Genomic DNA, 72089 nt, shown 5'->3' with positions numbered 1-72089 from the left:
TATTTCACACATTCATTTAATTTATTCTATTGTTCAGGGGAAAAAATACTGAATGATGGGTGGTTTCTTCCTTGAAGTCTTTTTCCTCTCTTGAATTTTAAGCATATAAAGGCTTCCCCAGCAGTAAAACTTAAACATACATGCAGATGATGACATGGTATCCTGTGAATGTATCATTGTGAAATGGGCTGTATTCTCCTTCAAGGACCTGTCATCACAGTTATGCCAATCATAAAGACGAGCAACTCTAGCAGTTGGCATCAAACATACAGGCTACTCTCTGTGTTAGTGCCATGTTTTGCTGAGCTGTTTTACAGCTCATGAATCATGCTGAGTTCTTAAGGTCCCCTTCTTGCCTATTGATAATGAGGGAAGGGTCTTGCTGTATGGACCTTATAAAATTAAAAGAGAACCAGCATCTTCAGGAGCTTAAGCTTTATATTATTGCTGTATCGCCTCACCTTTAAGCTTATCTAATAAGGCTACATAAAGAAATGAAATGTTCAGGGCTTGTTGTCCTGCTACCTGATAAAGAGTATGCACAAGGTAAGTTACACCTCCTCTGATAAAAAGACATAGTTAGGCTATCTCTAACAATGACAGACATACAAAATCAGCAAAATGACTTTGAGACACTGTCCTCAGCTTTTTACAGCCCTGAGAGATAATTCCCTTCAACCTGTTTGCCTTTTCTGAGACTTTTAGGTTAGACCTTAAATCTACCATCCATGGTGGAAAACTCCTCTCCCACCTTCCTGCCGTTGTCCTCAGTTTGCGATTTGCATGTTTTCTTGGCCTGACAGGTTCCCATGTGCCTTTGCAGTTCCCTCTCCCCTCCTTTAAAAAAAAAAGAAAAAAGTACATGACTTCATCAGAATATCTTCACAAGCCAGTAAACATGGTGAAAGCTCTGCTGAGTTCTCTCTTTTCTTATGACCTGGATGAAGGGACAGAGTGCACCCTCAGCAAGTTTGCTGACGATACAAAACTGGGAGGAGTGGCTGATACACCAGAGGGCTGTGCTGCCATTCAGAGGGTCCTCGACAGGCTGGAGAGGTGGGCGGAGAGGAACCTCAGGAAGATCAACAAAGGGAAGTGCAGGGTCCTGCACCTGGGGAGCAATAACCCCCTGCACCAGGACAGGTTGGGGGTTGACCTGCTGGAAAGCAGCTCTGCCGAGAAGGACCTGGGAGTGCTGGTGGACACCAAGTTAAGCATGAGGCAGCAAGGTGCCCTTGTGGCCAAGAAGGCCAATGGTATCGTGGCGTGCATCAGGAAGAGTGTTGCCAGCAGGTGGAGGGAGGTGATTCTCCCCCTCTACTCAGCCCTGGTGAGGCCACATCTGGAGTACTGTGTCCAGTTCTGGGCTCCCCAGTACAAGAGGGATGTGGCACTACTGGAGCAAGTCCAGCGAAGGGCCACAAAGATGATTAGGGGACTGGAGCATCTCTCTTATGAGGAAAGGCTGAGAGAGCTGGGCCTGTTTAGCTTGGAGAAGAGAAGGCTGAGAGGAGATCTTATCAACGTGTACAAGTATCTGAAGGGAGGGTGTCAAGAGGATGGGACCAGACTCTTTTCAGTGGTGCCGAGCGACAGGACGTGAGGCAACGGGCACAAACTGAAACACAGACAGTTCCATCTGAACATGAGGAAATACTTTTTCACTGTGAGGGTGACAGAGCACTGGAACAGGTTGCCCAGAGAGGTTGTGGAGTCTCCTTCTCTGGAGATATTCAAAACCCGCCTGGATGCGATCCTGTGCAGTGTGCTCTAGGTGACCCTGCTTGAGCAGGGGGGTTGGACTAGATGATCTGCAGAGGTCCCTTCCAACCTCAGCAATTCTGTGATTCTGTGATTCCAACCACTGTATGCTGGCTGTGATGTTTTAAAGACTTTTTGCTCTCACAGAAATAAGCAATTCTCTGTGAAGAAGTCTTCAGACTTCATGGGTGAGACTCAGAGCCTCAAAGAAACTTTTACTCCAAGATTTAAACTTGGCTTGTTTAGCTAGTACTTTGTACCCAGTGGAAAATAGCACAAAGCTAAGCACAAAGTCAGTGGGAGATGGCGCAGGCAATGACTGCAGAGATGGCTGAGTCTGATCCTTGAATTTCAAACAGGGAATGAAGCATTCCCACCTGGCGTTGTCTTCCTCTTCACAGAGCATGATGATACTAGCAAGGCTATGTAGTACAGGTGTGTGGGATGACATGCATACCCTGGAGACAGGATTCATGTTCTTTTCATACTAGAAGTAAGTCTACTGGGTTTCTTTGTCTTTGTCTTATGATTTATTTTATTTCCTCTGCTTGGCAATGCTGCCCTTTGCCAATGGGGAAGAATCATCATTCTGCAACACTTCCTCCTTCCAGCTAGGAAAGATATAACTGAGCTCACAGTGCTTCTCTAAAGCAGTGTGCTTTGTTATCTTGTTCTGCTTCTTTTGCCCTCGTGTCATCCTCAAAGGAAACAAAGGACTCCAGGTGTCTCTGCAAACCCCTCAAACTTTCGGAAGTTTCCTCAAGGGAATGATTTTCCAGCTTGATGCAGTAAAACCTTAGACACTTTCTTGGCTTTCCTTTCAAGATATCTTGGCTTCCTTGTTCCCACAAACAGAAACGCCTTTCTGCAGGGGAAAGTGGTTGCTTTATTATCTTGGATTGTTCTTTCCATCTTCTTCCAGAGTATCTCTAAAAAGTTAACCAATTCCCTCACTATCAGCTGGTGGGTGGGAGAAAGGACCTGGATAGAGGAGCACTGTTTTTTTTCTATTGTTTTCCTCTCCCTGCTTGGTGATGGGAGAGGCATCTTGACTGACAGTTTGTTCCGTTTCTACCTTGCTGGTACCATTTTTCTTATCAACAGAGCAGGCTGAACATGACCTATCAGGGTGACAAGGAGATATCAGCTTTTATGGTTGTAATACCAATGTCACTCTAGAAAGGGAGTATATGGAAATTAAATGGTCCTTACATAATTGGCAAACCTTCCAGAAGGTCTTTATATTCTCATTGTAGAAAGCTACTGGAGTAACACTGTGTTGATGAATTAAGGTTTGAGTGTTGGGTATATGGTGAAGCTACTCTGCCTGTATGAATCCTCTGTTTCCCCTCTTATACAAAGAATAAAAGGAGTGTGAGTGTTGCTTCATTTAAAATATAGTTAGATAATGAAACATTATTTAGTCTACATTGTTGTCCAATGAAAGCTGACTCAAAAACTTTTTTGAGTGTTCAGATGTGCATTATTGAAAGGTGGGATACAGGAAAAATGGGAATAAAAGTCATGTGCTGAAGTGATATGTCTAGGGGAAGAGAAAGTTTTTTTTAAATTTGGGTTACACTTCATAATATAGTGGCTGTGGTTATGCTATAATTAGAATGTAATTACATTGTCTTTATAATTCTGGTTACTTGTAATTAGCATTAATGCATATAAGGAAGTAAATTACATATCTGAATTGCTTATTAGTATCCTATTAGGATGGGAGCCTATAAACATATATAGACGTTTACTCACCAAATATTTTCATTGGCTGTCACTGAATGACTCATGTGACTAAAGGTATGAATGGGTGTTTGTAGGCAGCAACCCTTACCTTCATGTTAATTTTAGTTAGAATCTAACTGCACTAGCTACTTTGGATTTACCTGCCGCAATTACCCTGAAGTTACACTTTGATATTTTTCTTTTTCTTGTGGTAGACGTGTAAAGAATTGATTCTGTTGTAGAGTTAGCATTCCAGTTATATGGGAAATAACCACAGTGTGAGTGCAGTGGAATCTCAACCAGTTAAAAATGTGGCATAGAGTGTGGCAGACATTTTTTAAGATACCTTTGTTTGTAATGGAAAGTTGGTCCAGGTCTTTATAGTTCCAGAAGCTAACTTTTTAAAAAATAGGTACTAGTAATAGCAATAGCTGGGAATTGTCCATACAAGTCAAGATACACCATTTTTAACCTTTCTGAAAGAGGTAGTAAGTAGCAGGTCCCCTTTCTACCCTGACATTCCTAAAGGGAATGTAAGTAGATGAGCAAATTTGTAAAAAGATGTCTTGCACTGATAGCTGGCATCTTTACAGAGTTCAGGAGGGAAAAGAAATGCTGTTCTCTAGAAACAAGGCTACATTATTCCTTCCCTCTAAAATCTTAGCTCTTCTTGTATTGAGAAAGAAGAGGGCTTATCCTTGCTTGATGCATGGAGAAGTAGGATGTTTGCATGTAAAGATGTATCTATGATTTGAATTATAGTTATAAAAATTCATGTCCAAATGTCACTCAGTTCCAAATATTAGCCTTTCTGCTCATCCCTGATATAAATCAAAGCCTCTGTATAATGAATGAATATCAGAATTAGGTTTCTATAGATTAGATGCATGATAAACTGCAGTGCTTTTGAAAGTCTATTGTGGCAGTGGCCATTGAACTAAGGAGAATTTACATGACAGACCATTACAATCGATCCAGTCTGTATTTTAGATAGTCCCTAAATACATATCGATGTGACAAATGGAAATGGCTGTACTGTACAGGCCAATAAGTTGTGCTTCAAAAGGATCATAAATACATATTGACACGTAGACTGCTCAGAGTGAACCTGGATTTAATGAAGTGGAAATGGGAGTTTGGAGTCTGTTAAAATATTGTATTCTGCTAATTACAGATCCCATTAGGATACTTAGAGTAAAGTTATTCTGTAGGTAGAAGGGACTTCCTAATGAGGAAAATCCTGTCACGTGTATGGTCAAGCACTGTGGTGCCATGTGGGACATGGTCAGGGAGAAGTGAAGCTAAAGGAAGCATTCCCAACCATTTCTTCTCTGCAAAATAAGGATTTGTCAGCTGTGGGGTATCTTGTATATCTGTTACTATGGGAATGGGTTGAGACTGGGGTGTGTGTGTGTGTGTGTGTGTTCCATAACATAGATACACCATCTGAGATCTTCTGGAGTAAGCAGGCACCTTCTGGGGTGATGGTATCTCCTGAGTTTAGCCACCCAGTGATCTCAGGGGAATTCCCTTTCTTTCTTTTTGAGGGGGGAGCCATTATGAATGTATTTGCACCAGCCGCTTCTGGGGAGCTGAGCAGAGGAATGGAGACTTTGGCACCAGTTATACACTCTAACTCAAGCTGTAGTAGATGTCATGGACCTTTTGCTTTGTTAATGCTATTTTCACATCTAAGCATTATCACACAGATGTTATACTGGCAGCTGATACTGATTACTGATACTGTTTACAATTAACGTTATCTGATATCATTGAAATAGAGACTTTCACTGACTACAGTGGGAGCTTGTTTGGTCCAATGAGAGGGATTCAGTCACTCAAATGTAGGTGCACATTAGCATTTTGGATGCCTCAGGTATCTAAGACATCTTTGTGGGACTGGCAGGAGGCCTTTTTCTTCTGGAACGGTATCTAGAAGCCTAGGAAACTTTGATCTAGAAGGAGGAAAATTTGTTCCATCTCAGCCAGTACTAGGCACCTGTTTTTGTCAGCTGAATCCCGTGTTATGTCAGGATTCCTGTTATTGCAGGCCATGGCCCTAAGAGTGTTGCAGAAATGTTCAAAGTGACTCTCAAAATATTTTTACAGTGAAGGGACAGATAACTCCCTTTTCTCTCCAGCAGTAGCTCAGTAATTACAGCCAGTTCTCATTCCCTTGCACTGAGAAAGCTAAGGAGCTCCTTGCAATAAAAGGTAGCAAGCTGTCTTGTGGCTATTGCGAGCATTTGTTTCTGCCTGGGAAGAGGGTTGCTGTAAGGGGTTACACCAAGACAGGCCAACCTTAAATAAAGGACGAAGTTTGAGGATCTCATTCTCCACTGTCCCATGGCCATTTATACAACCACAGGGGAAACGCCAAGTGGAGGTATGATGCTTCCCAATGAGAATGGTAGTATTTTGTCTCCACTATGCACAAGTGCAGAGCAAGAGAGAAACAACCTCAAAGTCTGAATTTTTAACTTGCTTGATTTGTCACAGTTCTAGTTCCTTAATTCAAGTCATGTTCTGTTTGCTGGGGTGAGACAAAGCTCTTAGGTTTAAACATACATTTAAAATTCACAAAGTGTTTTTTTTTTTTTTTTTTAATCAACAAGTGAAGAGTATTTGTGGGTAATATTTTGTTTGTCCAAGTTCTCCACCATAATTGAATAAACAGGATACTTCACTTTCCTTTCCTAAAACCAATGGGTTTTAGCATGGAATCCTTCCTGCAAAGGGTTAATTGAAGCAAATAAAGTTCTTAAATTGTTAATAATCCTCCCAATTTGATCTTGTTCTTTTTCCCCCTCAAGCAGTAAGAGGATAAGTGCAAGTGATAGCCAGATTTATAAATTATTTCTTGCAAGCTGAATGCTTTAAAAGGGAATATAAAAATCTGCTATGTGTCAGGCGATCCATGGAGGCATTAGCAAGCGTGGCTGATTCTCAGTCCCCTGAAAGCAGGAGTGATAATTTGTAAATCTAGGAACTGTACGTGGAGAATGGCAATTTGTCATTAGTAAGATTAACATGATCAAGGGAATAGAATAGATTATTTACATATAAAATACAGAAGATCATTGATGCAGCAGTGATGAATAAATACATTTTGATAAAATTAAGTCAATATTTTTAGGAATCAATACAAGAGTTCTTAGCTGTCACATAACACTGCAGCTTATCTTTTATGTTGTATAAAATGTATTGCCTATTTGAGAATGGTTATATAGATGGATTCTTTGGCCTGGGCTTCTTTGTTTAATCTACCTGTAGAGCAATCCTTTGGAAACACTGTACATTTAGACACAAATTACTTTTCTTAGATCCTTTAGAATGAAATACCACTTAAGATGTAGAGTATCTGAGCGCTAATATACTATTTAAAGAGACCTGGCATTTTTATTATTTCAGTTTCATATCCTAGTTAATTTTTTTTGTTCAAATAGATTTGCCTTCTTGCAGAGAGAATCTATCACAAATAATTTAATACATTTTGATCATGTTTTCAATGCTGACTGAATTACAGTTGCTGACATGGTTCATTTACTTACACAAACTGTTCCTGTGCTTGCACCATTGTTCAAAAATTCAGCGTTATCAGGTGAAAAAAATTGCATGAAAATAGGAAAACATTATCCTGACCACTAAGCAATGCAGAATGAAATATCAATTGGCATGTTCTTAACTCTGATTTTCAAATAATCCATTTGCATTGACTTTTAACTGCCTACAATAAGTGGTTATACCCTTTTTTTCCCCTTAATTTTCTGAAAGCTTCAGTAAACTGTGCTATCATAGTGTTAAAGCAAATTACTTAAGGACTATTGCTCAAAGCCAAGTGCTATGAGAGACACTGAGTGACTTTTGTGGGTGACTGAGCACTGAAGGAAAGCTGAGGTTTGCTTAGACACTGTTTACTTGCAACAACATTCCTTTGCTACAGATGTTCTCGACAAAAGTAGTCCTTGATCTTGCTTATATGAATATGTGCAATGCTATACGTGTAGACCCAGTGAGTACGATTGCTCATGTGCATAAAATTACTTGTGTGCCTGCATGTCCAAGGCTCAGGGCACTGGAGAGATTTAATCATTAAAAGGTGAAATGGAGGCATTTTTGTTATACTTTGTTATACTGTGAAAAATCACAAGTCAGTCTTAGTTACAGGATTAGTCTTCTCACAGAACAGGATATCCAAGAAAATAAAACAAACCATAAGAAAACATTGCTTTATAGTAATGTGAGCTTTGAACATTCTCTGCCGTAGGTTGCTCAGACTTCCATTGACATCATGAGGGGATTGTGTTTAGGTGAATAATTTTTTTGGCAAGGGCAAACAAATGAAGCTCAAGGGAGAGCTAAGCTGAAAGAGGAGGCCAGAATTCCAGGAGTCTTGCATGTAAAGTTACAACGATTTTACACATAATAACAGTATTTCACTCAGTTACATATTTTTGCTTGTAATCATAACAACTGATTCACAAATACATTAACCTACCATATGTACACATTTGCTGACCGAACTGCTGGCCGCAGGGGGCTCAGAATGCCTTCCTTTACACTAATATATAAAAATTAATAAAAGGATGAAATGGATGGATGGATGTGCAGGAAGATATAAATAATATGGAGTTATCTGAAAAACCACCCCATAGAAGATAGCTCAGCAGAGAAAGTATCAACAAGAATGGTAAATTCCTATTAACAGATTTATCATTTCAATAGTGGAGCTTAACCATATGGGGTTTTCTCTTATCCAACTCCAAGATGGACCTTAAAGTGTTCAGTGGAAAGATGGGCAAGTAACTCCATAGAAATTTCAGATATTTCCTGAGCTTCATGCATATGATTTAAAATAATTGTGGATTACAAAGTCTGCATATTTCCTTAATAGGGAAAACGAATGAATTTGTGCTCTATTGTTTCCTCCCCATCTTGAAATCTGGATGAAGGCTGGAATTTTCAGAGAACATTAAGATCTTGTGAAAGTTGTATGTTTGGCATCTGAGGTCCGTAGTTATTGCGCCTAAGTTTAGGCATTTAACCAGGGACAGAATTTAGGAGCATAGTTACCCTAATTGAACACATAGTCAACAAAGAAAATGAGATCTCTCCATTAGTTGTATAGAGAACATAGGGTAACCGTTCACATAAATTACACACCTGGTAGAGATGCTTAATATTGCTTGGAGTAAATGTGGGTTTTAAGTGCCTTTGAAATGTCCAAGCATGATTTTCACCCTGAAACGAACTTCCTATAAAATTTCTAGCAAGAAGTATTACAATCTAGTTTACAGAGATAAGGATCTGTGGTAACCCTTCAAATTAAATGTCTCGAATGAATAATTGCTTTCTCAAACTAAAGAGTTCAATTTAATAGGATATTTATTGTATGTTAATTAAAGATTATTAAAATCATATTTTGGGGGAAGTTTAATAACTGTGTAAGAGAGATATAGATAAACCAAAAGATACATATCTTTTGCTTTCTTGTTAAAATTCAGTAAATAGTGATATTAATTTAATACATGCTTTGGAGTTCCACTTTATATAAGTTGAGTTTGCACTTTGGAGAAACAAAATAGTGCAGTTTTCACTTTAGCCCAGTCTCACAAGGCAAAATTCTGTCTTAATAGATAACAAGCGACAAACGCCTCTTAACTAGAGTAAGAATTTCACCATAAAACTTAGAGGTGAAATAACAGAGGAAAATGCTCATTTTGAATATGAGTTTTGGGCATAAACTCCATTTCCTCTGTATCTACTATCTTGAGAAACACAAATAACTACATCAGTGAGGCAAAGCCTCACTTACTCTTTCCCAATTAAACCTTTCTTTTCCCTGAAAATGTGTCAATAGTTTGTTATTTCAGAAGCAAGAATTTATAACTGAAATTTATAATAGAAAATCTAGGCTACTGCATTCCCTGTTTCCTTTGGTCAAACCGTTACTTGGGAAGGTTCTTTACCTTAGAAAGTCATCATAGGTTGTGAGAGCCAAGGCCTGGGCTGAATGGTAGCAAATCCACAATCAAATGTAATTGTGCTAAATTACCTGTATGGATTTTTTGTAAGGATTTACTTGGAAATGGCAAAATCTCTCTCAAATAGAGGCTGAGGGTAAGTGTGATTTAGCCTGAGTTTTTCACAAGTCATGCAAATTCATTGCAGGGATTTAACTTCAACAGGCAGAAAAAAAGAAAACGTCTGTGTTTTGGAACATGCAGTGCAGGAATTGTATGGGTAAAGAAATAAATACATGTATGTTTTTAATAATCCATGAAAATGAGATTCCTCCGTGTCACACTGGCGGAGAAATTTGTTTATGAACTTCTAATGGAGGCTATCAATAGCCCTTTCTTCCTCCTCTTCCTTATTCATTTTTTTAACCAAGTTTTTCTCCTTAAAGTCAATCTACTGTTCTTTGTTAAAAAGCATAAAGTTCAAAGAAAGTCACAGAAAGAAAAGAAAGATGCAAACATAATGACTTCAGTTTTGACTGGCGTGCTATTGATACTTGTTACAGCCTTTCTGGATACTTTTAAAGGAGCTGGACTCTGCCTGAGCTGTGGCGGGTCATCTGCCCTTTTCTATCAGTATATGGTCAGCAGATACAGATTAGTTAGGGGATCAGGAGTAAGAGCTTTCCCTGTAAGTCTGGTTAAGAGCATTGATTAATGGGAGGGATTGAGTGGAAGAGTGATTAGGAGATGTAGGAATTACTGTAAAAGGGTCTTAAAAGGGGGAGGTGGTGCTCTGGCCCAGTGTGTTGTAAAGAAGAACAGAGAACAAGAAAGGGTAAATCAGCTTGTAGTAGAGCTCAGATTTGGTCTGTGTTTTAAAATGTGTATATCCTATATAGTATAAAGCTGTCCAGTTGGCTTTAACTGACTCAGCTCAGGTACTGGAAAACATCTGGTGCTGTCACAAGGCTCCGTGGAGCCCTAGTTTAATATGACTTTTGATTGGTCAAATTAGCCTATAGGATGTTTCAGCTTCTGTGACCAGACTGGTTGTGGTACCTGAGGTGGCTTGAGTGCCTCTGCACTCCGGGTGCAGTTGTAGGTATATAGCTCAGTTATTAGTTTATTATTCAGTGGGGGATGCTGAAGAATGACTGTGCAACTAATTTACTGTGCCTGAAGGGAATGGAATATGTTGTAGATTATTACCATTTTGTTGATTTTTTCTTTTTGGGGAGATGCTATTAACCCAGAAAGGCTGGAATATTAGTGTGATGTGGTTGTAAGTGAGTTGTGGTCATTACAAGTGAGCAGCACAATGCATTGTGTCATGCCATGCAGAAGTGCTCCGGAAGAGTGAGACTGGCCACAGTATTTTTGTGCATTGCATTCGACAAAGTCGTGGGCAGACCCCACAGGGTCAAGGCCCAATTTTATTAGCTGTGATGCAAAGAAAGGCAGAGCCTCTCAGCACCAAGGAACATACACTTTAAAAACACTCTGTGCGAAAGTGCACTAGTGTACCATGTATTTCAGAAAACTGAGCCTCGGGCTCAAGTAAATCCTGTGGTGAGGACACACTGTGATGCTCTGCGTCCCTGGGAGAGGTACAGTAAATATGCTTTCTGAGGTAAGGCAGATCCACACCCTTCCCTTTGCTGTATTCCCTGTAGGCAGTTGTGTGAGGACCCCACAGACCAGCCTTGCTGCACAGTTACACAAATGTGGACTTCTGCGAGTCCCAAGAGCTCCACAGGACTCAGCGGATTTGGCTCACAGAGGATCATATGAAACTTTTTTTCCAGCTGCAGAGGAAGATGGAATTTTGCTTTCTGTTTTGTGTTAAAACAGACTCAAAATCTCAAATCAAGACACCGTCAGACCTACTGACTTCCACCTGGCTCATGTCAAATTCATGTAATACCCCAAGTTTTATATGGTTTAGGAAGAAAACCATAAATCGAATCAGAATGACTTGAAAGGCTGAACTTCAGTGAACTTTAGGGCAAACTGGAGCTGAGCTGCAAAGTTCTATGAAACCTGATACCGAGTGGATTTTGCCTGGCTTCTTTTGAGGTTCATGAATTCTGAAAAGACCCATAGTATTGCCAGTTTTTACCGTTTTATCATGAAACTTGCCCTGACTGGTGCTTTCTTTAAAGCCTCCATTACTGAAATGAAGTGACCATGTGAGAATCTCATTTTTCATTTGAAAGAGAGCAGAAGTTTCCAGCCCTGTGGTTGTGGTGAAACACTTGAAAGTGCACCCAAGTGCATCAACAGCTCAAAACCGAAGGTGACTTCAGAGAATCCAGCATGCACTTTATTATTTTAAACTCATAATTTCAGGGTCTTACCTAATAGTTTTTGAGCACTAGATCTATCCCACCATCTGCAATTCTACATTCTTGCCAGAGGACATTATGTTCCCCCCCCCCCTTATTGTTACAGTATTTCAGAAGACAACTTCAAAGCAAAGAACTAGATTTGGGTATTGGCAAGCCTGGCTCCAGATCTGACAGTTGGGGCAATGTCTCTCTACTGAAATCCTGCATCCATGCGTACCTGGGTTTTGTGTAACCAGGGAGCCAAAATCCAGAGGGATGTGCAAGTCTTGTAACTCAGGCCTGCCTTCAGTATCCTAATTCCTTCCAAACCCCAAATTTATTTTAACAGCCACTGTTTTCCTTTGAAGGCTATAGGTAATTCACTCCTCTTTAACAATGTGCAGATGATTTCTGGAAAAGCCCCTTTTCTTCCTTCAAATAAATATCATGAATAGGCTTACTTATTGTGCCCATGTAGGACACTGTGTTGTGCTTTTAGTTTATTGGATGGCTGTGCCATTCCTTTCGGCTTGTGCCCCCTCCAAATTAGTGTTAAAGTCTTTTCTTGTGCATGCTTAGAGAAAGAGTTTGTTTGATGCCAAAGCCAGGGAATTTCCTTGGTATCAAAGAATCTTACAATTTTACATTAAATACATTTCATGGACCAAAAATCCACCTGAATGGACCACATGTCTTTTTCTTAAATTTTGCTCAAAGACACTGCAAATGCTTCTGAAAAATCATGCCTTGCAGTAAATGTTTAGGCCAACAAAAATGATAGTCACCAATACAAAATACTTTGTTATGCCACTAGCAGCAAGTTTCATTGATTGGTAATATTAATCATGTTTTCATGTTGTTTAATTTGTGAGAATTGATAATGCTAATAGTTGAGAATTGGCTGCCTTTTTTAAAATAAGCCACACTGGTAATCAGAGAGGTCCCACTTGTTTAAAGAACTTTAAAGCATGGCAATTAAATATTTTTTTGCACTGTAGTAGTCAGTTTTATTTAGAAAGTATAAAGTTGTGATAGTGTCATGAAACAAGATCCTCCTGTGATAACAAAGATGGCAAAGTTACTGTAGTTTTGGGAAGAACACAAAATGCTTAATACTTGCTAAAGGTAATAGCAACCCTCTTCATTTCAAATTGTATAAGACTCTCTTTTCTGAAGGCTTATTTTAAGACCCTTATAGGGATAACTAATCTGCAACTCGGATTAGAAAATATCAGGTATGTTAGCCATGTAGATACCTCAGGTTTAAAATAGTCTCCTGCTAGAAGTTAACTTTGGTAACAGTCACATGGAACTCTGATGCTTCAACTGGTGACCAGTTTGTGGAGGAACAGCTCAAAGTCTAGCATGCAAACAAATTCTTGTAAATCTAAAAATATGTAAGTTGAAGCTTCCTAAAACAGCGGATCACTTCCTCTCTCAGTATTTCCTGCAATATGACTATAGATGGAAGTAGTTGGGCAGTCAGTCTGGAAATGTGGAGTCCAAATTACTCAGTTTTGTAAACAGTGACTTAGAAGGCAGTGATATACATTAATTTTCAGAGGTGCATTTCAAGTTTCATTAGGTTCAGTGGGAAAAGTAGATAATCTGCAGTTTGGAAAATCAGGTTAATACAGTATACTGAAGAGTACTTTGTACATAACACGTCATTCTGTATTCAGAAGCTTCACAATACCAGAAGTCCTTCAACAGAAGTGGCAACAATGATCTTTTCCATAAGTATTTACTTTCTTTTTATTTGATGCCTCTGGAAAAGAAGCCTAAAACATACAGAGAAATGAATGTGTATGTTTTATGTAGAGTTAAAATTGATCTCTCACTTTATCTCCATAAATCAGAAATAAGGAGTAATGTAGGAAAGATTGTGCAAATGATTAAATTACAAACCTTTTCATAGTCAAATATTTAATCATAAAGTGTGATATATTTTTAAATGCAAACAAATCATGTTAGGGTTATTGGGTATATACTTTAGCTAATGTTTCTATATTATTTTCCTTCCAGAATACAGGATATGAGGTTGAAATTCTGTATCATGTGCAGATTAAAGACAAATTACATATAGATGAGGTTACATTTAATTACCTGAAATAGCTTTGTATGTTGAGTGAAAAACACAGTTTTCATCAACACCATATTAATTATTGCTGCCGAAAGCTGTAATTGACTACTGTGTTTTTCGGCTCATGAGTCAATGGTGACTAAATGTTTACTTTAGTGCTTCTAATTGCCTGAAATGCAGCACTTGTTTTTCGCTGGAAAATCTGTGGTCTAAGTTTTGCTCTTGTTTTCATGCATATAACCCCACAGCAATTTACATGTATAGCTGAAAGCAGAGTTTGACTTCAAATTTCCTAGCAAAAATGTTAAGTCAGAAGTGCTAAATCCCTTAGCATCCAATAAAGTAGAAAAAGGAAACAATGTGGCAATACCATCCCACATGTGGCTCTACTCATCCATATTGTCCCTGTAGGAAGCTTGAACTTGTGTTTTGATCAGGATGCCTACAGATCTCATTTGCCCTTGTGTCAGCTGAAATCAAGGTCCCTGTGGTAAAGATATCAGGTCTTCTAGTTTGTGTCAATCACATAAGGGAATATGCTGTGTGTGAAGATGGCTGGGACTAGCACCAGGGTAGTTCTGTGACAGGAATAGTTTTGGAGGCAAGGTAGTTTGTCCAAAAAACACTGGAAAAGTTGGCAGAGGATAGAACTCTTCCCTGCCTTAGCAGGTGACAGGAATAAGATCCTCTCACCAGGCCAAGCACAAACAGGCTGGTTCCCAGGAGAAGGTGCACAGCAGTAAGAAGCATTTCTGCTATAGGAAATTTGAGAAACTACATGGTAGAGCCACCTGTTTTGAATTTGCCTTTTTGTTGGATCTCTCCTTTCAGATTTATTTTTCAGTCCATGTAGGGGAGAAAGATATTGAAGGAGATGGAGCAGAAATAAGAGAAAAGACCTTGCCAAGCCACTCAAGGAGTTCAAAGAAAGAACAGGAGCTCCTGTTAGACAACAGGAAAGGAGGTTTTTTTTTTTTTTTTTTTTTTTTAAGAGAGAGAAAGAGAGAAAAGGGAGTGGTTCAAAGACTGAAGATCACTGCCCCCCTTCCCCTATTTTGCAACTTACTGGCAGTGACAAGGCGTTTGGCCCGTTGGATATGCTATCCTGTTAAGGTGTCTCCAGAAGAGTTCTCACTGCTCTTAGCCTCATGTGATTTGTGGGAACATTTCTTGTTTGCAGAAACCTTGGGGTCCCTGTCAGGACAGAGGACAAGTTACCTTTCTGTTAAGTCATTACGTTCCGTAGTTCTTTCCAGATACCTGGTACGACTCTTTATACTGCTGGAATAAGTATGTTCAGTGTGGAGAGACTCAATCCTACCTTTCAGCAGGCTTCTTTCTTAGCTGATGAAGAGATTTTTGGAGAAGTGTTACCTGGATTACTGGGGAATCTGCTTAACATTACTGCACCTTGTAATGTTTCCAGTAATAATCTAACTTACACAGAGGGCTAAGAGGCTCATCAGGTATAAGGTCTGGGCCAAATGAGCAATGGGGACATATTTCTCCTATTTCCTCCATGTAGCCTACCAATCTGTTGAAAATGACAAGCATTCCTAATAGAAGCCAACCTGTCCAGTGCTAGCAAAGTGGTTCAGACATAGATTTCATTTCTGTATGTGTGAACATGAAGAGGAAGAGGTGTAGGGGAGAGGACAGTGAGTTTTGTACTGTCTAGGTAATTGTAACAGTGCTGAACAATAAAAACAACAAAGAATTGAGTAAATCAAACAACTCATGTTTAAAGAAACCTAACAGGTTAAATGAACTGAGGTGGCAATGAACCTTTCTGGAGTTTAAACAAATCACTTTTACTGTGCTTTTGACAAATGTGTGTGTATCTGCTGTGCACAAAAATAATTAAAATATCTTGCTGCCTGTGCTTTTTTTATTTGTTAGGCGAATTTGCCAATGATCTTTACATGTCAGAATACATTTTCAGTAATGACTGCTTTCCTCATTCCTGCAAACTTAAACCTCTGGCATAAGATTTAATTCACATTATCAAGTTCTCATTCTTTTTCCTCAGTATTTTTAAAGAGCCTTGTACCATCAATTTTTTTTTTTCTTCATTAATGGCAGTAAGCTTCTTTTCTTGGATCTGTGTATAACCACTGTGTTCATTTTCTGTTGCAATAACCAGTCTGTTTTCAGAGACAGATTTTATTTGGTCTTGAGATCTAAAGACAGTCACATAATGGTTGCTACTGTCCTTCTGACACTCCTTTCTTTGATTTCATGTCTATATATTTTGGCAATCCTTCCGTAGGAAAATAAAAGACACAGCATCCTTTATTTGGTGGTTAATTTACAATACACCTGCACAGTTCCACCTGGGAGCTGGAAAGCAATGTAGACAAAGCTCATATAGCCATATATGAATTCTTCATGGGGCTGCCTTTCGTTGGAGGATGTAATACAGATGAGGTGGCGATACTTGGATATATAGGAAATCTCTGTGGTTGCTCAAAATGTGGTTGCTCTCTCTCCTTCTCTCTCTCTCTGACTTTCTCTCTCTCTCTCACACACACACACACATACACAAAAATTTCTTACTGTTGTCACCTCCAGAGAGTGACAACTGATTTCTAGTACATGCAGAGCTTTCCGTAATTAGTATATTAGATTAGCCTGTAAAAAATGTCTACATGAAAATGCATTTCTAGCTATATTGTTACTCACCTATTTTTAATTTATATATCCCTACAGACACAGGCATGCACCCTTGTCCATATTATATCTTTAGCTTTTTTTGAAGTCTATACTAAAGAAAAAGAGTAGTTTTAAAAGAAGAATATTGCAGGACAAAACAAAGGTAAGAACCCTAGGCAAGAGCTGAAGATTAGGTGAAGATTTCCCATCTTCTGGTGTTTAGGTGTCAAGACATTCACTGTGTTTTGGTGAAATCAAAGTGGGAAACAGATATCAAATCAAAGTAGGAGAGAGATATCAAAATACCAGTGACCTGTTTGTTACAGTTTCCTTAGATTTCAGCTCATTTGTTTAGATGCTGCTGTAGAAATTTAGATGCCTGCCTATGAGCACCCATATTTTGAAAAAAATGGCTGTCTTTTTATAGAATAGAAGTGATCTGTTAGACCAAGATATTTAAACAGAACCATCATGGTGTGACTCTTCATTACTTCACAGTGAGATCTGCTGGCCTTCTCACCTTCCTTCTGCTCCATTAGAATGGCAGTATATGGCTTCCCACACGAAAGATGTATTCTCTGCCAAGTAAATTAAATTCTTATAATAAGAGGCAGAGTGGTCTAGTGGTCGAAAAGTAGGGCTGGCAGCCAGGAACTCCTAAATTTTAATTCCAATGTAACTTATTGAATGACTTCAGGCAAGTTACTTAACCTCTTAGTTTTGACCTCATAAAATTGTGATAATAAAAGTGTTTTTCCAAAGAGCAATTAGTTAATGCTTGTTCTCTACACTGGGGAGAAAAATGCAAAACACTGTATAAGTACTAAGCCTTATTAATTCTTAGATTCTAATCATATCAAGGACTCATTGTGATTACCATAGTTAAGTAAACTGATAAGATTATAAAAAGTGTATAGCCAAATAATCATTCAATACACCTGATTCATAGGTTCTATAAGAGTCCTGCTGTCCATATTGACCATAGGGGATGTGTGATAAGTTGAAAAGCTAGCCTGTGACTTCACACGGGGTTCACCACCCTCTTCCAACTTCAGCTGCAATCCCATCCTCTTGCATGCAGATTGCCAGGCCTTAGTAAGATCATTTCAAGTGTCCAAGGGTGCTGCTGAGAGTCAAAGGTCCAGATGGCACTGAAGTGTGAGTCTGCTTTTTAGATCTCACATTTTGTTTAGACTGGATGAGTGTCTGAGGAGGATGAAAAGCAAAAGTTATTCCTTCCAAAGCTCCAAATGCAACTGATGCCCATTTAAGTAGTTCCAGATCTGCTTTGTATAGACAGAAACATAGGAGTAATTTAAATGTTTTCAGAGAAATATCCACTTCTTCCCAAGCCTTCCCTCTGTTGGATAACAGCCATCACAAACATGGAGGACATGCAGATCTAAAGATCCATAATTTATAGAAGAGGGTGGAATACCAAGCACATCAAAAGTCTAGTGGGGTGGCGTTGTCAAGCTCTCAAGCGTTTAACTGATTGCACTTGTCAAAGAGCTGTAGGATAGATCTGAGGGGAGAGTTTGGCCCTTAGTGTTGCTGGTTTTCATCCCATAATTTTGAGAGTGTTCTTTGTGCCTTGTTTACTGCAGAATATGATTAGATTTTAATTTAACAGGCGAGGAATGTATCTTTCATGTGGCAAGTCAGAAGGGCCTCAGAGCTTTATAGTGGGGATGGGGGGATGGGACTGGCGCTTGTTATGGAGCAGTGGAGAGTCCTGCTATATTGCTCATCTTAAGATTTTGTTTATAAATAGGTCCTGCTAGTCTGGGGCATAATGATTTCAATCATTTGTGCTGTATAAATAAACAGGGCATTGTGAGCTTCCTTGTTCAGGAATTGTCCCTGGCTTTAGTTTTGACCACAGACTCCCAGAAGCCTGCAACTAATCTAAGACGGAGGGTTTAAAGAAACAGCCCATCTCTGATCTGAAGCCACCGGGAGAGAAGGGAGGGCGAGCTGAAGGGGAGGCAAGAGCGCAGGCAAGAGCGAGCCTTCGAAGGAGTCCTGCTTTCCCAGGTGCTGGCCAAGGGGAGCCTGGGAAAGCTTCTCGCAAGCTGGTCCCTGGCTCAAGGCTGTTTTTTTGTCACAACCTCTTGGTATATGGGTGGCCTCTGGGGATCGGCATGCTCCTACCCGGTGCTCTGAGAGGGGCAAACCAGGGGTAGGCTGAAAAAGGTAGTACAGTCTTGACTGGCACTGACATATTGCAGACTTTTCGCATTCACCCTGGGCTGTGTTTGCTTCTGTTGGTCCCTCCTTTGGCATAAGGTGGCATAAATCTGGGGCCAAACTCCCCTCTCAGGCCAGCAGCCTTAGCAGCCTGCCCAGAGGGTAACCAGCAGTTAGATCATGTCTGGCTTTGACCCTATGTACTGTCACTAGAAGTATGCCCTGACTTAGGAAGCTGCTTTCAGAAATGAGAGCCTTCCATGCTGATGTCCTCAGTAAATGCACTGCCGGTTCTTGCTGTGATCAGCAATGGGCTTTTATTGTGCAAGTCACTTGATGCTTCTGCCAGGTCTGGCACCCTTGCGCAGGCACTACGTGTTCAGAGAGGAGCTGGGCTTTTTTTACCTCCAGTCTTTGAGGCCTCTCTTCCCAAAGCCTTTGTCTTTTACCTGTTCATCTGACACCTTGACTATCCTCTCCCTGCAGTGGAGAGCGTCTTCCTTATTTGTCTGCACAGGACGATGGAAAACGAATGAAGAGGACCCAGTAGGATATGCAACACCGGTCCCTGCACATCCTCCCATCATCACTCCTTCAGGTCTTAACTAGCCTTTCTGGGATCATACTGAGACCCTACTGAAATCAATGGGATTTTGCCAATGACTTCTATAGGACCAGAAAGTACCAGGGTGGTATGTTCTGGGGTAAGGGGAGCTGAGAAGTGACTATATTTCCCTTTGGAAGGTATGAGAAGGGAGAACAAGTATTCTTGATGTGCAGCTGAGGGAGCACAGATCATATACCTGCTTAAGCCAGCTCTTATTTCTGAATCCACCAGCTAAGGAAGAACAGATAAAATAACATTCTGTTGAGAAAATAAGTGAAAATTGCTTCTGCTAGCACCAGTCAGGAAGCTGGAATTGATACCATGTGTTCTATATAGTTATCATATCTAGCAGACAAAGTTTAATAGCCAAGTAAGAATTTATTACAAAATGTTTCTTCAGTTTCATGATATAAAAATAAAAGTCCTCACAAACAGGTAAAATTTTCTTTGTAATTTCTCCAAATTGTTTCCAGTATCACAAAAGTTCTGGAAACTTGAAGAAAAGCACTTACTAAGTGGAAAGAAAATCTTGTAGTTAAATATTTCAGGTATATCAGTCTTCAATTTACCTTTCAAATTCTGTATAGTAATTCTTGTCCTATGAATATAATATCTTCTTTCTTTCCTTCTTTAACTCAATTCAGTAAATATTACAAACCAAGCATCTCTCTTTGAATTCCTGTCTTGTTCAAGGATTAACCTCTAAGTATTTAATTTGTCTTCATATATCTTAAGATTTGCTTTTGTACCAAATATTGTTGCATGGAAGGTTAATGAATTATAACTAAAAGGTTGTCATTTGGAAAATTTTGTTTTAAATTATCAAAATTAAAGAAATGGTTTCTTTTTTATGCGTATATAAAATTATTGCACTTTCCATTTAACAATCTAGCTTTCATTTTCATTATCAGAATCATAAAAAAATGATTGAAGTGATGTTTCTTTTTAAAATGCAAAGTGTTTCATGCCAGAAGTTCTGAGAAATTAGATTTGCTTTTTCTACTTGCAGGTATAAAAGGAATTATATCTGCTTCTTTTATTTTTTTTTCAACTCCATTTTATTCTACTTTTCAAATGTTTCCTCTGCTGTTTACAAGTAAGGAAGAAAATCACTACAATTATTTTTAGTGAAACAAAGAGAGGGAGTGAGGAAGTTCAGATGAAAAGTTCTATTTGTAAAGGCAGAATAGAGAAGCAATTCACATTAATTCAAAGCAGAGTCTCTTTATTGGATTATGGGCTGATTGTGTTTACAAATACACTGCCAGGAGGGTTTTAATTTTGGGGCAATTTCATTGTTCATAGATATATATCTATCTATAGATATATATCTATGAAATTATGTGGTTATGTGTTTTAAATGAGATACAGCTCCTTACTGCTTAATGTAATATATGCTTCCATTTTATGACATAGCACATAGCAGTGCAATTTTATAACAACTTTAGCTGAAATATCATCATAAATGAAAGATGTAAATAATGTTATGTTTCTAGACACAGTTTAAATTTGAATTCATTGGAACTTGGTGATCTCTTTATTTAACAAGGATGGACTTTGTTAGGAAAGTATGATCAAGCATAGCACTATCCCTTCAATTCAAGCTTTTCAGCACTTTCTGCAGCCAGGTTAAACACAAGAGCTACATCCTCAAGCAGACCAGGGCTCCATCTAGCCAAGTATTCTGTCTCTAACAGAAGTCAATAGTAGATGCCCAGGAAAAAAATGTAAGAAAACAGGTAAATGTAGCGTGATTCTTCTCCCAGTCTACCCTCCTTCATTCATGCAACCAGCAATTTAGCTACTTCTTGAATTGCAGTTTGTGACTGGATTTGTTTTTAAAAATCCATGAATGCATCATTCTTTTTGAACACTTTAATACTTTTGGACCTCACAACATCCTGCAGAAATGAGTTCCAAAGTTAAATTGCGTGTTCTGTAAAGACAAGTTGTTGTTCATTCAACAGATCGCTGCCCTTATTCTACATTTCTTTCCCAAATTTGAAAGCGTCTTTTAAAAAATGGTCAAATTATCAACTTATATAAACTAAAACTATGTGTTAAGAAGGGAATCCTCTTCTTATGTGGTGCTCAGTAAGATAATGGAGTATGACAAAATCAGGGTCATATTAACCTTAGGGACAACATGCCCATGCAAAAGAATAAGGCAGAGCAAGAGGTTTTTTACATCTCTGTACATTATTATAGAGATGATATCTGAGCATGTAGGGAGAAGTGGGTGAAATGAACAGGGTATAGCTGGGAAGGGATGAAAAATGAACAGAAGATTGAATTCAATTACCTATTCTCTGGCTGGTTCAGCTCAGTTAACAGGGAGAAAGCACAATTCAAGATGGGTCCTTGGGTCCACTTTAGCATAGTCCAGCAGATGCCCTGTGACTTGTTCCAGGTTGACTTGTCAATCACAGACTAACCTGTAGGGCTCAGCTGCATAGTCTGTTCACACTCAGAACTCCCATTAATGCCATTCAATACTTCTGGCCTTCACGTATTTCTTGCTGTAAATATGTAGGATGCAGTATGATTTACTGTTGTAAGCTCAGAGGACTCTATTCTCAAAGTTGTCAATGGTTTCCTGGACAAAGTAGAAAAATAACCCAAGCCTTGATTTCTGCTTTTGTAATCTGTGCTAACGATGTTTGTCCTTCTGGTATTTTGATACTTTTGATTATCAGCGATAATTTTGAACAGGATTTCCAGGTAGGACCTTATATTCCAATAAGCAACAATATGGATCCCTCACTTCCATTTTTTCTAACTACACAATCTATGATATTTTTATTCCAGTACTTCATTAGAATGTGGGATTATCCTGATTTGAGGATGGCAATTTAGACATAAGGAATGGTATCTTCAACCTTCAGGTTTCAGTGTTGCACAGAGATATTGGAACTGACTTTAAAGAAGCCTGTGTGGTTGCTGGAATAATCTGTGGCAATGAGAGTCATACTTCAGGGCCTAGTTTGTTCTGCTAAGTGAATTAGACATTTAATAACACCCAGTTTCTCCTTGCATAGTACTTGTTGTGTCTTCTCCAGACTTTGCAATAACAAGCTTGTTCTATTTAAATTATCATGTATACTTTGAGTCAAGTTGCCTTTATCAGCAGGTGGATTTCAGAGAAGGGTATTCCAAGAGAAATCAGACCAGTCATGAGGAAAATGAAAAGAAATGGTCCCTTGTAACTTACTAAATTTTATCAAATGTTAAATAAATAGACATGAATGAAAAATCTTAGCCTGCAAGAGAAATATATATAACTATTATATAAATTAATAGAACTTGTGCAAACAACATCCAACAAGCATTTGATGTGATGATGGACCACAGTAAAAGTCCTGTATGTGAACACAACACTGAGATTGTTTAAACCCAAGTGTGGACAAAACCATTCTCTAAACAAAACTGAACTGAAACCCCAGGTTTGAATGCTGGTGAACTTTTTGGGGAGAAGAGAAGCCAAATCCACACCTACATTTTTCACCTGTAACCACCACTTATATTAGTTTAAGTTCCATTGCTGAGAAAGTAAAGATTCTGAAAAGTTTCTATATAGGCTATGATAATAAGGAATTAATATTATGAATATAACAGATATGAAGGTCTTTGGATATTGTCTGACAGTGCTACGGTCTTTGCAAATGTTTCCACATTATTATTATTATTATTATTATTATTATTTATAGGGCTAACTCAACCACAAAAACCTCTTTGACAAATTAAATTAAACAATTATTGCATTTACTGTAAGCATGTTTTCCACTTCTTTTGAATACTTACTTTCAAAAATACATATACATTTTCTGAATCTTTCCTACTTCTTCCTCTAACTCCATCTTGGGCACTTTTTGACCTCATAATCTGTCCATGCATGACATCACAATCTGTTGCCATGGAAAGGACCACAATATCAAACAAGTAAGATGGTCAAAGGTTTCCTTGCAGAAGAGAGAGAGAGATTTCATAGGAAAAATCCATTAATACTTAAATATAGTGCAATAGGAAATATCATACTATCTTTACCCAAATCAGTTACATAATTTTAAAAGGAAGCCCTCAAGTAGGCTGAGCCCTTATCTCTTTTCAGAATCCTCCATTTTCAGAGGTAATTGAAGTTTTATAAATATGTGTTTATATATATATATATATATAAACAAACTACAAACTGTGCATACTATAATATCCACCACAATCCACTGTGTGTTTCTTATAGCATTCAGAATGAAATGTGAGAATTTAATGCGATGCTTTTGGAACATTCCTGGATTTATCATAGATTTTCAGAGTGACACAGGAACTCTGTAAAACTGTAGGCTTGTTGCTAGCATAGACTAAATTAAATCAGTGCTCAAAAATATATATAATGTACTGAGTCAGTTCTAGGCTTCCAGCACTGCACCCCTTCAGAGTAAGCGAGGCCTGAGCAGAAATGGGTCACTCCTGCAATGGGAAAGAGAGAGAGGAACGAGGCACTAAGAGTCCTGTAAAGCCAGACTTGCTGCTCTTTCTGGCGCCGGGGCGAGGACCAGATGGCTTGGGGCAATGGTTCCTGCCTCTGGGAGGACTCCCACTTCCACCACCCGCTGCGTCCCCACGCACCTGGGGCAGCAGTGGCAGCTAGCCTGTCTCTCCAAGGCTGTGGTACAAGCAAAACGAGGGCAGGGCCACAGCTGCTTTTCCATTCTGGAAATCTGCTGTCCAAGTTAACTGCTTGTTTTGGTTATGCCTAGAGCTGAGCCTGTAAGCGTAGCAATTAACCTTTATTATGTCTTTGAAATCAGGCAATGGTAGGATATAGCAGAAGTAGTGCTGCTTTAATGGTTGAAAAGCTTTTATGGACCATAGGTGTAGCTGTTTGTTTGTGTTTACGCTCCTAATTTGTAGTTTGCATCCTCGCTGAGGTACTAGACCTCAATGAGCACTGAGCCATAAAGGAAGCTTTATTTTTCAGTTTGTTGCAGTTCTATAGCAAAAATAAGTGAAAATTCTTTAAAGTGAAAAAGTACTTTTTCTCCTTTGTTTTTATCACACTCATGATGTCTATCTTTGAACATCATCAGGCCTGAAAATGGCTGGCAGGATTTCTTCAGGCTTTCAGAGAATGTTTGCTGTTAGAAAATAGGAATGAGAACATTTCAGCATGAAAGGCACCGGAAAATTAAGGATGTCTGAAGGCAGCAAATTACTACCAAAAGATCTTGTATTTTTTCAGTAGCATTAAGGAAACTGAGTTTATCAAGATTTGGATACTGTACACATTATGCAACTGCTCTCTACATACTATGCTAACAATCACCTATATTTTCTCTATAAAATAATTTGTGCAGTTGGTGTAACTAGACTCTGCCTGCTGTTGGCAAGGATGAAAAATACATCACTGCATGTATCTCCAAGGTAAATTATTCTTCAGGGAAGTGTGCCTCTGGGGAATATTTTCTTAGGAGACCCATGAACAATGAGAGATTTTCCACAGGGAATGCCCACGGGGTAAAGTGTACTTCAAAGGGAGAGATCCAAGATGAAATGAGACTCTTCAAAGGCCAGCTCCACTTCCCCTCTCAACAAGACAAATGACTTCAAAGGGGAACCCACCAAGGTTGTAAATAACTTTTCCCCATAATACAAAAACCTTATTGAAGGTTTTTCTCCAAGTAATGTGATATTTTTAAAGAAATCACCCAAAGCCAGGTGAGGTCTTACAGTGCATCCAATGCCCATCAGTATAAAACATTTCTACTCCTCAAGCAAATCCTTCCAGAAATTTGTAGTATTCATTTCTCTCTCTGTTGTATACATTTATAGTGGCATTTAACACCCACAGGACTGATGGCCTAAGAAACCATGAAAATATAGCAACAGTATTAGGACCCTAGGGATCCTGTCTATCCAGTGTAGTTTACCAAGTTAGCTACAGACCAACAGTCAGTGAGGGACTACATAAGATGCTATTTTTACACATGACATTCCATTCCACTGCAATTGTCTGAAAGAAGTCGTTCCAACTCAAAACTACATTACAGAAGTATCGATTCATAGGCCTGATCTTGCCAGTTTTATTAATGATTGCTAATGATCATTCTCTATATCAACATCTTATGGTAAAGCAATGTTTGCAGGTCTGTCTTTGCACAGAAAGTGAATTTAAAAGGCAATCATAGAATTACAAAATGATAGAATAATTCAGGTTGGAAGGGACCGCGGCAGATTTTTAATCCAACCTCCTGCTCAAAGCTGGGCCACTACATTCAGATCAGGCATCTCAGGGCTTTGTCCAGTCAGGCCTTGAGAACCTCCAAGGCTGGAGCACACACTCATGTTTCAATTTATCTTTGTTGACTCTTGTTCCTCCCACCATGCACTGCTATGAAAAGCCTGACTCCATCTTCCTGGCTCTATCTTTGAGATATCCTTCTCAGTGGTATTGAAAATTGCTATTAAGTTCCCTGGCCCATGCCATCTTTTCTCCTGGCTAAACAACAGCTCTGGAGGAAGTTAAAAAAAAAAAAAAAAGCGAGCGTGCGAGAGAGAGAGAGAAACAGCAGCAATGGAGACCCAAAATAACCCTTCTTGTGAGCATTATAGAGTGCTTCCAGTAAAGAAAATAGCCAGTGAGCCTGTTATCGGTGAGAGAAATGGTGGGTGAGGTGTAGCTAAAGGTATCTCTCAGGGCAAAAGCCAGTTAAATTTCTTAATAAACACCCAAATAATCCTCTTACCAAGCCCCAGAAAGGTAAATGAAATTCTAGTAATTTTTGGCTATCCCTGGAGGTGTAGTGGTACAAAAAGTCCATGTGGACTTCACCAGATATATCACAGAGAAACATAGTCCCCTATTACTCACTATTCACAGTCTCACACATGTATGCACTCTAATGGAAAGGAGCCAATCACAGTGGCACCAGACTATTGATATTTCTACCCTGTTGTTTAAGTAATGCACAACATTTAATATGTCAAATGGCATGACCATTAAAAAAACAACTAATTACTAGATACTCTTCTCACAAATCAATGATGTCATTTAGAACTGGCCTGGACAAAACGATGGGGGTTGTATACAGGAAGAGACAATTCTACACTTAATGTTGGAGGTCTAGAAGAGTCTCAGAGGCTCACCTTCTATGTTTTTAGCCTGATTTACTAAGGAAGAGAAGTGGTAATGATTAAACTATGTGTATGTGTGATCTGTATGTCTGTACCTTTAGAACTTGTTGGCTAAATCCAAGCAAATATGAGAGAGAGAGAGAGAGAGAGAGAGACAAAGCTCTCAAAGATACTGACCTTGCAAATTTTATGAAAATTGACAGCTGAGGAGAGAGAATTTAATAATACTCTTGAGCCCTGCTGAGGGAACAGCTACTACTTGGATCAGCCCTTGTTTGACATCAGAGAATCCACTCTGGATCTCCAGCTCAAGCTACAAATTTGTAAGCAATTCAGTTGCATGTGTTCTGCCACTCACAGAAGGCAACCTCTAAATTTAGCTTGATTGACTCCAGTCTGAATACTCTGGGAATAAAACAAATATGCAGTTTTTAGTTCTGGCTGAAAAGAGTGCATTGCAATGCATTAAATATATATAACCAATATTTGAATCCAAATATTGTCTATTTTTACAAAAGCTCATCTCTAACAAGATTAGCCTTTAATCCTTTTTGTGGGCCTTTATTAAACCATCTATAAAAATGCCACTCCTGAGCCAAACTTAAGCCTCTTCCTCCCCTTCACCCAAAAGGAGGCCCGAGGTTTTCTGGAAGCTTAACTTTCGGAAGGAAGAGCTTCAGTGAAGATTAATGATGCCTTTCTCACTGAGCCTTGTTCTCAAACACTGCTGAACCACCTAATTGAAGCTTTCCCATAAATTGTCTGTGCCCAACAAATGTTAACACAAACATGTAAAGTGTAGCAAAGTTATGACTAAATGCAGAAAAGCTCTTATAAAGTGCTCTGTAGTGTTTTTAATGAGGTGCGTATGGTGCGTGTCTGATCACGCATGACACTCCACCGTTTGAGTAGCCTTACCATAAGGTAATTGCACTACAGACTTCTGACTCTACCTAGTTTTGTGCCCATTTTTGATACAATTTAATCAGAGAGGGTAAAAAGCAAATAAAAGTCAGTATCAAGTTGGAAGACTAAGGATCAAAATGATAGTGACTGTGTGCTTATTTAGTCATGTACATCTTGCTGGATTTTGCTGAATGTCTGGAACAGAATAAAGCCTCCATGAAAAGTCATGATGGGTAACTTCCCTGGGTTTTGGATTTGGCCATTAGATCATAGTTCAAAGGGGAAACTTTAGTTATAATTATTGTGAAAACTCCCAGTATACCTTTGAATACTAAATAAGTAATAATTTTATCTGCAGTTTTTGAAGTTTACTGATCAATAACTTCTGTGCATGGATAAAATATGTGTTTCATTTAAATATCAGGTTGTCAGACTGTTGAGAAAAATCCTATTGGACTTACCGAGGAAATAATCCATTTTTTTCTGTTTAGTGTAAGATGTTATTTAGATAACCAGGTTAATGCTGTTTTTTCTTAACATGGCTAGAATGACTATCATGAATCTTAATTTAGAAAGCACTTAACACTTACTGTTGTAATGGAGCTAAATAATCACCAAACCAGAATTGATAATAATGGATCAAGATATCTGAATTAGAATATGAGTAGCTTTATTGCTTATGGATTTCACTTAAATTGCATCTGCTGTTTATGGACATTGAATGAAACTATTGTTAATAAATAGAGTGCTAAAAACTGAAAGCTTCACATGCATTTTCTTTGTGGTATGTATTCTAAAAATTGAAAAATATTCATGGTAATAATAAGCAATAAATCTAAGTGGAAACTTTGATTATTGTGTTTTCATCATTACTCTCCCTTCTTTGAAGTTTTATACCCAAAAGGTATCTAACTAATCATCTGGTATTATTTTCCACTTTCAACCATTTATGAAAGAAAGAAAATAAATGAAATGAGCTAAAGGATGGAAATAGCTACTGTTGCAGTACCAGCAGTGAATAACCATTACAATTTATCCAGCAAGTTGAAAGCTGTGCAGTGAAGTTACCTCCAAAAAGTTGTGGGTTTGCTGCAAAGGCCTCTGGGGAAAGCGTATTATGTGTACCTTACTACAGTGTTGACCACATCCTGGTCGACTTCATCTACTCATGTTCCTGAACCCAGCTGCAGCATGTTAGCGCGAGCTTAGTGCACATGGGAGCTTTGCATGCGTGGTTTGTTTTCAGCCGGGCTCGCCTGCTCAAGTTAGCTGCTGCTTCTCACGTGTATCAATCAGCTGGTCACTGCATGGGCTGGCTTGTGAACGCAAGACCGGGATCTGAGTGAAAGCTTTTCTGATTTAGAGCATTTACATCTAAAGTCTTTTCACGCTGAAGATTTGGGTTTCTGATTAGACCCCTCTTGGATAGTTTCAAACTGATAAAGACGTTTTGCTATGTGTTACCGGAAATCAGAGCACTCTGTATTACAATTTTCTGCTGTTAAGCTCTTACTCGGTGTGCTGTGCCTGGCCCAAGGAATCTAAAGAAAGTGGTGTGTGTGTGTGCGCGTGCGTGTGTGTGTGTGCATGTGTGTGTAACTGTGACAGCACTAGACCCAGAAGCTGAACTCTGGGCTCAGAGCGTTTGGGCTGAGTGAGTTGCAAATTGGTGACATCTTTGGTACCAAGAGTGCTGGGGTGTACGTGAGGTGGGGGGAAGGTTGTAAGGGGAAAACATGTATAGATTTTGATGATATTCACAAAGAAAGCATATTTTAGTGACAGATAATAATTTAGTGATTCCTAAGAGACACCGAGAGAAAACCCTACAGGTCCCTGAACTGAAGGTGGCTCTATACAGGAGTATGATAGCTGCTGAGTAGCAAATTCTTGCAGTAAGGGCAGAAAGATGTGAATGATGTATCCAGATAAAATAATTTTATATTTGTCCACTAGTTTCCTACTCTAATTTGGCTACAAGGCTGGGGTTTGTAGGACTAGAAGTGCAAACCAGCAACAAGGAATTTTTCCTGACCTGCTGTGGTCAGGACAGAAAAACCACAGACCATGAGCGCAATGCCAGGGCCCTCAGAGAAACTATCTCAGAAAGAAGATGCAAACCACCATGTACTGAAAACCAACCAAGCCTTTTGCAGTGCCTTGGCTTTCCCTTGGATTCTCCTCTCCACTTACTGGCTAAGCCCCATCCTATTTTGTTTCCAAAATCTCACATTATCACAGCCTGAGGCTGTGGGGCTGCAATGGACCCTGGGAAACTCATTTCAGTAAATCTTAATTCGAAACCTGACCACATCTTGGATAGGACAAAACATTGCCTGGCTAACAGATGTAATACACAAATGTTGGCTGTGGTTTGGTGCAACCATGTGTAACATCTTAAATGTTCCTGTTTTCTATTTCACGCAGTGTCTGTGAAGCTGGAATATTTGGTATGAAAGGTTTTGTTATATATATATATTTATATATGTGTGTGTGTGCGTGTGTGTGTGTGTGTACACACACACACACACGCACACACACACACAATGTAAATTTTGCATTTAAAAATTATTTAAATCAATTTGAATGTATATAGCAGTTGGTATAGCTGTCCTAGAAGAAGCAAGGGAAATGTGAATTCCTGGGTCAAAATTTTCAAAGTTTTGGGATTAATTGGGATTTTGTACTTTGCCTACAAGAAAATGGGGTAACAATATTTTGCTCACACAGCTGAATTACATGGAAGTTGTTTGATCTTTGTGTAGATGTGTATACAAATGAACATAAATATATTTTAGCAAGTCTGTATGTGTATGTTTATATATACAGAGCAAAATTAGAGTTCCTTCCATTTTTGGTGCCCCTGTCTATTTATTCATCTATGTGAGTATAAATTTCACTGGTTTATAAAAAGGGTGATTCAACAAAGTGCATTAGCAGATGCTTAGCTTTAAGCCTGTAGGACCTGGTCACTTAATTGAAATTGTAGCATTTATATATTGTGCTGAACTGATGGGCAAAGAAGGATATCTGCATGGGCCTGATTCAGTCCTAGGATTTTTTATTATCCAGCGATGAGGGTGGAGACTGTGACCAAATAGAAGCAGTGCGTATTTGTACTTATAAATCAGTGACCAGACCTAAATCAGAGGAGATGACTTGCATAATTCCTGAGTGAAATGTATCTATATCTAATAGATAGACTTATTTGTTCAAGGCACAACATTGATAGTAGGTGTGTATGGGTTTCATTGACTGGTTCTGTTCTTGCTCCTAAGCTCAAAGGAAGGATTCTGATCTCAGTAATATCATGTGATGTAAATAAAGCCAGAATGATAGTGCAAAGAATGCTTGGCCTCATAGCTTGTCAAACAGTTCCCTGTGTTTTCTGAACATGGTTTCTTAAAATCAAAGAAAAGCGTGATTTTTAGGGTACTATTGGAGTTACACAGGCACCTAAAGAAACATTCCTTTGAGAGCTAAATAGGTTAGAGAAAATCTGATTTGTCTGAAAATTGTATTGGCACTCATTTGCCTTTTTGTGCTGCGATAAACTGTTTCCCATCAAGTCATGGTATGGGCCTCACCAAAAATCTTGACAGAGTTCAGGTAATGAGAACTCAGTTCTGTGAATAATTTGCTGGTAAGCAAGAGTTCCCGAAAAACAATTCTAGAGAATAAGTCCCTATCTTGTCAACGTCAACTCTTTTCTATTCTCATTTAAAGCATTCTGGATAGATATACACTGTTTTATCAGTCTGCTAGTGTAAACCTCTTGGCATCAGATACTGATTGACTAGAATGCTGCCTAAATCTTGAATATTTCCATTGACTGTAATTATGCTCCTCTTTATTTGCATGGGCATATATATCACAGATTGAAGAACTTGCTTAAAAATACAGAAAAAATAGAGAATTAGAAACATAGACAGGGATGGAGAAATAAAAAGCAAAATGCAGGGAAAAATATATGTGAGAAAGGAGGAAAAACTGAACTAACTGTGATATGTAAAACAAAAGAAAAAAGATCAGAATGAACCAGAGTGAATGGAAAAGAGAAGTCTAGAGAGATGGCAGGAAGCCTGAGGGAGGCCTGGAGAAAGAAAACTACAAGAAAAGGATATCAGAAAAAAAAGGAAGGGCTGAAAGAGGAAACTAGAGACAGTGAAATCCAGAACACACCAAAGAGAGGATTTTTATTTTGGTTTTTGGTTTTGGGTTTTTTTTTTACTTTACTTAACAGGGGCAGGAGGTACATTTTTGAACATTTGTTAGTCTATGTTTGAAAATCTATGGGTCTGGCTCCTGGTAAAAGGGGTCTCTCCTATACTTATTGAACTAAATTTGGCTTACAACACCTTGATTTGCTAGGGTAAAAAAAGAATTGTTAATCATTGAAATCTTGCTTTATGAAAACACAGTGTGCAGAGAAATGAATAAAGAAGTGCTACTAGTTTTATTAAAAAATGTTTTCTAACCAAACTGTAAGCACACACACAAAGTTTTTTCTTCAGACAGCAAGAAGGTACTGCCTAAGTGGTGTGTAACAATTTAAAGTAATTTAGCCAGATTTAATAAGGTATTGCCAACTGTTTTGGTTACAAATAAATATTTAAAGATCAATTTTCTTATACAATCAAAGCCTAGGAACAAGCCATTTCAATATGCCAAGATTCCTTTCATTTCTCTCTCTTTTCTCCCCCCCGCCTTACCCTTCCATCAGTGGCTAGCTATTAAAGATAAAATGGTTGTAATAATTATTATAATAGTTCCCTCTGCATGATCATTCTAAGTGGGCCTAATCCTCTGCTTTTCTTTTTGCATTGCAATATCCTACTATAGGAATGGAAGAGATGACACAAAGGATTATGACTACTTGGTATGAAAAAGAAAGACCAGAGTGAAAGTTACTCTTTCCACAGAGGTGCTTAATAAACATTAAGGTTTCACACACAGACTGATAGAAAAAAGAGCCATGTGAAATGAACCTCTTTAGCACAATGTTTTCCATTGCAATTTTACTGAAAACACAAGTTAATTAAAACACGCACACACAAAATATCCTACTTTGAGTTCCTAGTATGAGACAAGGCCATACTGTATGCATACAAACTGTAAGAAATAATTCATAGGACAAATTCCCCACAAGACCATTCAGGGAAAGGAAAAAAAAACCTAAAAGAAAGAGAGAGAAAAAAAAGACCTGGCTCTTGACACTAAAGGCTTAACATCAAATGCGTCCAGAAATCCATTTTCACAGTTTTATTGCCCATTCTGGACGCTTCATTTCAAAGGGAAAGAATTTGAATTCAGACACATAAAATTCCCTTTGTTCTCTTGCCCTCCAGCCTTTGGTGCCAGTGTGGACGGTCCTACAGGGAGAGGTTGAGATCAAAAAAAAATTTGCAGCTTAGATACCTGGCCCCAAATGATGCCCCTTGGCATTCTTAATTAAATCAGCTTTGCAATAGATTGACAATGCACTGTCAATTATAATCATTTATATTAGCAAACGGAGTATTTTTAACACTTTGGAAATAACAGAAGTTCAGTAGACCTAGAATAAAAAATGTTATAAAATTATACCACATGAAGATCACATACAATACGGTGCGTTGGATTGTAGGTCACACAACATTTTATCTTAACATTGGGTAAAGCTGATGTGATTTTGCATATCTTTTCCCATCTGAAAGGATATTTCTAGTTAGGTTCAGCTGGGTTGTTTGTTATTTTCCATAGGCTTCCAAACAGAAGTTGAGCGTACAGTAGCAGGTAGGAAGGAGGGGACATCGCAGCCCTGTGATGGAGGGAACCTTTGTTAGAGAGAAAGGGCCTGATCCGGCGTTCCCTGCAGCGGAGGGAGGGATTCCTATTGATCTCTGTGGGCTTTGGACCAGGACCTGCAGAGATTATTTTCACTGAGAGTTCTGAGGTACTTTTGATATTAAAATCGGCACAGGCATATTTATAAAAGGAAGACATCTCCTTTCCTAGCAAATGTACTGATGAATAAGGTACTTTCTGCTTTTTACAGTGTTATTTCTTTATGTTTTAGCCTCATGCCTCTTTCTATTCCAGTTAATTTGGAATAGATACAGATCAGCTCTCAGGCTTCAGAGTGTAAATTGATCACCTGGAGAGGTCAGGAAGGCATTTTTTCCTCTCCACATATAGCACTGCACAAGAGATTAGAGGTCTGTATAACAATGCCTGTATTTCCACTTTCTGTGGAGTTTATAGCTACTTTTTCCTTTCTTCTTTTTGGAACCCACTGACTCTGATATTCATTTTGCTTTAGTGGGTTATCCATGACTTTTACTTCACACATTAATGTAAGCTGATTTTGATTTTCCTGTCTGAAAAATAGCTCTGCCATTGGATGTTAGTATAGGACAGCAGATGAGTTGCCTGTTAGCAGACTATGTTCTTGTTGTGTAGCACTTAATGGACACCTTCCCTCTGCTAAAGTTAGAGACATGAACAATATTTAATTCCTTATTGGATTCACTTATAGGGAGCCTGTCACAATAGCAGTTAAAACAGAAGCTTATTGCTAACCTTAAAAAATATATTTTCCATAAACTATACAGAGAACAGTCAACTTTGCTTTTTAAAAATTTTTATGAGATTTTAAAAAGTTGTTGTAGCTGGGAAATACTAATCAAATGTTGAAGATTTCACCCTAATTAGAAAACCTTTTTTAAGTTTACATTTTCTCCCCCAAACTTTGACTTTCAAACTCAGTTGGGAGTTTTTGACATTTCTCTCAGCTGAACTCTTTCTAAGTGGCAGCATTAAGGAACTCACAGACATTTTAGCAATTCTTTTGTCCAGAAACAGAAGATAAGTTTAAAAGATAAGAAAGAAGCTAAAAAAAATTGTGACCCAACCTGATCTGTAGAAGAATCAGGACCTGAAAATTGAAAACTGGCCTTCGGAAGAATGACCTGCTGAAGGTCCCTCAGAAATTATTGTCATGAACTGAGATCAAGAGTTGTCGAGTCAGGACATGTCCACCAACCACTGCGTAGAGAAGAAAGTGTGATCTAACTTAGTGAGGTTCCTGATGAAGAATGTCTTAAGGACATCTTGAATTGCAGCATATTGAACTGTAGCTGGAAGTGAACAGGGAAGAGATTTTAAATCCAGACATTCTGCAATAGTTTAAATCATATTAGTGGCAAGTTGCTGGAATGTGCTTTTGCTGGAGCTTCTAAATAAATGCATAATAGACCTCGTTACAGTAGCTGAGCAGTAGAAGAGATCTCTTGACTAGCTTCAGACGTTGGCATAAGATCAAACATAGATCTGTGTACTAGCTGCTGCAGTCAGAGAATCATCCTGAAATTCTTCCCCTTCCTCCTCTCTTTTTCCTCTTCCATTATTCTCTTTTACTGTTCTTAGCCTTCATATCCTTTATACTACCCTTTTCCTTCTTCCTATGGATGTATAGTCAAAGTAGGATTTTTTAACTCTTGCCAGAAGAGCCAGCTGTTTCCTCTAAACATGCTTTATGAGGACACAGTCATTGAGCCCTGCAGAGTATTCCTCTTTTGTTCTTTCACCAAATTCAAATCCATTAGCAATAGAAAACTCATATATAGGATGTCCCCTCTTTTTAGTCTCACTGGACATGATCCTGCTCGTGATCAGGATTTCCACTCTTCTTTGCAATATCCTTTTCTGGTTCTCAGATGATTCTTATTGTCCTGTCCCTGAATTTCTTTAAGTGGTCTACATCTTTCTTCAAAATCAGCTGCATTTGTCAATAGGGAACTTCCGTCCAGGTTTGGGAAGTCATAGAAGTGGAAACTAGTCTCCTTACATATTTAAACAATAACTCTCCAGCTGCAAGAAAGCTGAGGAACATGGTATGCACCATGTAATTCAAGCAGCCATTAACTTTGTGGCACACACAAAAGATGAGGAGATGGTAGCTCCCCAATGACTTCCACTCTGATATAGTCTTTTCCCCAGATCTCTAGATTAAACAGAACAGAAAATAAGCAGTTGCCAGGTAGATTCACAGTACTTTTTGTTATCTGGCTAATCTGAAAACCAATCAAAATTATAAATAAATTAATAATTCATTCTTTGTAGAGATTTTACCACAGCTTATTTTTATGCACTCTATGAAGGATTAATGTCTGCTGACATCGTTTAGTCCAAAACGCATGAATACAATACACAAGAAACCACAGTACTGCAATAGAATCAAAAGTATCATACTCTAGAATCATGCTAAATTCATTTACTTTGAGCAAATGTTTGCAACCAAGGAGAAAATCAGATTTTTGATGAACCTATTTAAAGAGTGTCAGCTTTCTGCAGATAATTTCAATGCAGGACAAAGAAATGTAACATTTGAAAACTGAGAAGATTTTGATTTGAAGTACAGATGTGGTGTCCGATGGGAATGGTGTTCCAGATATTTCAGGGTTCCATTTTCCTTTTTGAGGCAGGTTCCTCCACTGGAGTACACCTTTCACGATGCCTTGTTACTGTGCGATTCCTACGGTGCTTTAAAACAAGACACAGGAAGAAAGGAAACCCTCCAGGAGCTGTAGTCCTGCTAGGAGGTGCAGTATTAAGAAAAAGAAATGGGAGAGAAAGAGCACTTGAATTACAGTTCTTGGGAAACACCATAGTGGCACTTCTGATCCTATGTTTATAACTTTGAATTTCAGGCGGAAGTATTAAGGTTTTGGCCTTTCTGCCAATATATCCTCCCCCCAAATCTGCTACCATCAACAACCCATTACATGCAAATGCTTTGCTGAATTCTGTAAAAAAATCTGCTAAATCACATCCTGGTACAGGAGGGGTAACTTTTTTTTTTCCCGTTCCAAGTGGATTTCTATGAAGATTTATTTCCTGTGTGGATCCAATGGTAATTTAGGATGCTAAATCTCTCAGAGACAACTCTCAGAAGCTAATTTTCTCCAACAGTCTGGCTTTTCCTTTTCCAGTTATGTTGGCCTCTCAATAGTCCAGTCCTTTGTGTTCCAGTGAATCCAACAGAGATTTTGCTTTTCAGAAAAGACAGAGGGGCTTATTTGTCAGGGGCATCCAAGAAAATGGTCCTGTCAAGGAATTCCTGTGAGTATCCATGAAGATGGGAGAATGTTCACATTGAATCTGTTCTTTCTATCATAACTGAAAAGGAGTTTTAACATACAGTTATACAAAATACTTTGAAAGAGACCCCCAAAACCCCTGTTTTATCTTTGTGTCCCAGGGCTGGATGAGCTGACATTACTTGCTCAGGGTCAATATTTTTACAGAGTATGGAACTTTGCCCTTGTCCTTACTAAGTTGCATCCTACTTTTTAAGGCCATCAATTTGTCCTTTTTTTTTTTGAAATCTAATCCAAAGTGCAAGAAGTGTCTCTTAGCTGGATGTCATCTGTAGATTTATTACAGATACTTTATTCCATCAACTAAGTCATTAATGAAGTACTGATTAGTACCAAATGCAGGAGACACCCCCATGAAACCCTTAATGCATCCATCCAGGATGGCAGCAAATCACTGAAAACAACTCTCTAAATATACTTTGCTACCCAATAATATATCAGCCTTAGCGAAGTTTCACCAGTATTTTATTTGCCTTCTTTCCGCTCCGTGCTGCCATCATTTGTTAAACTCGCTGTTGTTAAGAAGAGTAAGTTACCATTAAGTTACAAAATTAGGAACACACATCCAGAGAAAAGGAATTGTGTCAACTGATATCAACAAAGATCAGTTTGTTTTCAACAACAGCTTCAGTCAAGGCAAAAATAGTATCAATTTCATTTATTTGAAACTTGGACCTCAGTTTCACAGATGGAATGATTTACATTCTGAGTATGTTGGATGTAACTTTGAAGGACATTCAGTTTTTACATTGGTTTGAAAGTCTCCCTTTTCTCCTTCCCTCTTTCCCCCCATTATCCTACAGTGGAATAAATGAATCTTTTTTTTTTGGGGGGGGGAAGGAATAACTGAAAAGCAAGTGGTATAAAAAGAGTGCATCTTATACAACTTAAGCGCTGTATTTGTTTTGGAAGATAAATGAGGTCTGGTTTGGGTGTCTGTTTCTGTTCCAGGCAAATATAGTAAAAAAATAAACTCTACCTATGTATTTAGTCCCTATTTAACATTATTAGAATCTAAAATACTTCACAGAAGTCACTATTTAATATTTTTAATATCCACCTTTTACCTCATTTCAGCAGTACATTCCATGTGGCTGTTCCTACTTATTTTTTTAAATAAGACAGACCAGCTGAGTAACTCGGCATTATAAGAGAACTTACATTGTTCACATAGCTTTTCAAACAAAAGTACAGTAAGCTCTGTTAAAAAACAACATTTGCTATGGCATGGTACAAATACCTCATAGTGGAAAACACTCTAAGCAAGGAAATACTGTGGTAAAATCAACAGTCCGGAACGCTATTATGCTTTCTAATGGCACCCACTGTTCAAGCAGGGAACATGTGCAGATATTTCCACATTTCTTATGTCCTATTCATGACTGTTAGAATCAAATTACATTTAGGCCTGCAACAAAGATATATATTTATATTTCTTAGACTCTAAGCTCTTCTGAAGCAAAATTTGTCCAGGGGCCTGGAATCCGAACCCTTCACTGTGGTGAAGTCGGGAGAGATTTTCCGTTTTCTTCAGTCAGCTCTGAGACAAATCCGTAGGGGACGGCATCCAGCGCAAAAGCCTCAGGGAAGGGAGGTTTATTTTGGACACTGCACAGGGCTGCTCCGTGGGCTGGTGTGAGGGAGCTGGGGGGGCTCATTTGCACCCCAAAACCTCTTGCGAGACTGGGACTCTGGGGAGGAGAGAGACCCGTGCACCTTCCTAAAAAAAGTTGGCTGTTAGTTTCTGTATATCACACTTTCAAACAACAAAACTGGATGTACTGCTTTTGTAAATATTATTTTTCTAGGATTTTTATAGAATACACAAAAGGGAAGAATTCTGATTTTGCTTACTCCCTAAGAAGTAGAAAATTGTTTCATATGATTAGTTCAAGCCCCTTTGTACAAGATAAAATAAACTTTTGTCTATAAAAAGGGGAAGTGCTTGAAACCACCAACCTTTATGTGTTTTATCACTTCCCTGGCACTGTGATTTCTAGGAACTGAGATCAGAATATGGCACACAAAATAAAACATACTTTTTAAAGAGTATGTGCATGTTAAAAATATTCTTATACATGCATTATTCTTGGATTTTAGATTTGTAACATTTTAGAAGTACCATGAAGCTTGTATATTTATAAATATTCCATCTTTAACTATGTCCATCAGAAACTAAACATATTGTAAAAGGAAAACAATAATGAACCTTCGCATAGTTCAGAAGTTTAGCATGTGGTCAAACAATTTAGCATGTGGGCAGATAATGACCCCAATTACAAATAAGCCTGTCTGTGACTTCAAGAAGATTACAGAATCATTACTGTGGAGAGAATTTGGATATCTGTGTTTCCTGTTTGCTTAAATACATTTTAGAATCAGCTTTTTAAACAACAGGCCAAAAGTGAGGAAAGGTGGAAACTAATAGCTAAAAAGGACCCTGCTGATTAAAAATTTTTCCCTGCTTGGATTTTTGTCCTTTTCATATTATTTTATTTGTGAGCTTGCCTGAAGTACTTAATGCAAGATTCAGAGAGGAAAAACACACATTGTATAGTATTTAAATAATTGAATGCTAGCAGGAAGGTGGGCTTTTGATGACTCTGCATTTTTGTATTGAAATCAAATATATTGTAAGCATAGGGAAACACAACTCGGTGCCCTAAGAAGGTCTGGTGTCATGGTCAACATCTGAAATTTGCATGAGAGGTTATTCAAAAGAGAGACAGGAGACTTCCCTATTGTATTAGCATGGTAATGCAATTCTTGTGTCTATTATCCATATCCACACTGGGTCTAGTATGCGCAGGGTTTGGTTTTTTTATGAGCTATATGTTTTTATGCAGAGACCTTTTATTAACCTAATTCAAAGTGTTACAAAAAAAAAAGATATTTATGTTGTTTCTCCCATTTGCAGTCATTAGGGACCCAGACCACCTCCAGTGACTTCAGAGAGAGATGATCAGGTCCCATCTGTGTAAATCTTGTGAGTTGTCATAGACACATTGTATTTGATTTACATGTGAAACTTGCGGACTGAGCACAAATGCTAACCAGACAGATGATAAATAACACAATACCAAAGTTACGCTTTTGCATTTCTTAACTCCTTTTTACAGGGACCTCCAAATGTTTTTCAGTCCTTAATGAATTAACCTTCACAATGAAAAGGTCCTATAATAATAATATCCATAACACCAAAATACTGATATTTATTATATCTTATTTATGTTTATTAATTTGCTTTCTTGTAACTTTGGTAATGGACTAAGACTCATTGTTTTTTAAAAAAAAACAAAAAATGGTCCTACCTCAAACACCTCACAGTCTAAGGGCCTGACTGAGGATTTTCATCGATTAACATAGTGAATCTTTTAAAGTTGCCACCCCTCTGCTGAGACATGTCCAAGTAGGTCTGTTGCATGTGAAAAACAAACTAGCTCAAGTTACCCAGGAAGTGGCTTAAATCCACTCTGAGTCTGGTTTTAGGCAACCAGTTTTGTTTCATATTTGCAACAGTCTAGAAGCACGTACATATGCAGTTATTAAGTCGCAGCTGACGGCTGTACTTCAGCTGCTTGTGGTTGGCCTGCTCATACCCTAAATCTTGTACTGCTTCAGACAACGAGCCTCGAAATGAGGTAGCAATTCCAGCCTTACAAACAGAAACAAAGGGAGGTTGTGCAGAAAGCCGATTGACTCAGCTGTCAAATCCAGGAAATACAGGATCATTTCCCCAAACGTATCTATGAGTGTTAGGAGAGCTGGTGTACAGTACAAAAGCAATTTAACATTGCTATTTGGGAAAAGGTTTCCAGGTAACATATGGGATCCATGACTGGATCAATGTTTGTACATAAAATTCACTTAGTTCAGCTGCCTCTCATCTGTGTAGAGCCTGATCCAATGTCCAGTAATGCCAACAGGAAGTTTTGCAGGAGATACCTTGACAGAGAAGTGGGAATCGCATAAGATGATTGCTCTCTGAGAGCAATGAGGGAATAACATGCTTAGTGATGGTATAAAGGAGAGAAACCACAGGGGCTGTAACAACCCGCTGCTTCTCTGTTATGCAAACCAAAGGGACATCAACCCATGGAGTTACACCACTGATAGCCAGAGTCCTCCTGTGCCTGTTCTTCTCTCTGTGTCTCTGAGAGGCACCAGACAACTAGACAAGTCTGTCTGATGTGTCTGTCTGTCCATCTGTCTCCTCTTTTCCATATGTTTTGTTCTTTGGCTGTGCCTGTCTCGCCTCACTGAACTGTACTGAAATCGACTTCAGTGGATGCTGGATCAGGCCTTGGATTCTCGATAAAACAGTGTTGCTTACCTAGGTTAAGCAGCTCCCAAGGGGGAAGAAACAGATGCAAAGAGTGTAACAGAAAGGAGTTTTTGAAGGAACAGTTGTGAAACAGACCTATTAGCCACTGGTACTTACAGGGCTGAAAGCCACCTGGACGGTGGGGGGACCGGAACAGCACAGTGGGTAGCATGAACCACGCACTGCCCTGCTTGCTGTTCATGGGTGGGCAGGGGAAACACGTGCCAAATTCATGTCTGTTTTGCAGCATGTGATGGGTATCTTAATATAGTTGCTGTTGAGTATTGGAAATACTTTATAATTGAATGCAAAACCTAACAGTAACTCTAACAATTCTGGGACCACTCCTTTGAAGCTCTGATATATCTGTGTTATGCTGAGTGTTTTCCTTTTGAAAGCTGGTCAGTGCTGCCCAGCAGTAGCCTCTAGATAGTATTATTAAAATAATAATAAACAAATATGTAATATTGAACAATATTTAAGAATTACAAAGTAAAGCAATCAGGCTTAGGTAATACCTGAATTAAGGCTGACTGTTCAGCTTTAATTTAACTTACTTATGCATATGGCTTATACTAATATTAATTATGTGATTGCCTGATAGTTTTTCTGCAGGATCCCAATTTTATTCTGAGCATAGGATGGATGGTGTTTATGGAATAAGCTGCTATTCAATAGTTTATTTTCATTATTTTGTCTGTGCAATTTTAATATACTTTGATCAATAGGATGTGTTACAGCAGCATTTACCTTTAGAAAATGTGGCAATTTTACCTGTAAACATTTTTTCATTTTGTTAAGGCATTTCCACAATGTTTCTGTAATTAGGATGTGTGCAGATTGTATAATTCTGCAAATCCCATAGAGGTGCACCATAAACACGATAAGAATTGTCATTCTTCTAATAGCACCCATTAGGGTGCTGTCAATGCCACATTAATCAACAAAGGCCTGATTTTGCCAGGTTTATTTACATAACTGTTGGGTCAAATGCAGCCTGGATCATCAGTAAATGGAACTTTTTACAGTCTTATGGTTTCCTTGATCCCTAATGTGAAGTTACATGGTGCTTTTTAGCCCAGGTCCCAGGAGATGTAGGTTCCCATCACACAGAGTGCTGTCCCTTTGGCTCCAGAAGCATATCTACACTGCAGAAGGAGTGTGGTGCACAGTTACCTCATGGTAGCAAAAGAATAGCCTTTTAGCATATTCTGGGTTAAGTCCGATCAAATTAAATGCAGAGGAACAGGATGCATTAGCTTAGTTGAGTTATGTGCTGACCTGATAATGCTGCCTGTGGCCCTGACTCATCTCACCTGCATGTCCCTCCGTGACACTGCCATGGGTTAAATGACACACATTGACTAACTGCACTACTGGCCGTCTCAGTAAAGAAGCCAGGGCTGAGCTGACTCTGACAGCCCTCACGCAACGCAGTGGCAATGCACGGGAGAGCTGCTCTCCAGGCTGCACTTCCCATGTGGCTGTAGACCAGAGTGGACTGTGGTACCTTTCAAGAACACAACTCTTGTTTTTATTGACAGCTGAGTTGGAGAAGGCCTTCAGAATGAAAACAGGCTCATTTTCACAGGCAAGAGAAATGAAGGAAAAGCACTGATTCTCTTTGGGATAGGTACAATTTTTAATTTTAGCCCAGTGCTTTAGGGAAGTGCCTTTGATGCAGACATACCATATTTTGCAGATGCTTCTCCTTCCCCTGAATTATCACACAAGGTGACATCCCAGCTTGTACCTTCCCAGGTACAAGTTTGTTTAAACAGTTTTGTGCAGATCTTAAAGCCTATATACTCTTTTTTTCCTACGTGAATGAAAACAATGACAACAAACAAATTAGAGGAGATCTAAAAGGACAAAGGAACTGGCAGGTGCAAAATGAGCCAGGAATGCTCTGTGTTTTGGCAGCAGCCCGTGAGGAATTGGGGACAGTGTGATGTTTCATAAACTGGAGCTTCAGCTGCTGACGCAAAAGACCATCCTGTAGTACATAAAAGCAATACTGGGCCACACAGAACACTGGTGTCTAAGTTGGGTGTAGTGTCACAGAAGTTTTTCATACGTAAGGAAATTTCATGTCCCGTCACCAACAGGAAATAGCCCTTATGGCATAGAGCGCTATTAAAATTATACACACACACACACACACACACACGCACATAAAAGGAGATTTAGGGGTCTTAAATTTTTCCTTACAAATTTCATACACCTGTACATCATTTTTCTGAGGAATGAGGAGAAACTTGAAGAGCCATAACTGGAGCACAGTCATTAAAAAAAAAAGAATCCATACATAAATGGTTGCATTGTGTTTGAGAATAGGTGACAATGCATTCACCAAATGCCACTGGTGCTTCACTTGCAGGTCATTCTGATTCACAGGTAATTTACATTCCTCTTGCAGTGCTTTTCAATAAACAGCTAACTCTGATCTATAATATAGTCAGTTCTAACAAGCCAGATTTCAAAAGGTTTATCCATCTAGCTAAAATGAACCTCAGTCATCTTTGTGCACAAAACACCCACATAGGCTATTTGTCTTGGACTTGAGTGTTTGGCAAAAAGCCTGACTTAAGCCTTGAGCGTGAGAGCTTAGTGAAGAATGCTGCCATTCACGGGGGGGTTTGATGTCCAGGACTGACCCCACCCTCTGTACTTAGCTCTGAGCTTCTTGGCAAAGGCAGAGAAACCACAAGACAAGTTTTATCATCTGGTAAACCTGTCGCTTGAAAAAAAAAATGACTTCAGTAAAATACTTCAACAATTATAGTACATTTTAATTAGGTGTATACCGCATAATCACAGCTCAACTTTTTAAAAATGTATGGAGTTAAAAAAAAAAAAAAAAAAAAAGGACTATTCACTGTAGGGATTTAGGAGAGACCTCTGGTAGCACTGTTCTGTCCTCCCATACCTGTGGGATACCTGGTAGTTTAAGCTGTTGGAAAATACAGCCAAACAGGTCTTAAGTGAGTTTGGCAGGCAGCTGCAGATGGGTAGGTACAAACATCTCACTGCGCCCCTCTGCCACCTTGGAATAAAAGAGGAAGGACTTGGTCGCTGCGTGGAAGAGGAGCGGGATGGCAAAACAGGCAGCTTGCGACTGCAGAACCTGTTCCCAATTCAGGGACGGGACAATACTGACATATGGATGCAAGGGATGAAATTTATAAAGCAGAGGTAAATGTCTAGCCTGGTGGGTTGTACCTGCCTCAGATAGTTATCTGATGAGTCTGTCTTTTTCTTATATTTTGGCAAGACTTACTTAGCTCATCTTGCCAGTAAATTCTCATCTAATTGAATTGACAAGCATGGACATTTTAAAATTAAAGCTTCCAATCTGCCCCAAATTTAACTGGTTGTTTTTTACTGTAGTGTAGTGTCTGCCATCTGAGTTTATATATTGAGTCACTTAGAGCCGATGAGGAAGAAAGCTGATAAAATACCTTTGTACTGGCAGAGAACAGACCCTTGACTTTTTAGGTCATTCTCTCTGGCACTGAAGTCCTTTGTATTTGGTATGACACGAATGGCACCTTACGTTGTTATTCCCGTGTCTGATCCCTCCCTGGACTTTGGGCAGTGACTTTCTAGCTGCAAGTTCTCCGGATCCCTTGCAGTGTATCGTTTGCTGATCATGAAGCACCAAGAGGGTCTGTTCAAACACATCAGCCCTGCAAGGTCTAAGAAGTCCTCCTAGCTGCTGGTCAGCCTTAACGCTCATTAAAATTAATGACAGTGAAGGCTTCTCTGTGCTTCCACAGTTGGCAAGATGAAGCTATAATTGGAAATTTTAATTAGGTAAGCATTAGGTATCATGAAGTCTCTTGAAATACCTCTGTCCCTTCCTCCCTTTTTCCTCCTTGTTGTCGAGACATTTGTAAAGAGAATAATATTCGATAAATTTATATTATGTGTAAAATTATATATTTACCTTTTGTGCTTCTGTTTTTGTATTTTTGAAGTGTGTGCTTTCCAAATCTGTGCCTGTGTGCATATTATTCATTAAGACCTCTTTTGGAGGGATTAGACTCTATTATGCCAGTGCACAGAAAATACCAAGCATTACTTGTTATGGAAGGCACATCCAAACTGATGTTCATGTTCAGATCTGTGGGACATGGAGCCATCAGCACAGCATTACGAGGAGTACTGATGTGCAAGGAAATTGTATTTGTGTATTTTGTGTGTTTGCACACACGTGCGTGAGATGTGTTTTGCCAGAAAGTGTGCCTACCCTGTGCATTAATACTTTGCAAATATACTTGCCATATATGCAGTTTTAGAACAGTTTGCCAAGTTTTACTCAACAGCCTCATGATTTTTAAATGACAAATATTTGCTTGGAGGCTGAAAACTTCTATGCCAAGTTTCAGTCCAAATTGCCCACTTCAATATCTGAGTTAAGGAGCCATGAAAAATGAAATGTACACTGGAAAGTAAGGGGAAAAAAGTTAGCTTTTGCAGTTTTGCCAGGTGAGTACTTAAATAGTTGATTCTAAGCTTGCTACAGTAATTTACAATTACAATTACTTGCTACAATCTGTATATTGAATAATGCCATTTAGGGAAGGGTTTTATCTGATTGCAAGGAGCACTTAAAAAGGACACTTTTACATATCACACAGTTCGGAGTCCTGACTGTCAGGATCTGATCCAAAGCCCGCTGAAATCAACAGAAAGAGCCCTGTTAACTTGAAGAGCAACTGCATTGGACCCTAAATGACAGTATAAAATAGATTTTTTTTTTTAAAACATGTAATGCAGACTCACCTTTTAAGTTTTGTAGGTTAAATTCTATCCGGATTATCATGAGCTAAGAGCTGAGGATCTCTGGTGTGCCATGAGCTATATAATATTAAATCCCTTCATAACATTAATTCCTCACTGAAAATTCACCTGTTCTTTAGTGGTTACAATAAGTTGAGTGAGGAATAGTTACGGTCTAGTGTCCTTTGGATTTTTTTGCCTGAGTACATATATGGTACAAAAAAATCACTCAGATTGTCTCAGTCACACTTGTGCCTGGCTCAAGTGACCATGTAATTGCATCACTGTAATCCTAGTCTTTTACCCCATCCTGTTCTTATCAGATTTTTTTTTCTGCAATAGCAAAACTATGGAACAAGCCTCACTTGCTTATACCACAGCACCACAATTATCTCCTCAAAGTGCAGAAGGCACTGCCAATAACCCCTTTTGGTAGCAACGTTTAGAAGTTAGGTTGGGAGCGCTTAGAAAATAGGGACTGCATCGTCCTCTGCCTGCCATAGCACCTGCAGTGAATTGATCGTACTTGATTACAATATATGAAATCCCAGCCTGCAATACAGCAGTTATATTACAAAGCTTGTATGTAATCAGGGGAAAAATCCAAGTGTCTTGCTGTGTCACAGTAGGGTGGGAAAGTAGAGCAGAAAATATGGGCAGTCTGGAAGGTAGAGAGTGAGGCTCAGAGGTTAGGCTAAGCTGGGGATGTGTCTTTTTTGAAATCTGCCCCAACTGAAACTCCTGGACAAGATAATAGCCTGGAACTGTGCTGTATTTTCCGCTCTTGCCCAAGAAGGGGGAGTCTAAGGAGAGGAATGGTGTGAGACAGCGATGTACCTGCTGGCAAAGGAGACACATGATCATGGCCAGAACTGATGTAGAAGAACAAAATTTCCATAAGACAGTTATGGGCTCTGGTGGATACTTTGGTGCCTGCACAAAACTGGGAGAATTCTTCTGCCTTCAAGAGTAGACCCTGAACCATTTTAAAGCAACAGGCAGAACATGCTTCCACAATGAAATGACAGAAATCCTTGTCACTGTTCCTTTTTCTGGTTTATCCCCTCTTCTTGTAACCCTCCATATTAGCACCAGCTAGCAGTGGGGATGGAGCATGTGGAGGAAAAGAAGGTGATCAGGAGTAGTCAGCATGGCTTCACCAAGGGGAAATCATGCTTAACCAATCTGATAGCCTTCTATGATGGAATGACTGGCTGGGGAGATGAGGGGAGAGCAGTGGATGTTGTCTACCTTGACTTCAGCAAGGCTTTTGACACTGTCTCCCATAACATCCTCATAGACAAGCTCAGGAAGTGTAGGCTAGATGAGCGGACAGTGAGGTGGATTGAGAACTGGCTGAATGGCAGAGCTCAGAGGGTTGTGATCAGCGGCACAGAGTCTAGTTGGAGGCCTGTAGCTAGCGGTGTCCCCCAGGGGTCAGTACTGGGTCCAGTCTTGTTCAACTTCTTCATCCATGACCTGGATGAAGGGACAGAGTGCACCCTCAGCAAGTTTGCTGACAATACAAAACTGGGAGGAGTGGCCGATACACCGGAGGGCTGTGCTGCCATTCAGAGAGACTTGGACAGGCTGGAGAGGTGGGCGGAGAGGAACCTCATGAAGATCAACAAAGGGAAGTGCAGGGTCCTGCACCTGGGGAGGAATAACCCCATGCACCAGTACAGGTTGGGGGTTGACCTGCTGGAAAGCAGCTGTGCGGAGAAGGACCTGGGAGTGCTGGTGGACACCAAGTTAAGCATGAGGCAGCAAGGTGCCCTTGTGGCCAAGAAGGCCAATGGTATCGTGGGGTGCATCAGGAAGAGTGTTGCCAGCAGGTCGAGGGAAGTGATCCTCCCCCTCTACTCAGCCCTGGTGAGGCCACATCTGGAGTACTGCGTCCAGTTCTGGGCTCCCCAGTACAAGAGGGATGTGGCACTACTGCAGCAAGTCCAGCGAAGGGCTACAAAGATGATTAGGGGACTGGAGCATCTCTCTTATGAGGAAAGGCTGAGAGAGCTGGGCCTGTTCAGCCTGGAGAAGAGAAGGCTGAGAGGAGATCTTATCAACGTGTACAAGTATCTGAAGGGAGGGTGTCAAAAGGATGGAACCAGACTCTTTTCAGTGGTGCCGAGCGACAGGACGTGAGGCAACGGGCACAAACTGAAACACAGACAGTTCCATCTGAACATGAGGAAATACTTTTTCACTGTGAGGGTGACAGAGCACTGGAACAGGTTGCCCAGAGAGGTTGTGGAGTCTCCTTCTCTGGAGATATTCAAAACACACCTGGACGCGATCCTGTGCAACGTGTTCTAGGTGACCCTGCTTGAGCAGGGGGGGTTGGACTAGATGATCTCCAGAGGTCCCTTCCAACCTCAACCATTCTGTGATTCTGTGATTAAATTTATAGCACATCCACAGGCTGCCTGTGAACCACATGTCTTAGACACTGGATTAATGACCCAAGTACTGCAAAGATGAGCCAGGCATACCCTATGGTATTTGTGCGTGAGTACTGAATGCCAGTGCTATATAACATTTTTCTTATTGGTCTGTCTGATGTTGGAAATTGCCCAAAATCTGAGTCCTCCAAAAGTTCAGATGGAGTTTCCTCAAATATATTCCCAGAGACAGAGCATGTGTCAATTCAGTTTCAAGCCTCAGGCCACTTGCTGTCTACCCCCATCTCCTGATATTTTTTCTGCAGTCTTCTGCTCCTGCTTATAGTCTCTTTCTTACACCTTAGCCAGGCAGCTGCTCAGCTCAGATAAAATGACTCTTTTGTTGATGGAAGGTTTGTGAAGGTTATGGTACAATCCCTTATTTGTTTTTCATTCTTTTCTTCCAAATGTGCACCAGGCTCCTTAAATATGAGGAATCTGTGCAAAACTTGGACTTCAGTGGAAATCAGTGATTTTCCACTGCAAGAACAGAACCCTCCCAAATGATAATGGTGTGACTCCACCTGAATTAGCTTTGTAGAGTTGTGTACTAATTCTTGTCTTTAGTGTTTTTTTTTCTTATTAAAATTTTTTTTACTAAATTTTCTGAGATGGTTAGAGACTAAATGTAGTAAATGCAGTACTAAATGTAGTAAAATACCTAGCCAGATTAAATACCACTAGATGTGATTTTAACACAGATTAATAAAAATATCTAGGTTATATATGAATGTAGACATATTTACAATATTCTTAAGTTCAATTTGGCATTATTTAGTGATTATTCCTTGGCTATATAACAAAATGAACACAGTCATACAGAATCTAGTCCAGTAAGGCGCCGAGTGATTCCTGCATTGCTCTGGGAATTGATGCTTATAGGAGTTGAAGCTGCTAAACATCCCCCAAGAAGGGCTCCTCATTTCACAGCATCTGTCCCACACAACCCTGCAGCTTAATGAAGGGCATCTGAATAACAAAGTGGAGGAGTGCAGGTAAAGCTGGAATGCTCCTCTGTTCACTGAATGCCTATCACCTGCATCCCAGCCCGTTAAGGACAAACAGCAGAAGCTTTGAGGTCTTCCTACACAAAGAGCTGCTGGTTGACACAGAGCGAGCTCAGGTCTAGTTATTAAAGTTTGCTCTGAACGTGCACTTTCTCAGAACCTTACATAAATATCGTATATCTACTTCATCTTGTCAAAAGCTTTGTCAGTGTCAGACTGCACAAGCGAGTGCCAAAATATGTAACCGGCCTTACAGATGAATGAGGTTAACAGGTATCTCCCTGCAGAGCAACAATTTCCCTTTTATAAACCCCACCTGAACTGGGTGAGTGCTGTGTGGACATACTGTTTTCAGCCTGCAGCCAACATTTAAGCAATAATCCAAGGTGACAGTTTTATGACAGATCTGAGTAACTCATGAAACAATTGAAAGGATCCTTTCCCCCTTTCTTAAGTGAGATCCACATCCAGGCAATTTACAGATGCTGAGCTGAGGAAGGACTCTACTCAAAGAGCAATGAGATATCATAAAGAAATGACCAAGCCTTCCAAGCATTAAAGAGATTTAAATCAGAATGCCATTTCCAGGTTAACACTTCTGATCTCTAAAGTACCAGGATAAAAAATGTGTTAATGACAATTGACAAAGTTACCCTTCCCGGGCAGTTTAGCTAATGGCATCTTAACTCACATAGCTAATATCTCTCTACGTTTCAATTTGCAGTCTTATGCATAGCTCAGTTAAAGGGATACATATGTTGTTACTGTTTTGAGGTCAAGCTCTCCTACTATTAAATTCAAAAGCAATTTTTAAAGCAATGCTATGGCTGAGATACAAGCCCATAAACAGAAGAATTCCCAGTTAAATCTACAACTGGCCCCTCTGCTCAGCTCTGTTGTGTCTAAACATTTCAGCCCACAGGGACCTATAAAAGAACCTCTCCACAGTAGATGATATTACACAATCCGTGTGGTCATTTGTAAATGCTGTAGTGCATATAATGCACCAAGGAATTCACTAAGGTTTTTATATTAGTATCTCGTTTGTTTTGGTTTTCCCAGTTGCACAGTAATGGATCTCCATAGATTGGATTTTTATTAGATTAATATGCTGTCCTTTTAAGGAGGCAGTCTTCTCTAGGGACTCTGTGGCAAAACACTTTATAGAAGATAATCTAGCCCAAACATCTTCTGGGATCAGACCAGAAGGGAAGGACAAAGTCCTCATTTAATTCTACATCCTTAGGACATTGTAGCTAAATCCTTGTTGGCTAAATCAAGGATTCCCAGTCGCAGCAATGATCTCACTTGTGGACTTCTCTAGAATTATTAAACAAAACAAAGCATAATAGTGCATCGTGTTTGCAGCAATTTATCTGCAAAGTTATGAATATAGTTGATTACAAGTATTCACTTAAGCTTTTCCCTATAGAAAATTGTTTTTGGCTAAATGGAAATTAGTGCCTGTTTTCCTTGAAAAAGATTTTATTTTTTTAAATTTGAGAACTCTAAATCTCCAACCAACATTTGAAGCATTTTATTTTATTTTATTGACATAATGTACATTTTTTTCAATAGTGGTGAAGAACCTACAATAAGTACGAGCACAGGTTAACTAGTGTTGTTGTAGAATAGTTCACGCTAAAGCTAGTGCCCTGTGGCATGACCACAGGAGCATTTCAGGTACAGAAACATTGCTCAGGGAACCTTCCTGTCCATGCTTGCAGAACTAAGACAAGGTAACTTAATATAGGTATACGCCATCAGAAAATTACTCCTCTGTTTATTAGCTTGTTTTTTTAGATGGAGTCAAAGGTCTGAACACTCCTTATCTTTTCCTGGTAGCTTTTCTCTGGATGTCTACAGTCAAGGTTTAGCAGGCTGTAATGTGGTGTTGCTTTTTAACTTCTCCTTGTACTTATGTAATCACAAACATTTTAATTATATCAATGCAATGCCTGTGTTTAAGCATGTAACAAGTTCTCTGGAACAAAAGATTCGGAGCCAAACAATGGTGTTACACAGTACGTAGCTTTCACAATTACTACATAGGTTTGCTGTATAGAGCTATTTCGCTCCCAGACCCTACTCTCCTGATTCACACATTGTGGAGTAACAGCAAAGAGGCTTTGAGTACAGTGTGGTGAAAAGACAGCCAGACAGACATGTAAGGGTCCTTTCCTCCTCAAATATTTTCCAGCATGACCCAAGTATTATGTTTGCATTAGCCCTGTAAATGTTTCAAGGCAGCTTATGGCACGGTCTGCGAGGAAAGCGGACCTGGATGGAGAAGTGGGTGGCGCAGGAGCCACACGCACACGTGGGGCTGTTCCTGGAGACCCCCCTGCGCAGCTGTGTTTCAGGGTCACTCTTCCCCCAGACCAGTGCTGCTTCACAGATCCGTCACTGGACTGATGCTGACATGCAATAGCTGACAGTGCAACACCCGTAGATAGCTTTTTTGTGATTTATGCAACCCTCAGGGCTATATAAGCAGGGTGGACAAGACTTTACCAGTAACTTACTGCTGTTAGTGTTGGGATGCAAGAGTTTCTGTGCTTAAATTTTCATAGTGCATTTGCTGTCCTCTCTCTGGTAACAGCCATTTGGATGGGCACAAAGTTCTTTTATACAGTCACTTTGAAAAATCGGGCGAGTTACTGAGCTTTTTGTTGTCCAACAGATTCTCTGGGAAGAGCTGTATGACATGTCCCAGTTCACTTATAGCTTCAAATAACTGATTGTACAATATACCAAACAAAACAATTAAAACAAAATCAAGGTGAATGAATATCTTTTGATATGAAATAAGATATTTGTTTGCCTGTGTGCTTTTTAAGGCTTTAAAATGTTATAGCAGATTTTGCAGTGCACTTTAGAAAGCTACATCTTTCAAAAATACACGATTAATTCATAGTATTGAGCAATGTTAGAATGGTAATAGGCTTCTATTATTTTGTAACCTTTTTTCCCCCTATTTTTTTCCATCTTGCTAAAGTTAATGTAAATTTACTAGGTATTTTATTTGATCTAAATCTGAAAAAAAAGTCCCTATGAAATTTTTCTTCAATTAACAAGGAAGAACACTCACCATCTCCTGCAGCATCTCATGATTAAAGAGCTTTTAGAAAATACCTATCTTTTCAAACTGTTGTTCCTGTGAGTAAATCTCACTGAAGTGAGCAAGCGCTTGGAGAATGGAGTTCTAAGAGCAGAGTCATTAGGAACAACAGTGTGATCAACTGTTGGTAAATGTTTTCCCTTAATGATGACCACTAATCTAAACTGATATTATTTAATCATGAGCTTAAATTAGTAGTGATTGATGATGTTGCTGCTTACAGGTGAAAAAGGCAAACAGCAAACAAGAATCAGATCCCTAGAAATATTTGTGAGAGTTTGGTGGCTGTATTTGGTTCAAAGAGATTGCCTACCTTTTACAACTTGGGCTGAGTAGTGAAACTGTATGTGTGCAAATACAGTTTCATTTCTTCATTAGTAGATATATTTAATCCAGTTCATATCAAAGTTTCTTTGCAACTCTGAATATTCAGTAGGTGCAAAGACTTCTTTAAAGTATCAGCCCTATGCTCTGAAGTTTTTTTGTCTTTGCAAAAGGACTTTTTTTCACAAAGAAGTATCATATTTACTAAAAACACTCCACTAAATGGATTTTAAAATAAAATGATCTGTCTTCTCTTCCTTATTTTAAACAAGGAAAAAATACATTTTCAATGGTAGTTGTAAATGTGGCAAATCCAGTTCTGCAATGAATTAAAATCTGTAAATTTCATAAAGGCTACTTAGGGACAAGATAGTTTTAGATCTAAGAAACATGTAAAAAATGACTCATTGTTAATAGGGTGAGCTCTTTGCATTTGGATTAGGGTTAACTGACAGTATCCAGTCACCTTTTATTCTCACAGATTCCACTGGAGGAATGCATTGTGCTGGCCTGAAAAAGAGAGAATTAGGTGTTCCATTTATACTATTGATCTTAATAACCTCATCTCATAAATACCTACTTTATGACATCAATAAAAAGAGAATAGCAGCAACTCCTAACAATAGAAATTGTTACTTTGTAATTCAAGTATTTCATTGAGCATCTCAAAGAGTCTCCATAGTGGTACAGTAGTGATATTTTATTACCAGTTTTTAAATATGTGCACAGAGAGACCATTTTTTTTAAACAAGTGAAGATTCTAATTAATTGAGCACACTATAGCTTTCAGGTCCCACAGTTATCACAGTTCTTCTTTTTCATCTCTTATCCTCCCCTTGTTCTTCATCTTGTACATTAAAAGGAGCATATCCCTTTAAGGGCATTGGTGGGTGTAAGACTAATTTTTGGCTGGGCTGAATTGGATAAGATGAAGCAGAGATCATTTTGCACAACGCTCTTACCTCCCTGTTATCTTGCATTAGCATGCTGCAAATGGATATTATCTGCTCTTAGGGGGCGGATCGAAAGATATTCCAGATATAGCTATTCTCACATTCCACATACACCTTCTTCGTGCAGCTTGGCGAGGCCAGGACTGTCTCTGTATCTCTCATCCATCAAACAGTTGCCACCAGGAGGAAGGGGATGTGGCACTGCTGGTCTCCAATAAAAGCTCTCTCAAGAGCCCGCATCCTTTTAGCATCCACACAAGGCGGAGGGAAAAAAAACAAACAATCAAAAATTATATGAAAGAAGAGGAATCAGAGCCTTCCCTACAATGAGTATTTGAGGTGGAAGATTACAGGCTCATTACGCAGGTACTTTCCAAATCACTGCACCTGAGAAGGGACAAATTATGTAGCACATCTGGGTGGAATAGCAGGCTCAGATCAGCCCCAGATGTTTCATAGATTACAGTATGGACGGCACATTTCAGGCTACCTGAGAAATAAATGTGAAACACTCCCTATTCTTGTCCTTTTTAAAGATGTTTGGCTTATATTATACACTGATTTAATTGTATTTTTATATACAACTTACCTAATATAGTCAGATTCTTCCTGCTAAATCCCAGTGGTGCCCTCCCAGAAGAGTTGTTTGTTTGTCTCCTCATGGACAGTCAATTCCTTATCTTTCTTGCTGACCTTGTGGTCCTTAGAGAGGGCCATCCATTTAAAGATGAACAGTTAAAAGCCAAGAGTGTCTAATCCTCATTACTGTATTTTATCCATCAAAACTTGCCTTTTTTGGGATAATTTCATATGAGCAGTGTCTAGTTTACCTCACAGCCTTTTTTTTCCTGTGGAGAGCTAAAGGAAGAGTACAAATATGTAACACCTATAAAACATTATCCTTTTTTTTGCTTTATTCTCTTATTCAAAATGGAAGAACAATGGTATGGCCTGGAGGGGGAAAATATGCTAAATGATCAATATTGAACTACTTTGTCCTGTTCAAACCACTTCTCCCAGACCTGAAAGCTTGTTGTTTTAACTGCCTTTGTTTGGAATTTGTAAAAACCTTTGTATTAGTAATTTTAAAGTTGTAGGCCCCTGGAATTGTGTCCTTGCTTCTCCAAATTCTACCGCTTTATTTCACATCAGCAATTAATCCAGCTGCTTTAGTCACTTGAAACAGCACTATCTTCTGTTTTTTGGAATACTGTTATTATTACAATTGGACTAAAAACATTCTGCTCATTTTTAACTCCTTACTGGAAACTTGCTTTCATTTTTATTTCTCTGATGTTATGGCTGTACTGTGTGTGTGGTATGTGATAGCGTTGCCATACAACAAAATAACCCCTTTTTTTTCCTACACCAGTATCTTAAACATATTTTTGAAAGGTATCCTGCTAGCTAGATATGTATCTTGGAATTCCTTTAAAACACGTTTTTAACTCAAAACCCTTTTCTGGAGTACAAACAGCTTTCCCATGGGAATTTCAAGAAGATGTTGGAGTGAGTTTTCAAGTACTCAGTGCCTTCAATGAGGGCCAGATTTTTAATAATACTCAGAGTTCATAATGAAGCCCAGATTTTCAGAAGGCTTGGTTCCTGTTTATGCCTCCAAATAAACTCAATGTGTCAGAAGTTGAGCTTTTTGAAAATCTGTCCCTGGTTTTGGGTGCTACTTGCTTGCAAGCTGCCTCCTGAGCACTCTTAAAAATGGTATTGGATGGTTTTAATAGGCCAGAAGAGGTTTGTGAGCTCGATAGCTCTTTAGATCTGCAAATAAATACAAATGGAGATAATTTGTTTTTAACCTGCAGAATACTTAATGAACCAAATCATTTCCTTTCAAGCATGATAGCAGGACTGAAAGATATGATCATTTGATGTTTTATGGTCTCCAATTTTCCTGTTAAAAGTCTGTTACAGGCACAGTATTGAACAATACAACATTTTCTATTTTATGTTCCTGTAAAACACAGAAATCCAACAGTACACTCTTATGGAGGATCCCTTTGGGATGAACATTGGCTATAACAAATATTTCTGTTTGCAAATGTGTGGCATGATTGTTCCTTGAAGATATGACCCCAGTGAGAAGTATTAAACAAAAATGTCATGGCAGTTGGGATAAGCTTCTGGGAGAGGACAGTATGAAACAGAAAGATTGATAACTCTTTTCTGCTTTTACATAAAGCTACTGATTCAGCAAGGCCTTTAACTAGGTGCCCAGCCTTAAGTATATGTGTAAGTCTGTTTTAAGTCAATGGACTGATTTCCACATTTTAAAAGTCAGACTATGTATAAATACTTCATTTATGTGAGGTGAGTTTCATCACCTCAGTTTTCAGAAAAATTAGCAATCTGACCATAGTAGATGATTCACAAGATTAAAATTATCTGATTAGTTTCCTTATATGCTCAGTGGGAAAATCCTGATTCATTCAGAATGTGAGCCAAAAATTCAAGATGCTGAGGGAGCTGCAGAAGACTAGCCAGTACGAAACACCGGGCAATGCAGTTGCTAATCTTCTGCCTTTTTCTTAATTGGAGGTGGCTTCCTTTGAAGAATATAGTAGACATCTTTCTTTACTTGCAATCCAAAGCATAGAATACTTTTCTGGGAATAAGCACCCAACAGATATGTTTTTAAGACAGTGACTCCAATGGGCCACTTAAACCATGAGGCACCTAAAACTCATCATCTTTTCCAAATATGTTTTGAATGAAAGTGCCTGGGCTTTGTGCATGACTCTCCTGTAGCTTAGAGTTCTGTGGGCATGAAATGGATGGGAGTCGAACAGAAATTTCAAGGGGGTAAAGGCTACTTTCTACCTCATGTCTGATTTTTGATGGAGCATACGGAGGCCTCCAGTGGTGGAAGAATTTTCAAGTGAACAAGTATTTATGCATTTGCTTTCAGGTACCTGCTGGCTTAGGAGGATGGGTTTCTAAGCCAATGGATGTAAATTCCAAAGATGTACTATTTTAGGGGCCAAAGACCTGGCTATCATCATTTTTCTTATAAATTATTCTGCAAATGCATAAGAGCTGTGCATCTGATTACCAGAAAGGAATAATTGGTATGCTCTCCATCTTAGCAAATATAACACCTAATAATTCATTGGTTTAAAATTCAGTCCATCATTAACTTTGGAGCAATCTGTAATTCAGTGATCAAGAACAAGGTATAACATGAATAAGATGTGTGTAGCAAAATCAGAAGTTACTTCTGTTTGATTCATCTGTAAAGATGGGGAGGGATAAGTTATGATAATGAAAAAAAAATTCTTTTGAATAGTTTCAATGTGATTAAATTGGTCTTAAATAACTACTTAAGACATTGATCAAAATGAATTGATATTTCTAAGCAATGGTTTCTTATAACCAGAGGCAGACCGGTGATGTTATTTTCTAACTCTAATAGAAACTCTATTTCTTTGTAATAACTAATTTTCTTATTGATATTATAATGTCACTAAAAAACAGAGAAAAAGAACTTAGGTATCCCACAGAATCCAGCATCTCAAAGATTTATATTTATATTCATATATTTTAGGAGAAGGGAAAAGCCCTTTCTCTCATATATGAAGCTCTTTTTGTTGCTGTTTTTAAACAATACATGTCTGTCTGCCTGTCTACTTTCCATCTATCCATTGGTTTTACAGTGCTAAAACTTCTCATAACATCTGAATGCTCTCTACATAAAATCAATATTAGGTAAAATGTCTAGAATCCTAAAGACTGGTTCTTCTGCCTTTTTGGAAAAGAAGATTTCACAAGCAAGACCTTTTAATTTTTCTTTTTTACATCTAGGTATTATTTGATTTCTGTATCATGGATTCCTCAGCAGATTTTATTTCTGAACACAATGAATAGACATTTTTAAAGTAGCTCGGATGAAACCCTGACAGTGTGATTGAACATGTCTTGACATTAACACCGATGGGTTCAAGACTGTGCTCTAAGACTTCACTTCTGCAAAGAAGTCTTTGATAATAGCGCACCTCAGATCGCAACGTGACATTAGCCTGGCTGGAACCTCTTATTCAAAATTCCTGAAAGCATTTCAGTTTATTCCTTTTATTATGTTTCTACAGTAAATAAGTTGTTATGCAAATAAGGATGAACTTGGCCTCCATGAAAGGGAATAAGTATATGACTGCAGTGTTAGTACCTTCTGCATTATGGTGCAGATTCTGAGGAATAAGAGCAACATGACTGCTGGTGCTCTCTTGTCATTTGGGCATGAGTCGTGTGGAGCAGAGCTGGCATTAATGGAAAAAGTATGCTGGATTTTATGAATAAGTGTGAAGCAAGTTGTTTCCACCAATGGAAGTAGGAGGAGAAAGAAAATAACTCTAAATCTTTTAAAAATATTAATTAATATTAGAGTGTAATTTAGTAACACAGGCCAATACTTGATGAACTCGTTGCTGGTGTGGAGGAGAGTGAACTGACAGCCCTTCTTTCATGAGGGTAGGGGAATGCTCTTTCGAAACACTGTTCTGCTGTGCTGACCACCTTTGACAGGATGTGGAGTGATTTCAGCAATAATGAAGACATTCAGCATCCAACAGAAAGCATTCAGCACTTTGCAGGTTGGTATCCCTGGTTAAACAAAGATTTCTGTTCCATATAGTGATATTGAAAGATGCCATTCTTTCAGAGGGATATCAATGCACATGTTGTAAAAGTGAACATGAGGATGTGATTCCTGAAAGCACCCAGAATTGGCCCAGCTGAGTCACAAATTCCGCAGTTAAAATCTCTTTCCAGAAGTCACTTACATGTGAAAGTTTCCCACATTTGTGATCTTATTTGGGATTTTCAGTAGCGCCTAAGGTAATCAACATCTCGCGTTTCAGTGACATTCACTGAGAGTGAAGCACCTACTCCCTTCAGACATTTTTTAATGTTTCTTTTTAGGACTGATCCAAAACCTACCAGAAGTCATAGTATGATCCTGACTGATTTCCACAGGCTTTAGATCAGGCCCTTATTCCACACCTGAGCACTATTTCCTGTTTTTAAGGCTGCTCATTATTATATGAGATTTCCTGCTGGAAGCAATTATCATTGCAATATCAGATCTTTCAAGAGATGCTAGCAATTTTCTTAGTGTGGGGACATATTTAACAGAAATGGTTTAAAAAGGTGTGTTTGTGGTATTGGGCCAGAGCTTTGGATGATATAAATCAGTGTAGTTTCATTCCATTCAGCACAACTGTGATGATTACAACACTGAGGATCTGGCTCTCAGTATTTTTTTCCTCTCCAGATCATATTTATTCAGCTAGTTGAAAGCAAACAGGGATTTTCTCCTTTAAATAGAAACCTCATAGATCTCATCAATCCAAACTCAGCAAGGGGAAGAAGGGGCTGAAGGGATGCCCTATTGAAAACCTCTCATAGCTGGCAAAATGTTTCTAGCAAGAAAACATAGAAATCCCCTCAGCTCTCCTCTATCACCTCTGCTTCTAATCACAGTGGAAAATATCCTGGAGAAGGTGAAGACATTCCTCAGCTCATACAAGGTAGTTTTGTTTCCCTCCTGGCTGCATTTCTGTAGAAATTAAAATTGTGCCCCTTGTCCATCCTGAAAAAAAGGCTGCTTTGATGTGCAATTGGATCCTATTCTGTCTGGGATCCTGATGCTCTTGTTGAAAGAGGATAAAACCTCTGGGGAGTGTGGCAGAAGAAACTGGTCCAGAAGCAGAGTCAACACGTCTATTCTCCCTTGCTGCTGCTTTTTCCAGCAATAGCAGGGTCATTCACTACTCAAATGCCTGATTACTCTGAATATAACAAAAGATTTAGTTTCCTTGGGAGTCCAAATAGCCAAGTGTGTAGCTGCATGTGCTGTTCTTACTCATAAATGCAAATGCTAACCTATAAATCTTTCCTTTTACAGTACTGTAATAACATTCTATCTATTTAGCCTAGTACAATACCATCACAATAGCTTTTTCATTGTGCTGCATTCATATTAGACTAATATAATGAGATGCTACCACAATACCATGAAATAAAACGATGTTCTTGACGTATTTCCAAAACATTTGAACACTGTTTCCAAATCGACCTTGTGAATAAATTAAATAATAGCTTGCAAAAACGTCCTCTAGCATTTTCAGAATGTATGCAAATGCAAGCCCGAATGTTTACATGTTTCTTACAGTGTCTGGGATTATACAATGTATTTGTGCACATGAGTGTTGTCTCTGGGTGTATTTGTCATTTGTGCTCAGTGGCTTGCACAGAATTCTAGCATGATTTGCCCTTCAAGTTGTCTAATTCTTCCTCCTCTCCCTGATGACCTGCATATTAAACTTCTGTTCTGTAAGATTTCAGATTTCAGTGGTCCTTTCCATTTGTCATATTCATTATAGTCATTCAGAAACCTTTCAGTACTGTTCGTTCTTTACCTACCCTCATAGTTCTCCTCTCAATTATTCAATATCTTTTGACTGCAGATTTCTAAAGGATTCCTTCTTCAGAAGACATATATATATATACACACACAGATATATAAACATATGTATTTGTATATATATTTATGGCTCTTATATCAGAGAGGTGTTTCAGAGTAGTAGGGAGAGACTGAAAATTTGAATGAATTCTAAGGAAGTCATTTTCACAGAAGATATTTTGGTTGTTCTTATTTTTTTTAATGTCTAGATCAGAACTGAATGAAAGATCAAAGTTTTGTTTGCTTGGGAGTCGTTATTCGCAGGTCCTCAATAGCTAATCTCTCCTTATTGGCAGACCCTTAAGCATTTTCCCCTGGTGGTGTGCCCCTTTCTTCTTCAGAAATTTCACAGCCATGGTACGCTGTAGAGTGAATATGAATTTGCTTTTTAACATCATCTTTCCCATATCTGTAGATCTCATTTATGGATCCTCAGGGATCCACAGATCACAGGTTGAAAGGCACTGTGTAGATTTGTGGTTAATAAAGTCCAAGGGATCATTATGATGATATTGTCTGTTGTCCTACACGACACAGACTGAAAATTTTATCCAGCCATCCCTGCTTCAAATCCACAACTTCTGGCTGAGCTGTACCATACATTTTAGAAAGATATCTATCATAATAACTCCTGCTTCAAAAATGAAGTCCCCTGAGTGGAAGGATCTCGTAGGAAGCCTCAAAAGACTTCTGCCATTGATACACTAGCATGTATCTTTTCAATACTCCCATTGAGGAGGCTAATCCAAACCCCAATGATTTATCTTTACGGACTTTAATGGGCCTCACAAAGCTAGTTTAAAGTAATGGATTGTGAATTTCAACCACTGTGTTCTTCTTTTACACTGTAAAGATCCACTGCAGACAGAGACCTGGTTGTCTTTCCCCAAGATACAGTAGCATCATTTCTGTGAGTTGATGTTGGCTGGCAATAACAGGTGGATTGCTTCTAAATGCTCCTCTTGATAGATGCTATTTTACTTGACCTTTCTGAAGAGGAAATGCTGCATATGTTTATGAGAAACACTCTGACACTGTTTCATCGGAGGACGTGCATTGTTTGTACAATGACAATGGGAAATTTTCCCCTAAGCACTTTGCCAAAAAGTAATTATTATGGTTGGCTATATGTCTTGTTTGCCTGTTTTTCCAACACTGTGGAAATTTTCATCGTCCTGGTGGTCACATCCATAGCAGAAACTGGAAAAATCTGATATCCTTTTAGACAATCTACTGCTTGAAACATGTAATAACACACAACCAAGGTAGCATTTGTAATACATGTGCTTACAGCTGTAGGAAACTGGGCAAAAGTGGTCATAAAATTAAAGTAAAAAAAATTTTTTTTTTATTCCTAAGTTTCTATGCATATGTATTTTACACAAAATGAAATCAGCTGGTAAGTGCCTGTCCTTTCTTCCCTCCTCCCAGAGGTGCAATTGAGATCTAGTAGAATGATCATAGAGCTGAAATCAGGAAATGTAAGGTCTGTTCTTCAGACTATTGCTGATTTGAGTTGTGACCTTGAGTAAATCACTTCTCTGTTCTTCCTTAACTGTAAAGGAAGGATGCTTAGAATTTATAGAGCACCTTAAGATCAGTGGGACAAAGGCACTATATAAGCACTTACTGTTATTGTTTGTAATAGGACTGAGGATAATCCACGTGATTTGGTTCACCTGTAATATTTGGAAAAGTGAACTGCAAGTAAAAGCATTTCTAGTTGCAAGCCACTTTGTTTACAGTGAATGTAGCTGTCCAACTGGACAGCTGCTTAAAATGAGCTGATCGCGGTGGCTAGCATTTGAATGTCGTCCTTCAGTCCGGTGACAACAATTGGTTTGTTCGGACACCTGCTGGCTTTTTCTTCTCCTCCCTGTCGTTAATGTTTGGGATCCGCGCACTCCAAAGACAAGTCTCTGTTTTTCCTCTGTTTAGTGATTTGTCATGCACCAATGCATTAATTACAGAAACAATGGACAGTAAGATTAGATTGATTGTATCGTGGAGGGAAATGCAGGGTGGAGAATACTGAGGCTGTTTCTGCAGCAACGGTAGATGAGAGACTGGAGAGCCAATCCAGTGGCAAGATAGAGATGTAGCAGAGGGGAGAGGAGAACATGGCCTCGGTCCTGCTACTTGTTTCTTGTAGGAGGACTACACTGAGCAAACAAAATCCCACTGGTATCTGTGGGGCTTGGCTCAATTGCAGTGGGCCACCCACACACACGCAGGCAGGAGACAGAAGAGCTGAGGGGCTGCCAGCAGGGAACAGAGGTGATCATGTATGTTATATGGGTTGGCAGTGCTAAAGGCAGCTGTGCTGTGGGTAGGTATTCTGCTCAGTTATTGCTCCCTGCCTTGTGACTGGGAAGATTCATTCCCTGAAAAAGGAGAGTTCTAATGCAAGAGCTAGGATCCTCTTAATCATCCCCTAATCAGCCAGTAAATGGACTCTTGAATGAATGCTTATACACCTAAATAAGGGGAGAGCAGCAATTAGCCCCCCACATGCCAGAGCCCTCTGTCCTGTTCACCACAACCTTCCTTCTTTCTCTCAGTAAAATCTCTTTGCCAGAATTTTCCCTCAGACAGGGACAATACTCTTTATTCATAAAACCGGCCAGGCCTCTGATTTCTGCTTACCCTGCAGACCCTGATCTGAGATTAATGTAGACTGTAAGATTCCTTTCAAAGAGCTGGCTTCCCATTTGAAGAAATTATGCCCCCTTATCATTGATCCAGACCAGATTGGTTTTATTAAAAACAGAAGTTCCTCCCACGGCATGTGGCGATTATTTAGCACTATGCATTTTTCCTGTAAATACCATGAAGAACTGTTAGCCCTCAGTCTGCATATGAAAAATGCTGGAGATCCTGCAAAAAATAATAAAAAGGCTGTTTTTAATGTAATATCTTGAAGTCCTTCAAGTTTGAGAGGATTTTTATATAACGGTTAAAAGAAAACATATCTGATCTCCTTTCTTTCCCCATGTATACTAACATTTATTCGCATTACAGTAGCATCTGGCAGTCCCAACTGACTTCAGCACCCCAGTGAGCGAGACACTGCACGCATATAGTAAGAGACAGTCCTGGGCTCAAAGAATGTAAGAGAAAATCATTGCTCGCTGAAGTTAATGGCAAAACTCCCATAAACCAGTGGGGTTGGGACTCAAACTTACAGCTAAATTAGTCAAGACAGACAAAGAGTGGACGAGAGAAACAGACCTGCAGAGATCTGAATCTGAGACCTTCACTGAATCATCTCTATCAAAACATAACTGTAACGGAAAAGCAACTACTCCTCAGCAGAAGAACAACCTTTCAAGTATCCTGTCTCTGGCAGGGACAGTAATGAAAGCCTAGGAAAGTGCAGGAAAAAAGCAGCTATGAAGAGATCTTTCCTTGGTATACCCTTTCAGTTTCTGTAGTCAGAGGTTCGATGAGTTTTGAAAGCCTGCAGTTCATCCAGACCATGATGTTTAAAGGATAGCCTCTCTGCGTGAGTCTAAGCCCTCTCTGGACCTGTAATACACCTCTGCCCCTGGGTGCATCCTGTGGCAGTGCCTTCCATAGGGGAATTTAAGCACCTCCGCTGAGAAGATGAGTTCTCCGTTGAGAAGATGTGCTCAAGGTCATGCAGGCATCGGTGAGCTAGGCTGGGAACTGAACTTCCTGCATTGTAGGCATAATCCTTTTCCTTAGCCAAAGAGGCATCCTTTCTTTCATCTGCGTTTCCAAAGCAATACTGGCAAATAAGAACAGGCTCTGTTACATCCTTTTAATGGTAGATCCTTCTGACTGTGTTAAAAGATGTAATGCTTTCAATTCCACGGCACGTTTCACACCAACAGTTGTTTACAGGTGGGGATAGGTGCATAGGAATTAACCATTTTGTTCTTGATAGTTCAATAATACTATTTTAAAAGTATTTGCCTCAGTAATGTCTGACAACAGTATATCTCAGTTAAAAAAAAAAGTTTCCTTTTCAATCCTTCCAAATGTTTCACGAGTTAATTTCATGAAATACTATCTCATTGTGGAATAGACTATCAGAGTGCAACATTTTCTTTTCTCCTTGCACACACTCCTGCTTTTATGCTATCCCGTGCCACTACTACTATTATTTGATTACAGCAGTGTGTGTAGGCTCCATTGTGCTAGAAACTGTACAAACAAATAGGAAGAAATGGGTGTGGGTAAGCATGGGCAGCCAAGTGCGAAGCAACAGATTCAAGCAGTTTTGAAGGTTGATGATAGAGCAAGTAGTCCCAATATCTCTGATTTATAATCCAGTATTTTGCCCATGAGATCCTATTTAGCCTTGTTTTGGTCTCTTCTGTTCTGCTTTTCTTAATCCTTCGTTCAGTGGATTGAGGGAAAGGGCTGCACTCTTTTTGAGATCGAAACACTACTTGGTCTAGTTAGCTTTGTTATCCAACATGACCCAGCTGGGTTAAATTCATCTCAGAGAATTTCTTATTCCCATTCCCTCAAGCACAAAGCCTATTTCATAAATCGAGATCAGGCTTCACTAAGGGCTGAAGTTGCCTCTTTGAAGCCCAGGGAGAAGAGATTAGATATCAGGCTGGATATTGTGGGATTATGGCTTCTTCTGCCTTCCATAAAATTATTTCCTTTAAATATTTATATATACACATAATTTCAGGCCATTTGATCCGAAAAGAAAGATGGACTACCCTTCCTGATGTCTCAGCTTTTCTGTATGAATATTCTTAAAATCTATGTCTTGCCAGATACCTAGTATCCATATTTCCTTTAAACTATCCATTTCCCTTTTTATTTGTATTATTAAGATGCCTTCTTCCCTCTTTCTTGCAGCAAGCCAAGGGCCAAGGCAAGCCTTTTCCACTGCAGGCTGTTATGCACAGAGGTGGCATTGTTTTACCATGCCACGTAAAAAAAAATATATAATTTTACATGCCAGTGGGAAACAGATCTTCTATAGATTCATGGCAGAGATGGGCTAATGTCACACAGAGTATTTGGTACTATGCTTTTTATATGACTGAGTGTGCAGATATTTCCACTGAATGACCTCTCCTGTTTAGCCCTATGACACTTAATAATCTCACTGCCTGGAATAATGTCAGAAGATTCTGTTAACGGTAGAGCGGTCCCACATTGTAAGTTCGAGACAGCTCATTTGCTCACAATCCCTGCAGCACCGTTCCATCCAGACATTGCCCATTATGTATAATCATTTGGGAGTAAAGCAGACTCACTGCAATATTTGGGATAGCGTAATGGGAACTGAGATGCATATGGATATAGTGCTAAAATGCTTATGAACTGAATATGGGAAACTGGCTAGCATCAGAGGAAACATATAACCAGTAACTTGCACTTGGCTTCCATTTATTAGTTACACAGAGAGGAAAGCTGTAGCTTAAAGCTTGGTTCTGTGCTCATTAATACCAGATCTTTGCACAACTGGATCTTCCTCTGCACAAAACGTGAGCTGGCTAAGGTATGGTATTTATGTCAAATTAACCAGAGCATGCAGTATAGTGCTTATCCTGGCCCAGTGATGGCTGCAGAAGGACATATGATAGCTCATCCAGCATAAAATTATCTTTTTGAAATATATTAAACAAGTGTGAGTTGGCCAAATTAATTTGTACTAGTTCTGCATTTTGCCTCAAGTGCAGGGGCATTTTTGATCTATTAAGTATGCCTCTAAAACTGATTTTGCCATCTTCCCAACTGCAGTCTTACACAGAAATAGACTTTACCAGTCTGTAACACTTTGTGCAGAAGTGGAGCTTCAGAAACATACATTTTCTGCCTTGTAATTAAACACAAAACCAAAAATAATCTCAACTAAGTAAAATAAAAGGTAAATCTTTCAATTTAGGCAATTACAAGTTCCTCCTATATCTGCCTACTAGGTGCTAGCTGAAAAAAAAATGGTGAGAGCAACAGTCACATCTACCATACTCACACTGGAAAAATAAGTTGTTCCATAAGTAAAGGAACAAATTCAGCCTGGTTTCCAGTGTATGGGAAGATAAAAATCTTTTGCCCCCTAAACTTCCCCTTGCCCAGCACAGTTTAGTAGATTCTTCTCCTACCCTTTATTTTATCCCCCTTGAGCAAAAGACAGCACAAGCTGTGGCAACACACACATTGATTGACCAGTTGGCTGTTGACAAATGAAGTGGATAATGACCAACTTCTGTCTCTTTTTTCTTCAGTGGAGGCACCAGGTTTGATCTTTTCTACTCATACATTTTCATGAGTGTGTTGGAACTTAAGCATTTTTATGATTTTGTATGTGGTTGAAATTGGTCAATGGAGTTATTCGGGGGAAAAGTTATTCAAGGGTGGGGAGAGCCAGCCAGCCCACATAATCACATCAGTCTTAATTGTTCAAGGAAACAAAACTAAAAAAACCAGAAAGATGTTACAGTGACAAGCATAATAACCTAGGTTATGAGTGGGATGAGTCCAATTAACAGCTTCTGTGACCCGGTGAAAGAATCACAATGGGGCTTGGCAACGTATTGTTCAGTGTCATTAGGCTTAATTTTAGGTGCCAAGTTTCAGGAGTCAAATTCACAAACCTGCACTATACAATTTATGAAAAGGCTTAGGTGCCTTCACAGGTGGAATTCACAATCACTTACACACTAAGTGATCTAACTAGGAATGTAACTGAGATATTTAATTTAGAAATGCAGCCAGCGTAGTCTTCCTGTATGGCCAGGAGAAAGACAAGTACAGGTCTACAGGGCATTCTACCTTGCAGTTTACCCAAGATCAAATTTCTCTATGAAGACAGCCAACTTTCTTCATCAACTGTGTGGGAAATCTAGAGTGACTTTGCTTCTGACATTCAGTTAACTGCTTAAAATAAAAGGGGTTGCATCCAGCCCTGAATGGGACAACAGAAAGCAGCCAACAGAACACACACCAAAACCACTAAAGGTGGTGGCAGATCATCTGAAATTCCACCTATCTGTCTCCTACATTTTGCTGCCTGCCTTGCAAGTCCCACCTCTGTGAGGCTAGGATGCATGGCACTGTGCTATTTCCTGCCCTTCCCTTGTGTATGAATGGCAGGTTTGCTCTCACTTTTTGAAATAGAGTCTAGAGAGCTGATAGCTTAATGGATTAAGAATAATTTCTCATGAGCAACAGACTAGACTGTTTGTACCCTGAGGAAATTCAGCCTCAAGCCTGCTGCCAGAATGGACCTGATGGAAAAGCACCCCTTGATGAGGTTCTCATGACAAAACCTTTCCAGCATGGTGCATGTAACATATTCACAGCAACAACGTTGGGGCACTGCAGTCCAAGCTAAAAGATGATCTGCAAGGAATTGAACTAGACTAAGATTTTACAAATGCCTGTCTTACTTCAGCTGAGGCTTGTAATGTAATCTGATATGAGGGAGAAAAATAAAGATAACATATTAACATATTCTCCTGTTGCCATCCCTTAGACTTAAGACTTTCTCTTGGCCTGATTAATCCCATTTTAAGGTTTGTAGGGTTGGGAAAGAAAGGAAAATGGAGGGGAAAAAAGAACCAAGGTGGGACTATGGAAGTAAACCTTTGGGTCATTTCTTTATTTGATCTTTTCCACATTTATTTTTTGATTTTCAGGGATGTACAGTACTGTTTAGGCTCTCTCATAATTTCCCCTCATGGAAAAAAATTACTTAAGAAGCAGATTTTTAGCAGAGCTGCAGGTGTTGGGGAAGGCAGAAGATTATACATGTAACTGTGGTTAACATGATCACTTTCCTTGCCTTCTGTCACTCTGCAGAGACCTCTGCATCATGAGGAATTCACTTTAGGGCTTGGAGAAGCATGAATGGTGCTCCACAGGCAGTCAAACACTTCACAGAGAGGTTCATCTTTATGCTTACATACCCTCCAGATCACCCCTTTGTCCTCTGCCCTCTTGTTCTTCTAACAGCTGTTAAAATCCAATCTCATTTTAAAATGAACTTCAGTGTCCTGATCTTAAAAAGGTCACTGGAGGTGGGGCATTAAGCTGAGTTTTATCTTTTTCAGTAGTGATTCAATCACAGAAAACAATGATACACTGTTCATAAGATTTATTTATCTTTTCCACATAATTATTTTTTTTTCTCTTTTAATGACAATTAAGAGTGCTCTTTCTTTTTCTTCTTCAGCTCCTGTCAATTTGAGTTCTTGAAAGGTGCCAGATTGACTGTGCTGGAGATTAAAATCCTTTAATTACCCACCAAACAGGTTATGTATAGACAACGGAAGTGTAAACTTCCTCATGCCACCCTGCCATTATGTGCAACTAAGCTCCCAAGGCCTGCTAGTCTGCCAGTCTTGCTGAAAGAAAGAAAAGCAGGAGATCAGATCCTCATCTAGTGAAAAATGACAGTACTCCAAAAAATGATGCTGCTTTAAGCTCTATCCCTTTGATTTGATCCAGATATTCAGGGGAAGAAATAATCAGTGAAAATTAACTCTCTGTGAAAGATGATTAGTTATTTCCAAGCACACAACTGACTGATACAACTTAAATGTATTAGGTTGCAGGTAGTCTTACTGTATTTGCTTAAATATTAATGTGGCATGTCTCTAACATTTGAATTGGAAGTACCTTCCATCTTTTTATCAGTCTCTTTAAAATAGTACTTCCTTAAATTCTTCTTACATATATTCCCACTTCACTTAAGCCTAAATCCTCTAGTTCTAGTCTCTTCAACAAACTCAAATAGATCATCAAGCTTAATTTTATAATAATCTTCAGCTAGTTTAAATACCTCAGTCATGTCACCTCTTAATCATCTTTATTATTCTTCCAAGACTAAGAAATTCTCTCCTCATATGTAAACTCTTCCATTCCATTTATCAACTCAGTTTCACTGCAATCTGCTGTCTTAGTTTCTGTTTTCCTGTATATACAGTGACCTTATCTAAACTGCATGGACCAAATTCTAATCTCAGTCACAAAACTCTAAGTCTGGAGTAACTGACTTCCGTGACTCTGGCTTTGATTTGATGTCAATGGATTTACTTCAGATTTACTCTGCTGTAACTAACCTTACAATCTAGCATTATACCATTTAAAACTAGAATCTCAAAATACCCTTCTGTTTCTGTTACACACTCTCTTTTGAGTCCAATTATCATTCTTTTGACCCCCTTTTAAACAAATCACATGGGAAATCTAAGCAGAGGTTCCATTTTTACTTCTTTTTTGTCTTATTAATTATTTGATGCTTATTCAATTCTTGAAGTATTTCCTGGTAAATGCCTACCTGAGTCATATCAATATCTTATATGGAAGATAGATAATACCTTTATGTGTGTTGTGCGGTTGTCATTCCACCTTTGTGAAATAAAGTCTTGGAAAGGAAGGACCATCATGAATTCTAATACCTTCTCTTTTACCTACATAGATTTCATGAACTTGTTTCCTTACACCTATATGTGTCAGTCCCTTTTCTTCCACTTTTCTCATGTTTATGCTATAATTTTTTGAATCCCAAAAGAAGTTCACAGAAAATTGAAATGATGAGATGCAGCAAGTTTTCACCAAAGCAGATTCTCAGCTGAAGAACACAGCAGCAAACCTTGGCAACGGAAGAGGATTCATTCCATCATATTTCTGGAGATTTTAAGAAGAGGTAAAAAGTTTTGATACTATCCACCCACATTCCCCAAGAACGCTTTCAAGTGTTGCCTTTCCATCTATCTATTTGATTGGACCAGCAAGTTGAAGGGACTCCTAGTTAGGTTCTGCAGTCCTGCTTTTTAGTCTCTGTTGAGCTTCTCCTATCCAATGGGAATTTTCAAAGATAAGACTTTTACATTGTCCAAGTTCATGCCCTGAAAGTAGATAGGATATTTCATTCATAGAGCTATGTGCTGGGATAGAACAAGAACTCTGCAAAAAGTTCAGAATAAAATCAATAACTTTGCTTATACCAGCAGGTTACAGGACTGCCTGTATGCCTGGAATTTGTTAAGACGGGGCAAAGAACTTGTGAAGCTTCTGAGAAAGCTAGGACGTTAGACATGTAATTACTTTACAAATTGCCAAAATAGCCTTAAGCATTTCTTCCTGCTCTTTTCCCATGCTGTTTATTATCGCCCCTCTTCGGAATTTAACACTCCCAAGTCTGGGCTGGAAGAACTAACTATGGAAAAGTCTGCACTGACTTGAGGATGAAAGCAACTGTGCTCACCTACACTACTGCCAAAAGCAGTGTGAGCCAGACTCACTGCTTTGAGCAGTGACAAATCTGTGATGATCTGTTCCACCAAGTGATCTTTGGGGACAATCACCAGCAGCTGATGAGTACTGTTGAGCAGGTGGGCTTGAGACTGTCTTCAGAAATCCAGAAGAACCCATGTCTTACTGCTCTGTTCCATGGTAATCTGCTCTGACCACTTAAAACTTGCACTATGCTCCTGGGAAAACAGGCCTTTCCACATATGACTTCTTTCACATCTATAAGTTTTTCTCCTCAGAGGACTACAAAGCATTTTAGAAACTAAAGGAAATCACTTTGTCAATCCACTGCTAAGGGGAAGCATGGCAACTTGTTAACAGTGCACAGCAATATAGTACAACACCTGCTGTCTTCAAATAAAAAAAAAATCCTAGATCCAATTGAAGCTTCAGGGAGTTGTTTTTTTTTTTAAGTAGGGAGAATGCAATTACCCAGACTTCATCACTGTTCTACCCAATGACTTTTAATTACCTCACTTTTATGTCTCTTGTGCAATTGCTCACCTCTAGGATCATTGCCTCTCCTTTTCTGCTGACTAAGAGGGCAAACTGTTAAATGTGTTATGGGTACTGTAGGTCCCCTTTCAGTAGGATCTTCGTAGGTCATTGCCTTAATATATCCACTCTCTGACCACCTCGGTGAAAATGGGAAGTGATATTGTCCCTGTGTTACAGTTGGGAAACTTAAACATTAAATGAGTCATCAGAAGTTACAGAGGAAGGCTAGGGCAGAGCAAGTGCTCCATTTTGTTTCTCTAAAACTATAACAGTGCCTCTAACCGTCATTCATCCTTTCTTTCTGAATCACTAATATGGCTTTTGTTGCAGTTTTCTCTGAAGTCTCTTAGTTAAGTACATACACTCCTTACTCATGAACATATTATAGAAACTGAGGCCACGGCGTGAAGGTGTGAGATACTTAGATGATCAGAGATATTTCTTTAAGAAGTTCTACCTAAGATTCTAAACTTCAACATAAGAGAAAGATCTGTTTCTGTTTTTATAATAGTTTTGCACTTTTTTTTCACTTGTATTTTCATAGTTGCCCATGATATATACCCCAGAAGATGGAAAATAGGTCCCATTTATTTCCACAGACAAGTTTCCTTGCTTTCACAGTTGTCGACTGAGAATGTTGAGGTCCCTAAACCCAGTGAATGTTTCCATTTTTCGGAAGCCCAGTAACATTCGCGCACTGATTAACATATACTCTGTTCTTCCCTTCATGCAGATGTGTTCTGAGCTGCCCTTTATTTGACCTTTTTCTTTATTGGGATGCTGTTTGTATCTGTTGTTATACAGAAAATGTAGATGTTCATCACTATGCTGCACGACACTTTTTCCATACAAATTGACCTCCTCAGGGTTTGTTTCTATTGTACCTGGGTATTTATGGTCATTCCTAACAAAACAAAAGGAAAAAAAAAAGAGATTCTCAGTCCCTATACTCCCAAAATACATTAAGAAGGAAGGTTACTTAAAGAAAATGACTGTGATGTGCTCACTAAAAACTGGACAAATACTGTGACATTTATTTAGCAGAAACACTGTCCGACAACATTTAAAACACCTCTCTGAGTCACCACATATGATAAAGAGGATTTAGTTCTGAGCTGACTGAACTATGATATGTATGTTTCACTAAATACAGTAGCAATTAAAGTGCAACGAGCACATAAATAGAGTAGTATATATCCTTTGGATATACTTACCTAGCAGTTCGTATGGAAAGATGTTTGAAAGGTCAAGGCACCCATATGCCTTGTGTGATTCTGACCAGCTGTGCCTCAAGTCTTCAGCTATTAAATGGGACTAGCAGTTCTGAAGGGATATTGGAAGGTTAATGTGTCAAAGAAAGCAAGAGGCTGAGGCACTGAAGTGGGAGGTCATGCACATACCTAAGATAGATATATAGAAAGATAAATC

This window comes from Apteryx mantelli, chromosome 4 (assembly GCF_036417845.1).
Source record: "Apteryx mantelli isolate bAptMan1 chromosome 4, bAptMan1.hap1, whole genome shotgun sequence".
Lineage (NCBI taxonomy): Eukaryota > Metazoa > Chordata > Aves > Apterygiformes > Apterygidae > Apteryx > Apteryx mantelli.
The sequence above is the reverse complement of the archived record's forward strand: the minus strand, read 5'-3'. Positions refer to the sequence as shown.